At 41.1% G+C, this 62,844-nt stretch overlaps 4 protein-coding genes across 4 annotated transcripts; all 4 read left to right on the forward strand.

Moving 5' to 3' along the window:
- Positions 1–1,837: 1,837 nt before the first annotated feature.
- LOC135699705 (uncharacterized protein K02A2.6-like) lies at positions 1,838–3,331 on the forward strand. The gene has a single exon (XM_065219995.1). The coding sequence runs from the start codon at positions 1,838–1,840 to the stop codon at positions 3,329–3,331; it is 1,494 nt and encodes a 497-aa protein (XP_065076067.1).
- Positions 3,332–23,231: 19,900 nt separating this feature from the next.
- On the forward strand, positions 23,232–34,031 carry LOC135699706 (uncharacterized). Its single transcript, XM_065219996.1, has 3 exons — positions 23,232–23,377; positions 32,392–33,820; positions 33,867–34,031. The coding sequence occupies exons 1-3, from the start codon at positions 23,232–23,234 to the stop codon at positions 34,029–34,031; spliced, it is 1,740 nt and encodes a 579-aa protein (XP_065076068.1).
- A 287-nt stretch (positions 34,032–34,318) lies between these two features.
- On the forward strand, positions 34,319–34,843 carry LOC135699708 (uncharacterized). The gene has a single exon (XM_065219997.1). It carries the CDS (start codon positions 34,319–34,321, stop codon positions 34,841–34,843), a length of 525 nt encoding a protein of 174 aa, XP_065076069.1.
- Positions 34,844–34,942: 99 nt separating this feature from the next.
- Positions 34,943–37,492, forward strand: LOC135699709 (uncharacterized). Its single transcript, XM_065219998.1, has one exon. It carries the CDS (start codon positions 34,943–34,945, stop codon positions 37,490–37,492), a length of 2,550 nt encoding a protein of 849 aa, XP_065076070.1.
- Positions 37,493–62,844: the final 25,352 nt, after the last annotated feature.

Here is a 62,844-nt window from a genome sequence, read left to right on the forward strand (position 1 = left end):
CATTTAAGTGCAATCATCACAATTGGCGACGAGGAGAAAGCAGGGGATGGTAAGTTTTATTAGTCAGAAGTGATTAAACGTTTGGGAAAACAAATTTCCGAATACGGCAAGAGATAAACGCATTTTTCTTCAAAATGGCTGACACTCGTGCGGAGGGTTTTTGATGAAAGGAGTAGTGTTCTGAAAACTGAAAGGAAAAGAGGATTGTGGCAGCAGAATTGAGAGACGTGTTCAACGTGCGAATATTTGTTGTTGTTTTTTTGGAATATGATCGAGGTGGAATAGTTGTCTTGGTTTAAGATCGGGTGAAATGTGAATCTATAATGAAGTAGGTGATGAAGATTGTAGAATGGAAGTGGCAATCGGAAAAAAAAAATCCAATTGGAATTTTTATTTTTTTTATGTTTATTAATTTATTTGATAAGGCTCAACCGAATTAACTTTACAGAGCCGAGGATTCTTGGTCACTATACAATACATCTTAAAACTATAGTCAAAAGGTACAACACAATAAACACTTTATCTTCCGCTATCCAAAAAGCCTCCTCCATCAGAACTGGAGCCACTTCCAGTAGTTTCATTGTATGGCAAATTGTTGTACGCCAACGAGGGTCAGAGCGCGTCCACTGCAGCAATGGACGCAAAATGTGGTCAGCACTCACACACTCATCACGAAACGGTTGCTTTCCAAAGTCGACGACGCATCGACCGAAAGAACTGCTGATGAAGAACAATGAGGAGGACCACACAATGGTTGCTACCGAGAAAACAGACGATCGCGTGGCACACATCGAGAGTGGCCTGCTTTTGTCGACAGCCGAGTGAACACTGCAATTGGAATTTTTAGAGCTATAAAAACAACGGAAGCTTCATGTGTGCGATTTGGGAATCAAAACAAACTAGATGAAATCGATTTGGGAATCGATGCGGTGTCGGTTTGGGAATCGACCAAGTTAAAATTGAATCGATTTGGGAATCGAACTGGATGTATACAATGATAAGGCATTCGATTTGGGAATCGATTTGTTGTTGATTGGAAAGTTGAGCGAGGTCATTTAATAGGTATGGTAATCGAATTAGTGGACAGTGTTGCTATAATCGATTTGGGAATCGATGCAGTGTCGGTTCGGGAATCGACTGAGTTTGTATGATCGATTTGGGAATCGAATTGGACTTTGACAAGGTTCAGGCGCTCGATAGGGAATCGATATAGTGTGGTTTGAGAATTGGCTAGGTGCTTATAACAGACTCGAATACTGACAGGGTTGTAATATCGGTTTGAGTTTTGACTTTGATTTTTTTAGATGGTTTAGTAATCAAATCGAGTTAAATTCAACTCAGAACGCTTGTTTAAAAAAAAAAAAACTATGTATATGGATTTGAATAATTTTGTTCTAGATGGAACAGTCTCGAGTTTTGCCTCCATTCAGATGTAATGATGTGGATAAAGGAAAGCTGCATAGAGAATGGGTGATTTGGAAGCGTTCCTTGGAATGCTATTTCGAATCGGAAGACATTATTGACCAGAAGAAAAAGCGGTCAAAGCTGTTGCACTTCGGTGGGCCGCAACTGCAAGCGCTCTTCCAGAACTTACCAGATGCGGAGAAGTTTTCCTATGTGACGCCGGAAAAGCAGTACTACGATGTGGCCATTCAAGCATTTGACGCGTTTTTTTCAACCAGGCCGACAGGATGTACTAGAACGTCACAAGTTAAGACGGTTGAAGCAGCTACAAGGAGAACGATTTGCTGAGTTCATTGTCCGTGTGCGTCAGCAGATTGGTGAATGCGGGTTCGAAAAATATCCAGAAAAAGTGCGATGCATCTTATCCGATATTATGCTGATAGATACGATTGCAGAAGGCTGCCGCTCGGAGGAGTTACGGAAGCGCATTCTGCAGAAAGACCGTTCGGTGGAGGAGATAGAAGAAATCGGAAAATCGCTGGAAGAAGTGGAACAACAAATCAAAGATTTCACTATGGTTCGCGAAGAAGAACACGAGAGAGGACGGGTGTACAAAATTCAGACCCATAAGCAGAGGAAATACACTCCGGCGTCGAGCAATACGGCGTACGCTCGTATGAATAAGGATCATTTGAAGTGTTTCAAATGTGGTTTTAGTGGCCATATTTCCTCGGAAGCGAAGTGTCCGGCACGAGGTAAGATATGTAACCACTGCAAGCGCTTGGGACATTTTGAGTCACAGTGCCGTATTCGAAAGTCACAGTCTGGGGATCAAACACAAACACGGCCAACATCGAAGAAAATACGCTATGTTGAAACTACTGGTAGGAATGTGGATTCTACATCGTCGGAGGATGTTTATTCGGTAGAGGCATCGGAGAAAGAGGATTCCAAGAAAACATATTATGCGTTCTACACAGGAAACGATTCGAACATAATTGAATGCGAAGTAGGCGGTGTTCACATAGATATGCTGGTCGACTCGGGGGCAGAGGTTAACCTGGTATCGGAAGCGGCATGGGAGGTGCTGAAGGCAAAAGGGGTGCACGTTAAAGTTTCGGAGAAAGGCAGTAAACATGTGTTGAAAGGATATGCTAGTGATCAGCCTTTGGTGATCTTGGGTACGTTTGTAGCTGATATTGTAATCGGACAAAAGCAAGCTGAAGCAAAGTTTTTTGTGATCAAGAGCGGCCAACGTTGCTTGTTGGGTGATTCCACGGCCAAGGAACTTGGAGTACTCAAGATTGGAGTAAACATTAGTCAAGTTGATACTACACCTAAGGCACTCTCTAAGATCAATGGGCTGCAGATTCATATCCACATGAATCACGCTGTAAAGCCGGTTTTCCAACCAGTGAGAAGACTCCCTGTGGCACTTGAGGACGCGGTTAATCGGAAATTGGACGACTTGATTAAGCGGGACATAATTGAGGAAAAGAAGGGTCCAACCAGTTGGGTTTCGCCTCTTGTGGACGTTGGCAAATCTAATGGTGAGCCCAGAATTTGCTTGGATCTGCGTAGGGTGAATGAGGCAGTCCTCCGTGAACGACATCCCATGCCGTTGATCGATGATTTTCTGGCTCGAGTTGGTGGCAACATGATTCGGAGTAAGTTGGACGTGATGGATTCGTTTTTGCAGTTAGAGCTGGATGAAGAGTCCCGAGATATTATGTCGTTTATCACTAGCCGAGGACTGTTACGTTTTAAGCGAATGCCTTTTGGTCTGGTCACAGCTCCAGAAATTTTTCAAAAGACCATGGACTCCATTCTTGCCGGTTGTGACGGGACTTGGTGGTACATCGACGACATTTATATCGAGGGAAGGAACAAATCGGAGCATGATAGTCGCCTTGATAAGGTAGGATGATCAGTTGTTTTTGTTTTTTGGTCAAGTATCCAATTTGCTTTTATATTGAAACAAATTAAATTCGATTGGATATGAAATTTATTCAGAGTTTGAAATAAAAGAAACTGGATAACATCTATTACTTATTTTATTTGATTCATGTTTAGGTACTTCATAGGCTGAAAGAGCGGAATGTTCAACTAAACTGGAGCAAATGTATTATAGGGGTAACTGAGCTTGAATTTTTGGGACAAAAAATTACCAAGGACGGAATAATTCCTTCGCATCAAAAGGTTGAGACTCTGCTTTCATTTAGGAAGCCAGAGAATGCAAACGAAACTCGTAGTTTTTTGGGACTAGCGAATTATCTAAATCGCTATATTCCCAATTTGGCCACTATTGACGAACCTTTGAGGGACTTAACCAAGAAGGGAGTGGTTTTCAAGTGGACGGTCAAACACGACACAGTATTCGAAGAAATTAAAAAGGCTTTGACTGATTCAGCCGCGCTAGGGTTTTTCAACGTACGTGATCGAACACTTGTGATGGCAGATGCTAGCCCGTCAGCCTTGGGTGCTATGCTTATACAAGTTGATGAGGAAGGAGAACATCGCATAATTAGTTACGCATCCAAATCATTAACAGATACAGAGCGGCGGTATTGCCATACAGAAAAGGAAGCCCTTGCCCTAGTATGGAGCGTGGAGAAATTTTACATTTACTAATACGGGAAAGAATTTGAGTTGCTTACTGACTGTAAGGCCTTGATCTATCTTTTCACTCTACGCTCTAAACCATGCGCTAGAATAGAGCGGTGGGTCCTGCGGCTCCAAAGTTTTGAATATTCCATTACCTACATTCCCGGAGAATCAAATGTTGCAGATGTTCTCTCTCGATTGACCACTCTTCAACCGGTTGCATTTGATGAATTGGAGGAAGTGATGGTTAGAGAAATTGCAAATTTGTCTGCTGATGCTGTGGCTATCGAATGGGGAGAGTTAGTGGATGCTACTAAACAAGATCCTGAAATCCAACAGGTTATGAAAAGTCTTCAAAACAACAGTCTGCAGGAGTTGCCTATCGATTATCGGATCTTTGCGAATGAGCTATGCGGTGTTGGAGAGGTTTTAATGCGTGTTGATCGTGTGGTGGTACCACATAAACTGCGTAACCGTGTGCTGCAGATAGCGCACGAGGGTCATCTGGGTACACGCATGATGAAGACATTTTTGCGTGCAGTGGTTTGGTGGCCGAAAATGGACAAGCAGATTGAGGTGTACGTGAAGAGATGTCAGCCCTGTACTCTGGTAGCCACGCCCGATGCACCGGAGCCAATGCGTCGAAAACAGCTGCCATCGGGTCCGTGGGAGGAAATAGCGATAGATCTCTTGGGGCCACTGCCGGAGGGCCAATACTTGTTGGTTGCAGTTGATTATTATAGTCGTTTTGTTGAAGTGGCTGAAATGACGACGATTACTGCGAAAGACACCGTTGGTGAACTGGTTACAATGTTCAGCAGATATGGTGTTCCTCGAGTTCTAAGGGCAGATAATGGACCACAGCTTAGCGGTGATTGCGAGGAATTCCGAGAATTTTGTCAGGAGTTTGGGATCGAATTAGTAAATACCACACCATATTGGCCTCAGGCGAATGGAGAGGAAGAGCGCCAGAACCGTACTATTCTAAAACGCTTGCGCATCGCTCAAGAATTAGGTCAGGATTGGCACAGGGAACTAAGGAAGTTTTTGCTGGCATATCACGCAACGGATCACCCTGTTACTGGGAAGTCACCTTCAGAGATGATGTTCGGGCGCCGCATAAGAAGCAAATTGCCGACGCTTCCAGCGATAATGCATGATGATGGTGAAATACGAGATCGGGACCGGTTGTGGAAGGAGAAAGGGAGAGTGTACGCAGATGCGAGACGGAAGGCCCGTCCGAATGCAATAAAGGTTGGCGATAAGGTTTTTGTTAAACGAATGAGAAAGGACAATAAGCTATCCACTGATTTCTCACCGGAACTGTATGAGGTAACAGATAGAGTGGGAGCGGAAGTTAGTTTGCAGTCAACTATATCTGGCAAGAAACTGAAACGTAACGTGGTACATCTTAAGGTGGCAGAGACGGATCAAGAACAGGGATCAACAGGGAATTTCAAGGAAGTTGAGCGAGAGCAGCAGAGTGGAGAAGAGTTGCTGACGGACGAATCGCCGTTGAAAGATGCACAAGAGGGAAAACAGATGGAATTGCCTCCTACGAAACGGTTGAGAGTGGAACCAAGAAGATTTATGGATTACGTTCCTCACTGAATTCAACAGTTTATTAAAAGAAGGGTGGGATGTAGGGTCTTGCCCCTCATGCAGGGAGAGAGGGCTGAACGTGTGGTGTGTGAGAGAGAGGAGGTTGGAAGGAGACGGAGGGGGAGAGAGTGTCGTTGCCGAGGAGTGAACGGACGGATGGGGTTTTTTGGCTGAAATAAAGTGTAAGATTAATCCTGGTAGTAAATTGAGTGTTTTCATTTAAGTGCAATCATCAGAGCGGTGGCCAGCAAGATCATCTTGAGAATGACTTGCATCTGGTGTGAAATCCATTTTTATTAAACGCATGTCAAATGTACACTTCAAACCAAAAAGTAGTCAAAAACAAAAAAACAACTGTCAGACTAAGTATAAGATTCGCAAATATCACACATATTAAAATATTTAATATTTCCACCATCGATGTTGATGCTGATACTTGGACCTGTCCTTCCCCTAGCTCCCGGCACAACTTCCTGGCGTGGGTTTTGGCAACTGTGTTTTGTTTGTCATTCCGGTTCGGTGCCTTCCGGACCTTGTAGACGGTGATGCCAGCACGTTTTAGAGAGATGATAAAACCGATTTGTACCTTCCTAAAAGTTGTCCTAGCTTGCTGTCTACTCTCTATATGCAATTTTCACACTGCCGTACTCTAAACGGAGCTATCAATTCTATACTTTCATTTCCTCCTCATCTATCGACTAAAAAATTACCACTTTAGTCTGTTATTTTAAATTAGCATCTTCAACTATGTAAATCGTTGACTTCACGCAGAAGTAATACTAAACATATAGTCAAAGTACGTTTCATCGTTTTTTTTTTTTTGACAAACAAGATCAGGAATCATCCGCCTTCTTCGCCGCATCGCAGATCTTAAGATTCGGCCGATGCTTGAACAGACTCAACACCTTCCTGGCCTTCACCGGGTCAGTTGTCTTCGGTTTTGTGCCGTAGCCTGCCCACCGCTGGGTCATCACCAGGGAAATCGTCGAATGATGGATTCCCAGGTGTTTCCCGATCCATCTGTGGGACACAGTCGGATTTTCCATGACGGCGCACAAGATTTTTGGCAAATCTGTTTTTGCTCCGATACCATCGACAGATTGTGATGAAATACTGCCAGCGTATACATTACACTCTTAGCTAGATGCAATCAAAATTTAAACAATTTTTATCCACACGCTTAACAGTTACAAACTAATCAATGTGTTTCACTTTTTTCGAGTACAGTCTTATTAGAGCTGTTTGAAGAATTAAACCCAGTCCTTCTGCGTGAGAGCACCAGCACGAACCGCTACGCCATCTGAGATGTATTGAAGTCAGCTGTTGTCCCACCCACTGTTGGAGTTTTCAGGGCCAGCTGACCAACTTGAATGCAAAACACAATAATTTGATGAATTTTAAATTGGTGTTTGCCCGCGTTTGTAGATCGCATGCCGAATACGCAGGTTCGAATCCAGGAAATTGCTTTTAGTTTTTTAAGAATTATGAGTCATTTGAGCCATATTTATGATGGTTCGCTTGCAACTATTTTTGCAAAAAATAAGTGTTTTCGTACGAAATTGATATCGAAAGTGTACCAAAAGTGCGTCTGAACGTGTTTCGCAGTTGGGTGTGCTGAAATTCGTGAAATCGTGGTTTTTTTTCAGTGAAAATTCCGTATCACAAAATTGCTCACCGAGTTCCCGTCGACGACTGGTTTGCGAGAGGAAAATAAGCATCGGGAATGTGCTCCCGGATATATTGATTTGGTGAGTACGTTCCAGTTGAAGATTGCTCTTAGGGGCTGTTCATTAACTACGTAGACAGGATTTTGGGATTCTTGACCCCCCCCCCCCCCCTGTGTAGACAATTGTCCATGCATTTTTTTTTTTTAATTTGTGTGGGCCGTGAATAATTGAAAACGCGACGCGACCAATTCAAGAGAATCTTATATCGTCGCTTAAGAGTAGAATTTAATGAAGGCATAAGCGCTTTTTCGTAGTTTTTTTGTCTCCAGGTTTAAAAGATCATCGGTAGTAGAGGCTTATTCTTGTGTAATGGGCACCACCGTGGAGTTTGAGTTTGAAAAAATCCCAGATCCTATTATATTATTATTATATATTCAATGACAAATATTTAAAACAGGATCAAAACACAACTGGAAGAAGCAACGTAACATTGTTTGATTTTCTCTAATGTATGTTCAACGTTTATATGACAGAGCAATTAATCATTTTATTTTTCCATTCCCGGAGAGAAAATTACATTACTTGTTGATATATTTATTTGTATACTTGTAAATACTTATTTAATCAGATTCGGAATATGAGTGATGGGGGAGCTTATTGTGATCGCGAGTCCTCCGTTAAGGCTGGATTTACTGATTTAAATCTTTAAGTTTATTTTCAGCTCTTCGATGATGGAAATTTTTAGAATAATATTAAAAGGGGTCACTTCTTCAGCCTTCGTTCAGGAAAATACAAAAACATTGTAATGCATTGTCGATTTTTCTGACCATTGATTCATTATTAAAGTGAAATTATAAACAGCTTTCGAGGACGCCGTTTTATTTGCATAGCTTTGCTGCGTATGCAACCACTCGACGAACACTTGAAGAAGTATTATTATTTAAAAAGTTATTTTCAGCTCTTCAATGATGAAACATCTTTTGAGTTCGTTGATGACGGAACATCTTTGGATTTATAACGTAATAATTAGTTTTTCTCAGCCTTCGCTCAAGTTAGATCCATTGTTTTAAATTATATAAGTTTATTTTCAGACCATTTTTTTTCTTTTTTTTTTTTAACTCTTTATTTGTTCCAAATTCAAAATAAATTACATTTCATTTTAACCTAGGTGCTCCAGTTACTGCAGTAACGAACCAGCCTTAATTGTTATGATATATATCTAAGTGTTTTTACATTGTTCATGTCTTGGCAATTCAGTATTTTAAACAGGTTTTTTAACCTGCATGTCAGTATAACAATTGATATCTTAAAACTAAAAACTAAAACTAAATCTTATCTAAGTATAAAGGGAATTAATCGTTGCAAATGAGGATTGCAACGATTTTTGCCTGAAATTATTAATTATTTTGTTGGACATTTGTGCTAAAGTCTCAACATTCGAAATTCTATGTACTTCGGTTGTACTGTACCAGGGAGGCAACTTCAAAATCATTTTCAAAATTTTACCACCTTCTTTAAGCGCTGGAATAGGCTTTTGAGGTTTTTTCAAAATTTTTGTGAGTTTCCAAAAGGGTTTGGAACTCGGGTCTAATTTAGAAATATTATTTTCAAAAGTTTTGTTCCTCAGGGCAGAGAATCGCTTTTTAATTTGTTTTTGCAAATCCCGCCAGATAACTTTCATGGCAGGATCGCGTGTTCTTTGATATTGTCTCCTACGGACATTTTTAAGACGGATCAAGAGCTGAAGATCATCGTCTATTATAATTGAATCGAATTTAACCTCGCATTTTGGTACTGAGGCAGCTCTTGCTTCAACTATAGAAGTAGTCAGAGATTCAAGAGCATAATTAATTTCATCTTTGGTTTGCAAAGGAATGTTTGGATCGAAGTTATATTCCATAAATGTTCGATACTGCTCCCAATCAGCTCTATGGTAATTGAAAGTAGAGCTGTTGGGATTACAAATTATTTCTTGGGATATTTCAAAAGTTACTGGAAGGTGATCAGAACCGAAGTCAGCATGGGTAACCAATTGGCTACAAAGTTGACATGAATCAGTTAAGACCAAATCAATAGTGGAGGGATTTCTTGCAGAAGAAAAGCATGTTGGGCTGTTTGGATATTGAATAGTGTAATAACCTGCAGAACAATCATCAAACAGAATATTACCATTGGAATTGCTTTGAGCATTATTCCATGAGCGGTGTTTTGCATTAAAATCACCAATAATGAAGAATTTAGACCTATGACGGGTAAGTTTCTGAAGGTCACCCTTGAGAAAATTCTTTTGCTGGCCTACGCATTGGAATGGCAAATAGGCAGCTATAAACGTAAGTTGTCCAAATTTTGTTTCAACAGAAACTCCCAAAGTTTCAAAAACTTTGGTTTCAAATGAAGAAAGAATTTTATGTTTGATTCGTCTATGAATAATGATGGCAACGCCACCACAGGGTCCATCAAGACGATCATTTCTATAAATCAAGTAATTTGCGTCCTTCTTAAACTTATGGTCAGGTTTAAGGAACGTTTCAGTTATAACGGCAATATGCACGTTATGAACTCTCAAAAAGTTAAATAGCTCGTCTTCATTATCTTTAAGAGATCGAGCATTCCAATTTACAATATTTAATGCTTTAAAATCCATTACTGAATTTTAAAGTCATGACAATATTATTTGCAAATTTTACTCCAGTTTGAATAGCATCAAACATGGAGTTAGATTTAAGCATATCAGAAATCATATCAATTAATGAATTCTGTAAAAATTCCATTTTGGGGGCAGTAATGCTTCCTAAGTCAAAATTGTCAAAATTTCCGTTAGAACGTTGGTTAGTATTTTGATTTCTACCCGTTGCAATAGCAGCATAGGTAGCTCCATTAACTCGCTGAACATTGTTAGCAGCGAGGGGAGTAGGTACAGATGAAACATTTGAAGCAGGGGAGATATTTGTACCTACGGGTACGAATGTAGAATTTGTTCCTCGCTGACCGTTGTTAACAGCAGAGGAATTTGTACCTGGTCGGAAACGTGGAGCGTTTCCTACCTGACGGTTAGAACGAGATTGTAGGATCGCTTTGCGAGTCTTACATTCCCAAAAATTGGATTTGTGGTTTTCACCACAATTTGAACATTTAAATTTCTTAGGATCTTCCTTCACAGGACAGTCGTCCTTTGCGTGAGAGGAATCACCACAATTCATGCATTTAGCTGGCATGTAGCAATTTTTAGTTCCGTGACCCCATCCCTGGCACTTACGGCACTGGGTGAGGTTTTGGAAATTTCCTCCAGTCTTCCTGAAGTGTTCCCACTTCACTCGGACATGGAGCATAAGGCTAGCTTTTTCTAAGGCCTTAAGGTTGTTCAGTTCACTAGACTTGAAGTGAACTAAATAAAAATCATTAGAAATCCCGTTGCGCGAATCGCCAGGACGGGATTTCATTTTCATTTTGATTACTTGGAGTGGCACAACTCCAAGTAATTTTGCCAGTTCATCTTTGATCTGATCCAGGGATTCACCACTGGGCAGTCCTTTCATGACAACCTTGAACACACGTTCAGTTTTGGTGTCGTAAGTAAAAAATTTGTGCTTCTTCTCAGTAAGATACTTGAGAAGACATTTAAATCCGTCCAAGGTTTCAGCCAATACACGGCATTCACCCCGACGTCCAATTTGTAGTGAAAACTTAACTTTCACGAAATTCAAAAGTTCCATGCGAAGAGCATGGAAATCGGTAGTGGTTATCACAATAGGGGGAATCTTTTCCTTCTTGGCATTAAGCCGGGAAAGTTTACTAGAATTTTTCTTGGATGATGAATCATTCTCATCATCCGTGAGCAAATCAAATTGATTACTCAAATTAATTTCATCAGAAGGGGGGTCAAGAGTTTGCCCCTTTCTTTTGCGTTTAGGCGCCATGGCGGCAGTAAATTTTTATCCAGATCGACTTCCAAGCAGATTACTATAAGAATCTGAAGGATCGAAGAGGAATTTTCCAAATCGATATCCAAGAAGGATTACCTCGGGTAGGGTCCAAACAAGGATCGAAGAGGAATAAGAGTTGAACAAGGTAGAAAATTTTTACAGGTTGAGTTCGCGAGTCCTCCGTTTAGGCTGGATTTACTGATTTAAATCTTTAAGTTTATTTTCAGCTCTTCGATGATGGAAATTTTTAGAATAATATTAAAAGGGGTCACTTCTTCAGCCTTCGTTCAGGAAAATACAAAAACATTGTAATGCATGATAACAAGTGCATGAAAACTGTTAACTTTTCAAATAACCTCGATTTTTCTGACTATTGATTCATTATTAAAGTGAAATTATAAACAGCTTTCGAGGACGCCGTTTTATTTGCATAGCTTTGCTGCGTATTCAACCACTCGACGAACACTTGAAGAAATATTATTATTTATTATTATATAAATATTATTATATTATTATTCAGCTCTTCAATGATGAAACATCTTTTGAGTTCGTTGGTGACGGAACATCTTTTGAGTTCGTTGATGACGGAACATCTTTGGATTTATAACGTAATGATTAGTTTTTCTCAGCCTTCGCTCAAGTTAGATCCATTGTTTTAAATAAGATAAGTTTATTTTCAGATCGTTGAATATTTGAATATATGACATCATTAGATTTACACAGGGGGAATGACACTTCAGGATTATCCAAAACCTCTCAAAAAATTTTCAACGTGCCCAAAATTTCAATTCATCCTATCTATTCTTTCTATTTCCAACTTATCCCTTCTGCATGCACACAAATTGTCAAGCAAGCCATGCAGTTTCTCGAAGATTTCAGGTCGACCTCGAAGCACTCTGCCATACTCACTGTCATTTTTCAATAATCTCCACAACAAACACCATGTATGTCAGCTGACTATGCCGGTTGAAAATCGGAAAACTTAAAAAAGATGCCGGACCACTCGTCTAAAATCGTTCGCGGGACAACATCAAGTTGTCCATTTCCCGGACTTAAACCGATCGAATTTGACGGATAAGAGCCCAGGTGTCTGTGTGTTGTAGCATGGAAGTTACGACAAGCAGGTGGAGAAGGAATTCAGGTAATTTTTCCAACCGGCCCAAGTTTTACTAGTTGCTGCTGCTGGTCAAGGATCCGGAGAAGAAAGAGCTAATGGTGAAGGAAGACACCCACCGGCTGATGGAGTTTCTGTGCGAGAATATTGTGATTCAAATTCCCGTCCAAATATAGCTGGGAATATTAACCGGAACCTAGTGATCCATCGCCACCACTCGTTCCTCATACTGTGCAGTTTCGACCTATTTGGTACGGAACCGTTTTCTGCACTGTATGTCTTTTTTATTTCTAGTTAATTGTATTATTATCAAAATAAAAACAAAAGATCAGCGTAACATCGAGTACCTGATATTCAAAAGTTTAAGCAGAGCAAAAATCACAAGATATAAAATTAAAACATATCCATTTTGCAAGCAAGATTTAGTGATGGCATATTTTGACCTGTATTTTCAAACTTTACATCAAGAAACAACAAAAAAAAAACAATATGTTCTCGTGGTTACGTAACGGAAAGCTTTACTCCTCCTCTCCTATGTAATAATTCGTAACGATATAGGTGACCCCCCCCCCCCCTCCCCCTATAAGCGTCACGTTATTTATGGACGCTGCATTGCAGTAGATTTTTCTTCTTTTTACACCTATCCTCTTCGCGTTCGGACTTGTATTCCTCTGAAACTTTTTAACACCCCTCACATCTCATCCATTCCCTGATCTATCCCATCTATTTTTTCTATCCGTGCTCTATTTTCGTCAACAGGACACACTCAAAAAAATCCCATCAATTATGTTTTTCCCCGAAAATCCAAGTAATTACTAGACTGAAAAAATACATCCAAATGAGTGTCGTTCCCCCTGGATTTACATAATAATAATACACTTTTTTCAGTTTTCATTCATGCGGGATGTATGGATTTTAATTATTTAAGCTTGCTTTCAGCTCTTCGATGATGAAACACCTCAAGGATTATATTATAATATTTCATTTATATTATTGAATTTTGCATTTATATTATAAATATTCACTTTTTCAGCTTAGAGATGAACTACAGAAGTTAAAGTAAAGTTAATGTAAAGTTAAAGTAAAATTAAAGTTAAGTTAAAGTTAAGTTAAGTTAAAGATAAGTTAAAGTTAAGATAAAGTTAAGTTAAAGTTAAGCTAAATTTAAGTTAAAGTTAAGTTAAAGCTAAGTCAAAGTAAAGTTAAAGTTAAGTTAAAGTTAGGTTAAAGTTAAGTTAAAGTTATGTTAAAGTTAAGTTAAAGTTAAGTTAAAGTTAATTGAAAGTTAATTTAAAGTTAAGTTAATGTTAAGTTAAAGTTAAGTTAAAGTTAAGTTAAAGTTAAGTTAAAGTTAAGTTAAAGTTAAGTTAAAGTTAAGTTAAAGTTAAGTTATTTTTATGTTAAAGTTAAGTTAAAGTTAAGTTAAAGTTAAGTTAAAGTTAAGTTGACGTTATGTTAAAGTTAAGTCAAAGTTAAGTCAAAGTTAAGTTAAAGTTAAGTTAAAGATAAGTTAAAGTTAAATTAAAGTTAAGTTGAAGTTATGTTAAAGTTAAGTTAAAGTAAAGTTAAAGTTCAATTAAATATCATTTTATATCCTGTTTATACTCACGAGTGCGTGTGTGTGCGTGTGCATGCGTGCGTTTTTGTGTTTGTGTACCTATTATAAATCAATACAATCAGCATTAGTTTACCACAAACGATCCCTGCTGCTGCAAACCTTTCCCCACATCCAACATCCCAGTGATTTCTCGTGGAAGCGCAGAGGATTTCGGTTTCCTTTACAGCAAGTATCACGTCAACACATTCCTTCCCATTCCCTATTGGACCTGCATTCAGACACGGCTGGCGCTGGTATTGCTAAATATTAGATCTTCAGTTTTTACACATTGAGGATGAATGTTAGTCCCAAACATCATCTGTTGGTTCTCTGTGTAATTGCATCTGATCTGGTAATAACAGAGTAGCAACCGTGGGCGGTCAATAATGCTAATGCTAAGAAGTTCCGCAGGGAACTTTTAAGAAACTTTAAAGTTGCTAAGAAGTTCCACTGGGAACTTGTTTGGAACTTTGTTGCGGCCATGTTTTCAACCTTGCTTGAAGTTCCTAAGAAGTGCTGAGGAATGCTTTTTGGAACTTTTTTTGAACTTAAAGATGATAAGGGTATGCATCAGGGTATGGGTATTCTAAAGTAGCCAGAAAGTACTGTTGGAACTTTATATGCACTTTATGGAACTTGAAAGTGGATTTTATCGTGGAATGTGGAACTTTTGGCTGCTTGGGAAGAAAGTTCTGTTGGAATTTTATTTGAACTTTATGGAACTTGAAGGTTCTGTCGGAACTTTATTGGAAATATATGAAACTTGAAAGTGAGTTTTATCGTTGAATGCGGAACTTTTGGTTGCTTGAATTTTGGCTGCTTGGGAAGAAAGATCTGTCAGAACTTTATTCGAACTTTATAAAACTTTAAGGTTCTGTCGGATCTTTATTTAAATTATATAAAACTTGAAAGTGAGTTTTATCGTTGATTGCGGAACTTTTGGTTGCTTGGCGAACTTTTTGCCGGGGCATGAGTTTTTGGTTGCCGCATCACGGTTGACCGTTCGTGAGAAGGTAAGAAAGAAGAAGATGGACAAATTTGCCAAAAAGTTCTTGGTTTGGTAGGCAACCTGTGGGTGCGGCAAGATGAGCCAGCCGTACATCACGACGGGTACCATCAACGGGCAAATCTACCGGGACAAGTACCTCCAGAAGTGCCTTCTACCCTGGTGAGGTGAGATGCTGTTTTGGCCGCTGTTAGCCTACTACACAGACAACAATGTTGTTTTTGTATGAAAATAACCTCAGGAATAAGGAGTCTTCTTTAAAACTTCCTTCAAATCGTATTGAAGATTCCCTTCGAACTCTAGTCAGAATCGTCCTGGAATTCTCCTAAGGTTTTGGAATTCTTCAGAACTACCTTCAAGTCAATTCTCTGAATAATTTTGGCAACTAACAGATCAGCCATCAGCGAGAAAATTTTTAAATTCCACAATCCAGATATCCAGACAATTACTACATGCCTGATAACCATCTCATAGGTTGCTCAATTTGTATGATTTGAAAATTGGACACTGAAAATTATAATTTTCTGTATGCTGAATATGAATTCAACGATATTATTAAAGTCATTTTATAGAAAGAAAAGTATCCGGATAGTCCCAGCTCCTTGAATTTATCATCTAAGTACAGGAGCCTTGAAAATTTTGGATTATTTTTTTTATCTTAGAATCACTGAAAATCTTACAGTACTTGATTTCAAACCATACTTTGATAAATATTTGTTTTTAGAGTTGGTGCTTAGGTATGATTATTTTAAATATTGGATTACGAAAAAAAAGTCTATGATAACAAATTTTTATAAAATATGCATAAGCCAGAGCATGATAAAATACAATTCACAGATTTTTTAGAATTTATTAAGCTACTGAATCCTCTCCAGAATTTAGACAGAGCATACTCAAAATAACTATGATAGGCAGTGGCGTCCCGTAACCTCAATTTTTACCTGTGCACCAACTTTCAAACCAGATTTAATGAAATATTCATACTCGAATCAGTTTTAAAATATACTTAATCTTCTAGTTTGCTCGATATCTATCCATTGCAAGCATTATTTTGATAATTGTTTATGTTTTGAGAGTTGGTGCAAAAGTATATTGAGGTTAAAGAAACGCCACTGATTATAGGCAAATTTTTGGTCAATTTTGGAGTGTTGTAATTTCGTCAAAAATGGTCCGATTTTAATTCTTCCAAAAGCATTCCACTGAAAAACTAATATAAATTAAAACCAACGAAGAGATGGCTGCGTACGGCATGATTTGGTGTAAAAATGCAATTGTCCCCTGCTACATGTTCCTTCGGGGGCATTCCGGAGATTCCGAGAGCGGCCAATGTGGTCAATGATGCATATTGATTGAAATCCACGAAGAACGAGCTGTCGCACGGCATGTTTTGAGTGATTAAATAAAAAATATGACCGCATTCAGAACCCTTCGTCAGAACCGATTCCAGGAAAATGATCATATATCGGTTGATTATAAGCCGATTCTAGTTCTTGGTTTATCATTAGCTTTAAACATAAAAATGTTGATTTTTAACATGCATCGTATGTAATATCTCATCACAAATTTAGCAAATAAGACAAGCCCTCCGGAGCCCCGGAATATCACCGGTATCCATTAATCATTGTTATTTTCGTGGTTATTACCAACTATATTAGTTTTTTAGTCGAATGCTTTAAGAAAAATCAAAATCAGACCATATTGGACGAAGTTACATCCCTCCAAAGTTGACCAAAAATTTGCCTATCCTAGTTATTTTGAGTATCTCCTGTATGTTCAATGGGCCGTATGAATAAAAAGAGTTTACTTTACTTTCCCGTGCTATTCTTACGGGAAAAGTAAAGTAAACGCTTTTATTCATACGACCTAATGAGTAAAACCAAGGAAGATAAAATTGATTGCATTATTCAATGTTTTGAAAATCCTAACGTAAAGACTGGAACGCGCAAAAATTGGACCACAAAAAAAACTTTTCTTTTCAGCGGCACCGGTGGTGTAGTGGTAAGCGTGATTTCCTCTCATCCCAGCAGGCCTGGGTTCAATCCCAGTCGGCGCCGCCGAGATGTTCTGAGGCATACCATCTCTGATAACGCCTTCCTTCCGATGGGAAGTAAAGCCGTTGGTCCCCGGTCCATGAGTTGATGGGTCGATAGGAAGGGTCCAGGTGTGGGAGCTGCATCCCTGGCGTCGGTAGCATTGGTGCTCAGCACGGAAAACAAGATCGACAGAAAACAAATCAAGGAAAAAAAATCGTTTCTTTCAGGCAAAGTTCATATCACAAAAATCTTCTTATTTTTCTTTTGGTAGTTCAATTCACATATTTAAAGGAAAAAAAAATTGGTTTGCTAAATCCGAACTGCCGTGCCTTCCGCTTAACCCCTTCCATTAAGTTTTGCACAGTGGTCTCATAGACCTTATTCGCCGCCGAACGCCAGTTAGATTTGAACTGCTGCTCGTTTTCCATGGATTGAGATTCCGTTTAACCAAGGCCCAATACCGTTCGATAGGGCGGGGTTCTGGACTGTTGGGAGAGTTATGGTCTTTGGGTCCTACAACGACGTTGTTCGCATCGTACCACTCGATTGTCTTTTTCCCATAGTGGCAGCTCGACAAGTCCGGCCAGAACAGCACAGGTCTATTATGTTGCTTTAGGAATGGTAGCAGCCGCTTTTCCAGGCACCCCTGGACGTAGATCTCTTGATTGATGGTTCCCGTAATAATGAAAATGCCACTTTTTAGACCACACGTGCATATGGCCAGCCAGACGAGATATTTTTTCGGGAACTTCGGTAGTTTGATAGTTTTGAAAATTTCAGTCACCTTCCCTTTTCCTGATGCGGTATAAAACTCCTGTTCCGGAGCCTGCTTGAAATCCGCCTTCACATAAGTTTCGTCGTCCATGACGACACAGTCGAACTTTGTGAGCAGATTCGTATACAGCTTTCGGAACCGCTGCTTTGCCGACGTGTTTTGTTTGCAATCTCGGTTCGCCACCTTCACCTTCTTAAACGTCGACAACCCGACTCGTGTCTTGGCCCGCTGAGACATTGAGCTTGCTAGCGACGTCCCGGATGGAGAGGTTAGGATTCCGCTTATATTTTACCGTCACCTTCGTCGTCGCGTCGTTCCGGACGTGAGGGTTACGATTGCTGCCGTTTCCAGGCTTCCTGGCGGTCGACAGACGCTCCCCGAACACTTTTAAAACGTTTGTCACGGTCGATTTGGCCACATCCAGCAATTTGGCCAACTTGGCGTGTGATAACGTCAGATTCTCTTGCTGCGCGAGTAAAATTTTGACACGCTGCTCCTCTTGCTTGGACGTCATTTTGAAAACTGCAGAGCAAACGGTGAAAACTCACCATAGCAACCATTGTACATACACTCAACTTCCAAATGCAACATTTTAGGTTTTTTTGCTTTTTTAACACAAATGCACCAATTTGAAGTTGACCAATTTTTGCGCGTTCCAGACTTCATACAATGTTTTGAAAATCCTAACGTAAGGTAATTTACGTATTCTCGTCAATCTAACTAGCGTCAGTGTTTGTTTGTTTACATTCATATGCTGCCTGCTGGTCTATCCATTCCAATCGATAGAACTTCGATTAAAAACGCTTTTACAACGCTCCAAACTTATTAGGTGCAAATAACTATTGTCGGCAACCTCTTTTTCTTCGGCAACCTTTCCATTTGTACTGCATGTTAACCTGCTGTTCTATTATTCGCAACTCAAAATCAGCACCAATTGTAGTGCGTGTATTTCATTCCAAGAAAAACCTGGCAAAATACGTTTCCTCAGTCGTAAAAACCTAATCAGATAGAAGCTAAAAGTCCAAAAACTCGTTTAAATACATTCAGCGAAGTGTTTTGGTGAGAAAATGCAGTGAAATTACCATAGAAATCCATCCAATCCAGTCTAAAACAACAGGTACAGCTCCGGTAAAGGATGTTTATAATCCAGTTGTGCTTATCATTATCGCAATCTACAATTCAGTTACTGAAATGTTTTGTCAATGTTTTGAATGTTTGACAGTTGCAGCTGTTTTGCTACTTCTTTGTGAAATTTCTATGCAACTTTATATGTAAATGTGTAATAGAGTCTTACCTTTCCCGGTTGGGTGAATGTGCATCTGACTACACTATCTGCGGAGAATCCTCATGTTCTTTGACCGCCCCCACAGTCTTGCAAATTCGACACCTTTAACCCTAGATAGCTTCCATTTTACCGTCAAAGAAAGTCCTAAATTTACCTCTAATTACCCAACTGTATCTCGCTTAATCCTTACATCAATTATGCGGCTCTCCAACCACAGTTAAGAAAAGAAGGCCAACGATAGCCAGCTTCTTTCCGACGAGTCATCATTAACTATTCAAAAGTCTCCCGAGCACTAAAATACAGCCAGCTCCAAGTCGAGGTACCTTACTTGCACAGTTGCTCTCATGATCCAGCCGGCGGCCGTAGAACTACGGTACACTGTCGGTCGGTCAGTGGCCGTGGTGGTGGCGAAGCTTCATCAAAAACGAGTTAATCTATTTGCATAATTGAAATCATTAGCAAACATAAACATCCTCTCCCATGAGCGGGCGGTCGGCGACGACGACGACGACGACGACGATGACGGTGGCTGGCACTTACACAATGAGTCACGAACCCTATCTCCCTTTGGAACAGCAGCAGCAGCAGCATGAAGCATGAAACATAGAACAGTAAGAGTAAGAGTAAAGAGCCTTCACCTTTCCCTAGGAACCTAATGACCGACCGGCTTCTTTGGTTATGTGTCTGGACAAGAAAGCTCCTGGTCCCCTGGCTGGCTGAGTCTACATTTCATAAATTGGCCCACCAATCCCTTCTTGGTTGAAGATCTTACTTTCCGTTATAACCAAAGCCTGTTTCCGAGAGTAGCTTAAGCATAACAACTCTATACAATCCTGGAGCGAGCGGCGGAAGGCTTGTAGTAATGAATTAATTTCCATCATGATTCCCCACTCACCGGGAAAGGATCAGGCATTCAATGCAGTACGTCAAGAAGGTCTTCCACCGTGCGGTGGGGCTGGTTGCTGGTGAAATTTCACAACAAATGCATTCACAATTATTTAGATTGTTTTCTAAACTTCAACCCACCGTTCACCACGACCGAACCACTCAGAGGCGGCGACGGGTGCTAAGGGATGGGCTCCAAATTGTCTGATGATGGCCACCAGCCACTCACTGGTCATTGTTGTTTCTTTCCGTTTCCCCTGGGCGGCAGAACCAAAGCCATTGTCGGTCTTTTTCTGATGTTGAATGGACGGAGACTGGGACGGCACACACACACACACACAGTGACCACTTTACTCCGAAGGTTTGCAACTTTCTTGCACTCTCCCCCGCCAGTAGTGTAAAGTCAATGCAATAATGCTGGTAGCTACTGCGTTCGAATGGCATAGAACAGAATAGTGCAAAAAGAAGGGGTAAATTTATTCCGCATTCTCATGTTTATGGGCAATTTGCATGTGCAGGTTAAATATTTATAATACAGCAACTGACCGAACTGCTCTAGAAGGGGAAGAGGTGATTATTTTTCCAGCAGAGAAGATTAAGCGATTCACGTTATAAAGTATAGTTTTCCGATGCAACAGCTACGCGTAAGGTGTTTGGAGTAATTTATGAAGGATGAGATTATTTTCAACCAGAAAGCTGCGTCCAAACGCGGGGTGTGATTTTTCTAGGACAACCCGCGGAATTACCTCTGTTCTGTGTTCAATATAGTGGAATGTTTTCTACTAAAGATGATTTTAAAATCATTTACCTTTCCAATTTGATTTGATAAAAGACAAACTAATTGACTTGAAACACCGATACATATTTTTCTAAATACGTCTTATGAGATTCAAATCTATCCTAAAGAATAGACAACGCAACCATCCTAAACAAAACCACGCAAAACGCCAATACAATGCTTATTAATTTGGGGAATAACTTTACAAGGACATTTAAAGCCAGAAACATCAAAACAGCCTTAAAGCAGTAAAAATCATTGTAAACATAAAACAGTTAGGTAAAAATGATCTCAACAACAAGACAAGACAAGACAAAAGGTCGAAGGGATAAAAGGTCGAATGTACCAATGCTATATGCTGAGCACCAATGCTACCGATGACAGGAAAGCAGGTCCCACACCTGGACCCTACCTATCGACCCATCAACTCATGAACCGGGGTTCAACGGCTTTATTTTCCTTCCGAAGGAAGGCTACCGACCACCACCGACGCCGCTAAAAAAAACCTTAATGTTGACAAAATATTATATAGACAATTGACGCTAAGACTTTGAAAGAACATAAAAATACTTTCAAAGAACTGCTCATGATTTAAAAAAGGAATATATTCTAATACCCTGTGATCATTACGCTCTATATCAAGTAATAAAGAGTGATTTGAGATATAGCAACTATATCATGTTCTATATTACGTGATATCTCATACAAACGATCTGTCAATATATATCATGAATAGCTCATGATATAGCTCATGATATAGCTCATGATATAGCTCATATCATGTTGTGTACTTGATAAAATCCTCAAAAAAAAGTGACTGGCAACCAGGCCACGATACAGCTGGCCACTATTTTTTGGCTTCAAATGTCATCAACATCAAGGCAAGAACAACATGTGAAAAGGGCATGCAAGCTTTTTGTAAACAAACCTTCTTATGCCCTTTTCTCGCCTCCCATATGACACCAATGCAAACCATAATCATCACCGGGTAGGGGAAACTTTACCCTTCCCGATGATTTTGTTGGTTTGCGTGAGCGACCCTCGGTTGGCGAGAAAAGGGCCTACAAAGGTTTGTTTACAAAAAGCTTGTTTGCCCTTTTCACATGTGACTCTTGAAGGGGAAAGCCGATGAATAAGAGATTTCTCGGGAGCGTGATCCAACTGTTATCAATAGTGCTGAGCGCTGCGCATGTTGTTTCCGCCTCAGACGTTCGATGATTCTAAAAAGATCTGGATTTAAAGAATGTCCATGTGGGTTTTCTTTACCTTGCTCTGGCTGTTCTGTGTAGCCTGCAAAATCGACGCAGTGTCCTGATCCAGGAAGCCATCGTTTTGAAAGTGAAAATGCAGCGTCGAACAGCTTTCCATTTGTACGATATGAAACTGGTAAGGCTCCAGCAAATATTCCGACACTCATTGGTCAAAAGTATCCGGATCTCCTTGGTACTGGCTTCGTACGCTCTGAAAGCTTCCACCCGATACCGCCGTCAGGATATGTTTTCACATCAAACTCAAATCTTTTCTTTTTTCTCGCTGTCATAAATCACAAACTATATCAAATCACCGTAATGTGAACACCACCTGATATTGATATCATCCTGTTATATCACGTGATATAAAGCGTAATGAGAGCGAGGAATAAATAAAGGCAATTGCCGAGACACACACTGTAACTAGTCGTTATTCTAATTTTCCACAGAACTTCTCATGATTTAAAGATGGATATATATTTTAGAGTTCGTCACCCATTTCATTCTCCAGCCATTTGAGCAGTTTATCTATTACGACTTTTTGTCCATTTCGACGTTCTTTTGTGCATTCGCCCTTTTGTCCTTTCGACCTTTTGTCCTTTCGACCTTTTTTCCCTTGTCCTTTTTTTCCATCGACCTTTTTTCCTTCAACCTTTTTGCCTTCGGGTTTATGGGCAAAAGATCGAAAGACCTTGTAAAAACTCTGAAACTGATTTGTCATAACTTCAAATAAATTCTCAAAAATAAAAGATGATTTTTTACTTTATTCCCTTCTTTTAGCTTTCAATGGTCGTTCTTTAAAATTTAGTTTTCATAGATTTTTTCTGTAATGTTGAATGATAATAAAAATTCAATATACCCTTCATAGAAAGTTAAATCATGAAAATTATTTGAGATGCTGTGATTAAAATTTGCATTTAAAACTTTGAGCTTAAAAATTGTACATTTCAAACTTTGAAAAACTTGTGATTTTCGAAAAATTTGAGAATCTCATATTTTTCAGAGGTATTACGAAAATGTATAGAAAATTACACTAAACTATTAATTTGCTTGTCAAAAATTGCTCTATTTTAACCAAATCTGCGACTTAGAATGTGAATACAATACTATGCAGAACAACTTTGTTGAGGACTGCTGTTTGAAAAGTTATTAAACTTTAACTTTGATCAAGTGCACCCCTTATACCCCTGTCCTACAAAATATCGTGACACTCACTTGACACTCGTCACCGCATCAACCGACTATCGCTGACAGAACGTTTTGTCACGCAGTGAGAGGTAGAGTCATGGCAAACAACATTCACCAGAAATGGTCGCTGCTCACATGCAAAACGTAACACTCGCCGCTGATAATGTAAAGCACAACGAAAACAGTGAAGACTTCTGCACTACGATCATGAGAAAAAGCGAAACGACAGAAGAAAATGCAAATTTCGACTCGGCAGGTGCGACTGTGTGAGTCACAAATAAAGCTGGTGAGCCGTTGGGCTCACTCACCAACACACTCACATAAGCTAGCAAAGCAGCAACTGCGTGTCGTGATTGTCGGGAATAATTAGATCGGTGATGGATCACCACCGAAGACGACATTCACCAGTTGCTTTTTACTTCTTTCGTCAACTTGATGGATGATCATGGAGAGTGCTTCGACAAGCACATTGATAGGAATGTACCAATCATTACTACCATCAGCTATCTTACTATCGTGATTGTGATAGGTCGCAACTCTGCTCATACCTACAAGCTTATAATGCGCCTATAGGTAGGTGCTAAGGAATAGGCCTTATAGTGAAATAATGATATTTTCTCTCAGAAGTTAAAACGATTTATGGTCTGAGACAGAGTTGTTCCATAGAGGTAGCTCTAAGACTAGAAGGTCCCGAAATAACGTGCTCAACTTTTTGGCTCAGCTCTGGTACTCTCTTCGGTCCCAAGCTAGTCGATTCACCCCTCGAAACATAGGATAATCCACTAACCCCTCATTTTATCTGTCAAACTTTCATAGCAAATCAAAACAAACATTGTGTAGTACTAGAATTTCGACAAGAATGGGGTACGTTAATCGTTTGCTTGGGACCAATAGGCTATTCAAGTAGTGAGTCAATTTTAAATCGTTAGTTTCCACCGATTGGTTGTTCGTCCCAATCAAATCTAAAGATTGGTTAAAATCAGGGGGAACGACACTCATTTGGATGTATTTTTTTCAGTCTAGTAATTACTTGGGATTTTCGGGGAAAAACATAATTGATGGGATTTTTTTGAGTGTGTCCTGTTGACGAAAATAGAGCACGGATAGAAAAATAGATGGGATAGATCAGGGAATGGATGTGATGTGAGGGGTGTTAAAAAGTTTCAGAGGAATACAAGTCCGAACGCGAAGAGGATAGGTGTAAAAAGAAGAAAAATCTACTGCAATGCAGCGTCCATAAATAACGTGACGCTTATAGGGGGAGGGGGGGGGGTCACCTATATCGTTACGAATTATTACATAGGAGATGAGGAGTAAAGCTTTCCGTTACGTAACCACGAGAACATATTGTTTTTTTTTGTTGTTTCTTGATGTAAAGTTTGAAAATATAGGTCAAAAAATGCCATCACTAAATCTTGCTTACAAAATGGATATGTTTTAATTTTATATCTTGTGATTTTTGCTCTGCTTAAACTTTTGAATATCAGGTACTCGATGTTACGCTGATCTTTTGTTTTTATTTTGATAATAATACAATTAACTAGAAATAAAAAAGACATACCGGAATGAAAAATTAATTTTAAGAGACGGGCGGGGGGGGGGTGTATTTTAGAGCGTCACGTAATAAATAGAGGGGGATCATTTTCAGTGTTACGTTTTGTTCTGAAGGGGGGGGGGTCGAAAATTTTGATTTTTAGCGTAACGTAATTAATGGACACCGCCCAACAATGTTAACCAAAGATCCCAGCTACAGTGCAGAAAACGGTTCCGTACCAAATAGGTCGAAACTGCACAGTATGAGGAACGAGTGGTGGCGATGGATCACTAGGTTCCGGTTAATATTCCCAGCTATATTTGGACGGGAATTTGAATCACAATATTCTCGCACAGAAACTCCATCAGCCGGTGGGTGTCTTCCTTCACCATTAGCTCTTTCTTCTCCGGATCCTTGACCAGCAGCAGCAACTAGTAAAACTTGGGCCGGTTGGAAAAATTACCTGAATTCCTTCTCCACCTGCTTGTCGTAACTTCCATGCTACAACACACAGACACCTGGGCTCTTATCCGTCAAATTCGATCGGTTTAAGTCCGGGAAATGGACAACTTGATGTTGTCCCGCGAACGATTTTAGACGAGTGGTCCGGCATCTTTTTTTAGTTTTCCGATTTTCAACCGGCATAGTCAGCTGACATACATGGTGTTTGTTGTGGAGATTATTGAAAAATGACAGTGAGTATGGCAGAGTGCTTCGAGGTCGACCTGAAATCTTCGAGAAACTGCATGGCTTGCTTGACAATTTGTGTGCATGCAGAAGGGATAAGTTGGAAATAGAAAGAATAGATAGGATGAATTGAAATTTTGGGCACGTTGAAAATTTTTTGAGAGGTTTTGGATAATCCTGAAGTGTCATTCCCCCTGGTTAAAATTGACAATTTTTTAATATTTGACAAGCAAATGAAGATTTGAAATTCTCCCACATATTTTTGGCAAGCAAATGTATAATTTCGTGCCAAATTTAAAATTCTCCTGCAAATCCAAATCCGTTTGAATTTTGCACAATTGAAGGGGACCTCGATACGCATCTAAAGAACAGTGAGGAGAGAGTAGTAAAATATCAATAAAATTTAATCTTTCCTAAATACACTCATTCTTTAAAAAAAAATAGTTTGAAGATTCAATCTTTTGTCCATTCGACCTTTGGTCCTTTCAACTTATCACTTCCAACATAGTTTACCAATTTTTGGGTAGGTTCAGTTTTGACCGACCTGGGTGGATTCTACCCAAATTTGGGTAGTTTTTAAATAGCGTGTGTATGGCACCCCGGGTAATTTGACAGTTAAAATGTTTTGTTTTGAAGAAACAAAACAACAAGCTATCCCAGATCCTAACCATTCTAATCAAGACAATGTTCTGTCTAGCTGGATAAGCAGTTACCGGACATACTGGCTAAACCGAAGGACCCCCTAAGGATTGAGGAACCGTCCGCTGAACAGCGACCACGGCAAAGACATCAACTGAACGCATCGGATGGCATTCGAAATTTACAACTACTGGAACGGGCTCACGCTATTGATGCCAACCATCCGACACGGGTGCACGGTTCGAGGTGGCCAAGGTCATGTACCAATTGGATAACTAGAAACGGGAGTTGACAATGCGACGAAAATGTTTCTGCTGATTTAGGCTGGCTGTTTTAGCCGTGGGCAGGTGTATACATTCACAAAGCGCTACCAAATGCCAAATATGATCATATAAAACTGATCATATAGTTTAACATCATCAATTTGAATACCATTTTTGGTGAGATAGTTTATACAGGGAATAAGATCATCGTATTGAATGGATTTGTAATTGCTTACAATCTGCAATCCATTTTTCCATATAATGTATGCAAGCTTCGTAAATCTGTTGAAACTCATTTCCCTTTTTCTGCTTCTTGGTTTCAGATACCTTCAGTTCATTGAAAAGCTGTTTAATTTCCAATGGAATAAACTTGTCTTTGATGCGGTTGCGCAGTAAACGTAAAATATTTTCAATAATAGAATTAACCTCAAGCGCCGAATTTCCCCCTCTTTCGATCGATGCCAAACTTGTTTGGAAAACAGACATTAGAGAGTGCGCGAACCACAAGTAAATTTCAGAGCTTGTGTTTTCAAAAAACGATTTAATTAGTTGTGGTGGCTCAGTTTGGGACATAGAGTAGTCTTGGAGAGCTGAATAAAGCTTAAAAATTCTTTCCACTGCTGGAAATAGACTCAACCACCGAGTTTTGCTATGACTCAGTAAAGGTTGGTAATTAAGTTCCACGTAATCGCAAAACTCTTTGAGTGCTTGAGTCCTTACCGTGTAAATCGAAAACTCATAAGATCAATGCCATGATGAAGACTGTTGTGAACTATGTGTGCAGGGCAGCCGACACCAACTAAATTTGGGTTTTGCAAACTTTCCATCAGCAAAGTGAAAACGTTTCGACCAGGATTTCGATTGATGCCACCAAAATTTACACTTGCGTTATCCCCTGTAAATGCAATGCACTTTTCAGCCAGTCCATGGGCCTTTAAGCACGTGAGTAAATACTCAGCAATTGTATTAGAAGTCTCATTTGGTAGGCTGTTTACATCAATCAATTTAGTTTCGATTCCAAGACTCACGCAATTATAGAACTGAATGATGACAGGAAATATCTTCTCAGCATTGTGTTTGCTTGCATCTGTAGTGACAGAGATGAAACGAATGTCCTTTAATGCCTCCAAAGCCTTCTGCATAGTGTGGGGTGCGATGACACGGTTCACGATGGCTTCGGTTTTCGTTCGGACACATTTAAGATTTTCAGCAATTTTTGAATCGTTGAATAGCTGTCGCATCAGGGCTGCAGTACAATCCATTGACTTGAACGATTGATGGTGCTGAACTGTGTGGAATGCCAAAGTTCCAGCAACTGCATTCGCTTTTTTTACGGCTGATGATGCAACCCGTGCGAAAAAAGAAGTAACTTTTGATGTCGAGGCAGATGCACCAATCATTTGTTTGTGTTTATCCGTTCGAATATGACGTTCTAATGCCACTGCGCCCTTATTGCCAACGTCGACGTGGCAACCGCAAATAATGCATTTCGCGTCATACTCGCCTCGACCTTTAAGGCCTACGCACATTAGATCCGGAACGGACGCGTTGCGGCAAAGTGACCGCTAAATCTATTGTCTAACTGTCAAATTTACGTCAACGCAACGCAAACGGATCTAATGTGGGTGGCCCTTTAGAAAAGCATGTGAACTTCTCCTGCAACACGTTGGAAAATTTAGCTTCCTGCTTATCGTACTGAAAAAAAAGAACATCGAAGTGAACACTGAAAGTTGCTTATCTGAAGTAAAACATTATTCTGTGTTTTGTTTACCTTTGGTGGCTCTTATTTTTATGATAGTATAACAAAACACAAGATGAAGATGGGCGTGGACAGAAAGTAAAAGCACAACAGGATCTAGAAAATTAAAAATTTCTTCATTATTTGCATACAGCTTTACTCTTTCAACATAGGATTTTTACCTGATAAATATGAAACGAAATATGCAGTTAATGTACGAAAACATTCACTCCGTGGCTGTATGACGTTTTGACTTTGCATTGAAGGGACGGAAGAAAAAATCGTCGCTGGTGAATCACACAATCGCATCAATGCTTGATGTACTCTTTACTCATATAGGATGCTGCACGCTGACGTCACGAATGAACGCGATGAACCCGCATTCATCAATTTGACATCCAGTGGTGGTTTGTTTACCTTTGCTTGTTAGTCGATTCAAGTGGATTTGAGGTTTTAAATAAAAAGAATTAAAATATATGATATCCGACTATGTTCGTTTGAAAAATATTCCTCTCCAAAAACTCTAAAAAAACATTAATATTTTTTTTATTTTTTTTTTCAAAGTCCATGTAAACAAACCACTGCCAGATGTCAAAAAAAGTGAGGTTAGCCCGACGGCGCAGCTCCCTATGGTAGAGGATTTGTCTTATTTCTTCACTCCATCGAAGAGGTGAACATGGTAAGGCTAACGAAAGGTGGTGAATATTGGCAAACGTCAAAAAATGCTTATTGTACCCGTTAGTGAAATGCATTTGATGATGTGGTATGAAACCGGTGTTGTCAATTTAACTTTTTAAATTTTGTTTGAAATAGTGATACAAACAAAGCTTAATCGTAAAAAGAGGACATTTTGAGGTGAAGGGAGGATAAAAAACTAAAGGATGAAAAGGAGGACATGTCCTCCTTTAGGATACCATATGGTAACCCTATCTGAGACTGACATCTACGAGCGTCAATTTTGAGTCATAATAGACGCAAAATTCAGCTAAATCAAGCTTACTTTTCGTCGAGTAACGAACTTTTCATTGTCGGAGCACTTAATTTTACATAACATGTTTGTTTACGTCTCATCCTTTAAGTCAAAGATGGATTCCGTCACGTATAAAATTAGGTATTTCTAAATGTGTAGATGATTTCAAATTGGTCAAACCGAAACACAACACGATGTAGTAGTTCCGTTCCGTTCCGTTCCATCCGTTTTTTTTTTGCAGAGTGACCACCTCCTTGAGAATTACTAAATTATTTCTTTTAAACTTATCTCATTATATCTTTGCAAATTTCTCTAGGATCTTTCCGAAATGCCTTCAGAATTGCTTTTAGTTTCAGGTTTTCCCATAACAATAATTCACGGTCTAGAAATTTTCTTAAATTCTTGGAATATTGTGCAGAGAAGTAGGCTGTGCGTTTAAACGAACATGACGTCCGTTTTTCGCCGGATTGACTGATACAGTTCACTTGATATAAACATGACCGTCTTTCGGTTTGACAGTCTGTTGTTGAACAATATGCCGGTCTATCTCGAATAACTAAAAGTAAGAGGTTGTAGTCAAGACACGACCGTAGATTTGACGTAGGATTACATTCTCGGCGACTGTGTTAGGGAAAAAACCACCTTTTCCCAGCACTGAAACGCCTTGACAAAATTACCTATTTTCGTGCACAAAACCAACGGAATTTTGAGTTTATTCAAAAGATAATAAAAAAAAGTAAAATTTTATTTCAGGAATACCTTGTTGAAATATTCACGATCAATGATATAAATTCAAGATTTCTTTCTTTTCTCTAGCGGAGACACTTTTACCATAATTCGAAGTGTTTCTGATTAATTGACAAGGTCATGTGGTGTACTAGAATTGCGAGAATTTTAATGTACCACTTCAATACTGTTACGTTACCACAAACGTTTGGTTGCTGGTTACATTATCAAATAGCTTTGGGGGTGATGTGGCTGGTAGCAAGGCGAGCGAACGATCAATGAAAATTAACTCTTAAGCGACAACAATTTATGATGGTCCTGAAAAAAACCGTTTTGTAGTGATGGTTGAGTAATGCTGAGCTATTAGGGTGGTCAACACGGATGAGGCTCACGAGCTGTATGTTTTTTGGAACGACGGTAACACGCTTGGCATAGATGGCCTACAGCTACTTACGAATAGCTACTCAATCCGATCAGTAGCGGTGTGGCTTCTTCCTCTTTCCTTGTTTAATCGAGGGCTCTTGAAGGCAGCCTTGATAGCTAGCTGCTTGCGGGGAGCCTTCCGTTGTGTGCTGGAGAAAATGTACAACGGCACACGCCGGAAGCACTGCTGCTGCTGATGATGATGGCGACCGGGTTGAGTAAACACCGTTCGGCGAAACCGGATGGAATTCGATGTTGAAGTCTGTGATAGGGAATGTGCTTGTTGTAGGCAATCGGTGATAATTTTGATCACCATTGCAACAGTTGAACATTTGTGTAATTTTCAATAGTGACCTATTGAAAATTGATAAAGTGTTCATTTTAGCAGATTTGTAGAAAAATTTCCAATTGATTGGTTGGTTTAGAATTGGAATCTACCCGCTATTGACAGAGTTATAGGTGGCCAAAACCTGACCACTTTTCGTAACGTGGTTGAATTTGGTTTTTTGAAATTGTACCCCCAATAAGTCCGAAAGACGTAATCCTACGTCAAAAAGTTAATATTAAGAACTCATCAACCGTAAGGACCACCCTAGTGTCATGAACCTCAAAAGCTGACCTAATTAAATTAAACTAATGATTTAGGTGTAAACAATACCGTGCTCACTTCACCAATGGCATTTCTTTAATTGAATATGGTCTGACCATGAAACAAGCAACGCATGGGATTCCCGATCAACATCGACCTATTATTATCCTGCGTATTTTATCTGAAAAATGCCAACACGTCAATTGCGTGAAAATATATTTTACAGACAGGTCCCGTCTCAATGGATCCACTGGCTTCGGTGTCTTCAATGAAAACTCTAGCACCCTTCGAAAATTTCAGGAACCTTGTTCCGTTTTTATTGCTGAGCTGGGAGCAATCAACTTCGCATTGGGGATAATTTTCAACATGCCCGCAGACCATTACTTCATCTTCTCGGATAGTCTTAGTTCGCAACCAAGTAGGCACTGATCTTATTTCCTTTCATAGGTAACGGAGCAGATGAGTGTGCTGGTCGAAGCTCCATAGAATAAACCTCTGTCGGTGTGGAAACGGTTTCGATGACATCGATCACGCAGTTTGGCAATGTACGGATAATAATGCTACCAGAAAGCGACTTTTGAATACCCTCGAGACCCAAGGAAGATAACCCTATATCCCTATCATAGACGCGATCTCTGCTATATGAAGTGTGTTTTGCAAATGTCTAGTATAAGAATTTAATTCCTTTGTCTTTTGTCTCTCTTTATTAGGTTTTTTTGTCTCGTCCCTCAAACTCGATGAGCCTCATCGTCGTCCACTGGTCACCATATGCGGTTGAACTCCAGACGAATCGAAAAACGCACTAGCGTTCATACAGGCGACAACGCTCTGATGTGACAACGAAACCCCACTCCAAGCTCCTCCCTTGATCCTATCCTTCTACAATGTACTCCTCTAACCTCGAGTAAGCCGCTAGTATTCGGCCCAACTCCTACTAGACATAGAAATAAGTGTGTTCGCGTACGAATATACTAGCGCCGCCTAGTTGTCGAAAATGATCATCACCCTTAATAAAGATCCCTCGTTCGTCGATTTTCTACGAGTTGTCGTCCCAACAAGATGTCATCCCCGCTGTCGTCCCAACGGAGCAGAGTAACTCATGCAGCATAGTGTTGTCGTTTGTTTACTTCCTTTTTCCGCCGCCGATGAATAGCCCCGTTGTATAAAAGGACCATCCCGCATGGGAAAAACTCTCTTCTTCTCGACTACGACAACGAGGACGAAACCGATTGTGAAGAACCAAAGTGAACCAAGTCCATAGTTTGTAAAATATTGAAATTAAGTGAAATTAAGTAAAATAAAAGTGGATTGTCTTAGTTTGAACTAAAAGTAAAATGAATTGAACTGCAAATAAAGTGAATGAAGTGAAACGAAGTAAAATTTAATAAATGAACTGAACTAAACAGAAGATTGAGTGATCTGTGAAGAAAGTGCCCGAAGTAAATTGAAACCTCTACTGCTCTCTACTTTGATATCGACATCTGGTCCTTCGAACCGGATCGGCCGACGAACTCCGGTCATCTGGAATCTCTCACGCCCGTGAAACCATCTTTGAAGCTTCTACCTGGCCACGCCTGGAAGTGCCGAGAATCTTCGAGTTGCTGCTGAAACATTTAATACAAGGCACATAGACTGCCTCGAGGAGGTAATTATATTTCCACTTCTCTACACCCTGTCCTGTTTGTGCTCCGCGGTGCTTTCGATTCCACAGATCAAACCCCGTACTATTCCCCGTCGCCATGTCCACGGATCGCCGCTTGAAAACGCTCAAACTTCGCATGAAGAGCCTGCAGACGTCTTTCATGCTTACTAAAACGTTTGTAGATAAATATGTCGACGAACAACATTCCTTAGAAGTCCCAGTACGCTTGGAGAGCCTTACGAAGCTATGGACTGATTTCTGCGCCGTCCAATCTGAGCTGGAAACTATCGACGAGGCCGGCATCGAACAACTTCTGAAGGATCGAGCCAGCTACGAATCGTCGTACTATAAGGTTAAGGGTTTCCTCCTGTCCGTCAATAAACTGACACCTCCTTCCCCGACACCCACCGCTTCGACTTCTCATTCGAACTTCCAAGGTTCTACGTCATCCCATGTGCGTCTACCGGATATCAAACTGCCTGTCTTCAGTGGAAATTTGGATTATTGGATGAATTTTCACGACCTGTATATGTCCTTGGTTCACTCTTCAGCGGAACTCTCGAACATTCAAAAATTTTATTACCTGCGTTCTTCCCTCTCTGGCAACGCCCTCAAACTTGTACAGACGATCCCTATTACTGCAGCGGACTACTCCGTAGCCTGGAATTTGCTTGAGGAGCATTTCCAGAACAAACCCCGATTGAAGCAGTCGTATCTCAACGCTTTGTTCGAGTTTTCCACCCTCAAACGTGAGTCAGCGGCAGACTTACATGCGCTCGTAGAGAGATTCGAGTCCAACGTGAAGGTGCTTCAGCAGTTAGGAGAGAAAACGGAATTCTGGGATCTTATTCTCATTCGTATGCTCAGCGTTCGTCTCGATGCCACAACTCGTCGCGATTGGGAGGAATTTTCATCAGCAAAGGACGATGTCTCATTCAAGGACCTCACCAGCTTCATTCAGAGGAGAGTATCCGTCCTCCAAACGCTTCACGGAAAAGGCGTAGAAACTCCGCCGTCGTCATCGTCGTACAGTCAGCCGAAGAAGTTCACCCAACGCCCGGCGGCATGTCACACCGTCAGCCACGTCAGCACCGATCGAAAATGCTCTATTTGCTCCGAACATCACCCACTCTATATGTGCCCCACGTTCTCGAATTTGGCCATCGAGGACAAGGAAAAAGAAATCCGTCGACTGCAGCTCTGTAGAAACTGTCTACGCAAGGGTCACTTGGTACGAGAATGCCCGTCGTCCAGTTCCTGTCGAAAATGCAAAAACCGTCATCACACTCGACTTTGCCATGGAGAAACGTCAACAGGCGCGAACCATCATCCTACAACATCGAAAACAACTCACACTACGGAGGAACAGCCACGAACATCAGCCTCTGTGACCGTCACCGAGCTACCTAACTACGCCGCAACCGAATGTAAACAAAACACTGTCCTCCTCGCTACCGCTGTCGTCCTCTTCGTCGATGATAATGGAAGGGAGCATGCAGTGAGAGCTCTTCTAGACTCGGGAAGCGAATGTTGTTTTGTTTCAGAGCGATTCCTCCAAACCGTCACAGTCCAACGAAAAAGGGTTTCCGTTCCGATCTCTGGTATCGGCGAATCGACGGTCAACGCTAAGTTCACAGTTCTCTCCCACATCCGATCAAGAGTCTGTAACTACTCCACCACCGTTGAATGCTTGGTTCTTCCACGTTTGACTATGGACTTACCATCCACCTCCGTCGATGCCTCTACTTGGAGCATTCCACCCGGAATCCAGCTTGCTGACCCAACTTTCCACAGCCGCAAATCAATCGATCTAGTACTAGGCGCAGAGGTCTTCTACGACATCTTCCATGTCTCGGGTCGAATTCGAATTGGCGATGCATTTCCACCTCTCATCAATTCCACGCTCGGTTGGGTGGTTTCTGGAAAAGCCTCCAGTCCACAACCGAAAAGATCACTCGTCGCAAACGTTGCCTCCATCGCCGATCTGTCTCAGATAATGGAACGTTTTTGGACAATCGAAGAAGAAACTTCGTCACCATCCTATTCCGTCGAGGAAGCCGCATGTGAAGCACACTTCCAGCAAACCGTTTCTCGAAATCAGCAAGGTCGATACATCGTTCGCCTACCGGTGAAACCAGACGTCTTAACTTCACTAGGCGACAACCGTCGCACGGCCGTACGAAGATTTCGCATGATACAACAGCGAATGGGAACCGATCCACAACTTCGTATACAGTACGTCGACTTCATGAATGAATACCACGCCTTGGGACACATGCAAAAGGTCGACGACTACGAAACACCTCCCAAACCTTGCTACCATCTTCCGCACCACGCCGTTGTCCGAGAGGAAAGTACGACCACCAAAGTACGCGTCGTTTTTGATGCGTCGTGTAAAACTAGCCAAGGACGTTCGCTAAACGATGCACTCATGGTGGGACCCATCGTCCAGGAGGAAATGAGGTCCATCATTATGCGATCGAGAACCCGCCGCATCATGTTGGTTGCTGATGCAAAGTAGATGTTTCGTCAGATTCTGGTTGATGAACGCGACACCCCGTTGCTGCGCATTGTATGGCAAATTTCTCCCGACTTACCCTTGGACACGTACGAATTGAAAATGGTAACCTATGGGACAGCATGCGCACCTTTTCTAGCCACAAGAGTTCTACAACAGTTGGCTGACGACGAGCAAGACAACTTTCCCCGAGCTACCGAAGTACTGCGAAAGGATTTCTATGTAGACGACCTTTTCTCCGGAGCAGACAGCGAAGAAGAAGCCATCGAACTTCGAGAACAGCTCGACACTCTTCTTTCCAAGGGAGGATTTACCCTACGCAAATGGGCCTCCAACATTCCTGCAGTTCTCCATGATGTCTCTCCCGATAATCGAGCACTACAACCATCTGTAGATTTCGATCGTGACCAATGCATAAAGACGCTGGGACTGCATTGGGAACCCTCTACCGATTGCCTCCGCTATCGTATTTGTCTCTCCCCCGACCCTGTAGAAGCTACCATCACCAAACGAACAGTTCTCTCTAAAATTGCACGACTTTTCGATCCGATTGGATTAGTCGGACCTGTGGTAACATCGGCAAAACTCTTTATGCAAGAGCTGTGGAAGCTGAAAAACAACAACGGTGAAGTCTGGGGCTGGGACGAGGAATTACCAGCAGCGATCAAGGAGCGTTGGCTGGCGTACTGTGAACAACTACCTCGGCTTAATGACCTGCGAATCGAGCGATGGGTCATCTGTTCTACACCGACGTCGATCCAACTGCATTTCTTTTCAGACGCTTCAAAGAATGCATATGGTGCATGCTGTCATATTCGTTCAGCAAACTCTTCCGGCACCATAAAGGTCGCACTACTAACAGCACGATCTAGAGTAGCACCTCTTAAGCAGCAAAGCATCCCCCGCTTGGAGTTGTGCGGAGCCCTGCTCGCAACAGAACTGTTCCAGAAGGTCAGAGCATCACTGAACCATACCGGCGAAGTCTACTTTTGGGTGGACTCAACAATCGTGCTCAGCTGGCTGAAAGCACCACCTACAACTTGGGTCAAATTCGTCGCCAACCGCGTCTCAAAAATACAACAAGCTACTCAGCACTGTGCTTGGAATCATGTCGTTAGTCAACTCAACCCAGCGGACTGCATTTCCCGAGGAACAGAGGCGGAAACCATCCTGCACAACGACCTGTGGTGGCGCGGACCACCATGGCTGCATCTCGAACCCTCTTCATGGCCCAACCAGCTGACGAGCAACATTACAAACGAAATTGCGCTTCCCGAAGCACGCAAACTACCACTGGCAGCGACTGCAATAACCACCGAGCCTTCGTTCGTCGATGCACTAGTGAGCAAGTTTTCGAACTACTTCCGTCTTCTACGCGTCGTCGCATATTGTCGCCGGTTCATACGGAACTGCAAGCCATCTGCACAAACAACACATTCCTTCCTCAGCTCAGAAGAACTTGGAGAAGCCGAAGCTACCGTCATCCGATTGGTCCAGCAACAGTCCTACAACGAAGAATGGAAAACTCTACAAAAATTACAACCAGTTTCGCTCAAATCCAAACTCCGTTGGTTTCAACCCTTTATCGCCAGCGATCAACTAATGAGAATCGGCGGCCGCCTAAATCAAGCCCCTCAACCTTTCGATAGTAAGCACCAAATTATCTTGCCAGCAAAGCACGGTTTGTCCACTCTTCTACTTCGTTCGCTGCATGAAAAGCATCTGCACGCCGCCCCTCAGCTTCTGGTCAATATCCTCCGCCACAGGGGCCAGAAACCTGGCAAAAACTATCGTCCAGAATTGCGTCACCTGTGTAAGAGCCCGTCCAAAACTGCTGCAGCAGTTTATGTCAGAGCTACCTGCCTCACGAGTTACAGCAAGCAGACCATTTTCCATCACCGGCATCGATTACTGGGGTCCAATTTCACTCCAACCCCCACACCGTCGCGCCGCTCCCAGAAAGGCTTACGTCGCAATGTTTGTTTGTTTGCATCCCACGGCATCCGATGGCGCTTCAACCCTCCCAAGGCATCACACTTTGGTGGTCTGTGGGAGGCAGCAATCCAATCCGCGCAGAAGCATTTTGTGCGGGTTCTTGGCACTAGCACACTCGCTCACGACGACATGGAGACGCTGTTGTCGCAGATAGAATGCTGCTTAAACTCACGCCCGATTACCCCTCTGAGCGACGATCCGACAGATTACGACGTGCTTACTCCTGGACACTTTTTGATCGGGTCTGCGCTCAAATCTGTTCCAGACGTTGATGTCTCCGAAATCCCAAGCAACCGATTAGCCAAGTGGCAGCAAATCCAGAAGAACTTCCAAATCATCTGGAAGAGGTGGCACTTGGAGTACTTAGCCACCTTGCAACCGAGAACGAAGTGGTGCAATCCGCCAATCGTATTGGAGAAGGGTCAACTAGTCCTCCTTATGGACGAAAAAACTCCGCCTATGGCCTGGCCAACAGCGAGGATCGTAGAATTACATCCTGGAGCAGACGGAAACACACGGGTGGTCACTCTCCGCACCGCCCACGGCACCTACACTCGCCCCGTTAGCAAGATTTGCTTACTACCGATTCCATCATCCATCGAGAAATCAACAAAACAAACCATTCGTCCAGAAGCAGAATCAAAACACCAACAATAAGTCATCGTTTCAACCAATTCCGTCACCGATGTTGCACTGGTTTCCATCCGGAGTCACCTGAAATTATAAAAATACAAGGCCCCAATTTATTAGGGACAAGGTAAGCCCCTGTCCAACAAATTATATCCGTAAAACCCCTCTACCGGGTCTTCTATTTTCCATAATATCAATTCGCTGCCGGACTGGATCATCTTCTATCGCCTGACGAGAGTAAACATCGAGGAAGAGTAAACGTCATCCGCCAACGTCAATCATCACCAGCACGGGAGCAACAACAACAACATGCCATCAGAAATAGTGATTTCTGAAGGGGCCAGGATGTTCGCGTACGAATATACTAGCGCCGCCTAGTTGTCGAAAATGATCATCACCCTTAATAAAGATCCCTCGTTCGTCGATTTTCTACGAGTTGTCGTCCCAACAAGATGTCATCCCCGCTGTCGTCCCAACGGAGCAGAGTAACTCATGCAGCATAGTGTTGTCGTTTGTTTACTTCCTTTTTCCGCCGCCGATGAATAGCCCCGTTGTATAAAAGGACCATCCCGCATGGGAAAAACTCTCTTTTTCTCGACTACGACAACGAGGACGAAACCGATTGTGAAGAACCAAAGTGAACCAAGTCCATAGTTTGTAAAATATTGAAATTAAGTGAAATTAAGTAAAATAAAAGTGGATTGTCTTAGTTTGAACTAAAAGTAAAATGAATTGAACTGCAAATAAAGTGAATGAAGTGAAACGAAGTAAAATTTAATAAATGAACTGAACTAAACAGAAGATTGAGTGATCTGTGAAGAAAGTGCCCGAAGTAAATTGAAACCTCTACTGCTCTCTACTTTGATATCGACAAAGTGAATTTTGTTACTAACAATTAACAAATACCACCTTATCGGCTCCGTCAAGCTAACACCTTTAGTGCCCAACAATGTGTACGCTATAAATCTCAAAATCCAAGTTGAATTTTTCGAACGGCAGGTTTAAATGTAATGAAATAGATCCACTAGGGAAAGAATTTCCCATGTCCAATCATTTTTGAAAATATTTCAACAAAGCTCAGATGCTCATGGCCGAATTAATGCTTCAAATCTCGCAGTCGGATGTGAAGCAATGCATAAAATAAAATCCGTTAAAAATTTGATAAACGATCTTCTCGTTGTCAGGAAATCACTTTACCACTGTAAAATTTCAATTCTAAAAACCTTTCCCAACATGCTACACATTCCACTTCACGGAAACGTTCACCGAATTCAACTTCAATTTATCCTCCGCTGTAAATGTATGATTTAATATAAAATACATCAGCTCCCTTGGCTTGATATAAGCGACACATATCACAAAGTCATTAATCATTCACGTAAAGCTCAACCTGTCCAATTTTCCCGACTGTTGCAACGAACCTGCCTGCCCCGAGTAATGTTCGTCTGCCCGTCTGAGCCCCACTGATGGCAACTGTCTGGGGCTGGAAAATGCAATCCTAGCTACCTAGGAGGCGTCACTCACTCTCCCGCCTCCCGCCCTGGTGGAGAACGATTTGACTCGGCTCTCTCTCTCCCTCTCCATTTTCCAAGCAGTGACGAACGAACACGAACAGCACCCAACGGAAGAGTGAGCGAAGGAAAACCGATGAAAACTTCTTCGTCGCCTACTTCTCTCTTCGATGAGTTGCATTTTTCAACCTTCTCCTAAACAGCCGAGCAGAGTCACCGAAATTCAAGTTCATCACTACCTACTCGATGTTCTTTGATTCAATTCTGTACGCGGAATTTCCTAAGGCGAACAAATTCGCTTTTTGTTTGACCAACCGATTCAGAGTAAAATCATTTCCATTCTCCAGAAGCAGTGAGTGAGGCAAAAAAGGAAACTCGTTATCTTTATTGCTTATGCCATGGAAAAGCGGTCCACGGGATGAAAATTTAATTCGCCGCCAGAATAAAAAAAAAATGTGGATTCAGGCGAACATTATAATAGTTGCGAGACAGTGGCGGCATGGCCGTGTCAGCAAGAATACTGACAATAAGCCAAAGTAGAATACCACGAGTCCAGTCCCGCCCGGGTTCCGTCGTCGTTGTCGCCGTTGAAAGGGGTTATCGGTTAAATATTTAAAGCTTCTTTTCGGAAAAACTCGCTCGTATTCGTTGTCGCTTTTGTTTGTTAGCATGCTACCCTACTACTGTAGCCTTAATCACAGAATTGGGCCACCACGAGTCGTCCCTTGATCGCTAGCAACTGTATCCGTATCAAAGAGTAAACGAAGGAAGTCAATTGAAAACGGAAAGACGACGATAGGCGGAGGTGGAGAATTCCCGGATAAAAGGTAGTTGGGGCAAAGTGTTTGCCAAAATAGGATGGTTAATAATTTAAGGAAGCTGTTTCAAGTTTGTTGTATATATTTCTTCCGGCGAACCAGTATTGCTATAGTACAAATGTGAGTTGGACCGCACGTAAAGCTAATGGAAATAATGCCCGAAGAAGAAAGCGAGGCTGAGCGACTGTATTAAAGGAGAACATCTGTTTATTTTTCAAATTGCAAATCGATGTTTCTATTCCGAATAAGGAATTGAGACAAATGCTACGATTTAAGCATTTTCAATTATTGATTTTATTTTAAAAACTAGGGTAAATGGCTCTAATGTTGGTCCATGGATCTAAGATTGGGCCCATCGCTAAAAATCTGCTATTTATCAATTTTATCTAAATGAACGCGTCATTGGGACGGTACTAATGCATATTTTGGTCGCTATTCAAAATTTAGTCGATTGCTGAATTTATGTATGAGCCCAAATTAGGGGCATATAGGCCGACATTACATCCATTTCCCCTATCAGTGAATTGTCGAAAAAATATGTTACAGAACTTTCAACTACAGAACACTGATACTCATTCTAACGGATGTTGATTGTGGGAGATAGGTCATAGGCGTAACCAGAGGGGAGCAAGATGGAGAATGCCCCACTAACTCAGCAACAAAATATTTATTTTATTTTATTTGTAAATCCAAATTATATCTAAATCAAAATGTATGGGTTTTAGAGAGTTATGCGAACTTCAAGGAAACCTATTAACTTCAGGAATATACTACAAGATTCCGGGAAGTCTGTGAACTTCGTTAATCTTTTGATAACTTTAGATCTGCGAGCTTCAGCAAAATCCTGCGACTCAGTCGGTAGATTTCTGAAAAATTGTAGAACATTCAAGGAAGACTGCGATTTACTCTGGCAGCTATAACTATTAAAAAAATCTATCGATTTCCTACAGCACAGAAAGTTCTACAAAGATAAGAAAAAATCTATAAACTGCAGGGAAATTCTCCAAACTCCAAAAAAGTTCGGCTAACTTTAGGAAGCAAGCTTCAGGAAAATTCTAAGACCTTCAGGAAAATTCTGCGAAATTCAGAAAAGTTTAACGAATTTATTCAGGGGACTTTGAGCTTCAGGAAACTTCTATGAGCTCCAGGAAAATTCGGCGAACTTCAGAAAATTCAACAAACTTCTGGAAAGATTTTGAAAATTGAAAAAAAAATAGAACTCCAAGAAAGTTTTGCGAATTTCTGGAAAGTTCAGAATTTTTTCGGTAAGTTCTGCAAACTTCACGAATTTTCCGCAAATTTCAGGTAAATCTGTGAGCATCAAGTATGCAAAATTTAGGAAAGTCTACGATCTTCAGAAAAATTCTACTTAATTCATGGGTGTCTATGAATTTCAAAAGTAATTCAGCCACCTACAGTCAAATCAGCGAACTTCTGGAAAATTCTTGGATCTTCAGAAATGTAAAACCTGATCAACCTGAAGACTTTGGTTTTTTAAATAATTTCTGATCATCCTGTTATCATGGATGAATATCTGCGAGACGTTATTTGAATGGCAGTTGGAGATCTTCAGAATGAAACCCGATCAACCTGAAGACTTGATAAAAATATGCTGAGGACTTCATCTCTGATCAGCAAATGGGTTTTTAATCAGTTTGGATCCTTCTATTATCATGTGATGTGATGTGATGTGAATAGAACCCACAATCAGTGCAAGGATTACCTATGACTGCAGATACTTCACTGGTTGTAAAGTTCTGCCCGATGCGATGGTTTGTTGCAGCAGGGTGAATCAACTTCATTGAAGACCTTTGGAAGACAAACGACAAGATGTACGTCTATCAACACGTGAAAAGGGACTGACCAATCCACGAACCCTTGTCCAGTCTACAAATCATTTGAAACTCTTAGGCTGCCCCCCCCCAAACTCAGCATATAATAATGTTTGATTAATGAAATGTATTCAAAAAAGGGTTATTTAGAGAGAATAATCTTCAACTGGAACGTACTCACCAAATCAATATATCCGGGAGCGCATTCCCGATACTTAATTTTCTCTAGTCATTTATAAACAATTCCTCCACCAGTGAATCCAACCACACAATGATTTTGGATCCTTCTGTTATCATCTAATCTAATCTAATCGAATCTAACACCAACACAGCCAGTTCTTGAAAGCAACCTGGAAAATGATATATATACCTACATCATTTTTCTTGTCTAGGAAATAGGCTGGGACAAGAGTTAGTGCTCATGCCCCAACCGTGAGAAGAAAATGGAGCATCACTTAACCTTTCTAGCTTGATGCTTCCAACGACCAACCAATCATATAATTACCAAAATCGGAACGTACGGTACGAGTTGTCCACGTTTCATCAATTTATTGGATTCTGAAACATCGTATTTAAATCTTCGATTTAAACAGGCTCGATGTTTTCTGAATCATCTTGCCCCTTAAATGCTGCACAGTAGGCCTGGCCGGTTTTATATGTGTGACGCATCTTCGATAAGAAACATACATCAATGTGATTCGAGAACCTTTCCCAGACAGCAGAGAATTGGAATCATTGACGCGGTTTTCCATAAACTTGGGACTTTTTTTGTTCTAACGAACAGTTAAACAGTAACGTCAATGGTTCAACCTGAGATGCAGCGCAGTATCGGTGGCAGACCATCGACTCCCGCTCCTTTCGAAGCATCTAATTTAGCCAACGTACTTAACACTTCGTCACAAGAAAAACTGAAGATTGAAAGGTGGATACCATAAGATGGCACGTGTTGGAAACAATCCGGGCGAGGTACAGGAAAAGTTGAACAGAACACACTTTGAAAAAAATTCGAAAAAAGATTGGTAGCATCTTCAGGTGTGCTGGCCATGGAATCACCGTAGATAACGTTATTCGGTACACGATTGCTAGCCTTTTGCTTTTTAACATTCAAGTTTGCGCTGTATACTTGGTAGCTTGAAGAGAGAAGTTCATTTTAGGATGATTCAACTAGATGAAGGAAATCTCTGTTCTCGTTCGATTTATCAGCGAAATATCGTTTGCGTGCTTTCCTCAGTCTATTACGCTGATTTCGCAATTCAGCCGTCCACCAAGGCTTCCTGTTGACGCAACTTGAAATACGACGGCGACGAGGAACAATTGAGTGAATGATCTCATACAGCTTGTCATAAAACAAGATAACGTTTGCATCAACAGTGTGTTCATGTAGAAGAAGCTGCCAGTCGATCGACGAAAACGCGACATTAAGTGAATCAAAGTTGCATTGCCTGAAATCTGGGTCAATTGCATCCGAATCCGCGTCGATTTAGTGGTTTATGATGACGCTGTGCACATCCACTAGTAAAATAAACGGTGGGTGATGGGCGTCGGTGGATAGGAGTGGAAGTGGACATCTGGAGAATTCGTGAATGCTAGATCTAGTAGTCTACCGTTCGGGTTCGTATAAGAATTCACTTGAACCAGCCCGCACACAGAGATGGATTCGGAGAGATTGAGTTCTTGTTCACTGGAAGCGTTCGAAGGTATAAACCCATTAACGTCCTCATCGAAGCACCATTGCAGATGAGGAAGATTGTAGTCCCCGAAAAGTAGAATAATGTCATTGTCCGACGAACGATCAGATAAGTTCTGGACAGCCGTAGCGTGAGCCGAATATAAACTTGCGTCGGAATTCGGAGGAAGATAGATGCCAATGATCAACAGCGAATGGTGAGGAAGTGTTACTCGTACAACAATTTGTTTAAGCTGTCTAAAATCGTCCAAAGAAACCGCAGTACAGTGCAAATTATTTTTAACAGCTACGAAAACTCCACCACCCCTCGAAGAATTACTAGTAGTTTTACTTCGATCACACCGAAATATAGAGTAGTCGGAAGTAGAAGTCCAAATGGTAGACGAAGCTTGACAAAGTTCAACATGAACTAGTCCGGTTTATGGTAGCTGCGCGGAATGTCTTCCGTCGATTTGAGATAAACATATGTTCGGATGTATGTAGTCGATTTTTGATGAGCATTGGCAAGCCTTTTCGTGGCCAATAGTCTGGTTCAACGCTGCGACTCAACAAATAATGGAACTAATGATGGGACGAATGATGGGACGCCTCGTGTAGATTCTACTTGGCTTCGGAACAGCTTCTCAGTGGCAAATAATAGGCACCTAGAACTAGAAATTGTCTCTTTGGCCTGGTTTTGGCCAAATCAGCAACCGATTATAGATTTAAAAAAAAAAAACTCCACCGAAAAAACAAACGTCAGGTTCGATCACACGCACAGCCTACTCCCAGTCTGATTTTGGATCCTTCTGTTATCATAGGTAAAAACCTGAAAGACGCTATTTGAATTGTTGGGCAGTTGAAGATCTTCATAATAAAACGTGATCAATCTGAATATTTGACAAACTATCCTGAGGACTTCAGGGAAATCTCTGATCGCTTGAAGTTGTTTGAAATAATTTCAAATCATTCTGGGCGCTATGTGAATACCTGACAGACGTTAATTGAATTTTTGAGCAATGGAAGATGTGGAAAAAACGGCAGAAAGGCACATAAGGGAAGTTATAAATAACATCACCATAAAACCTTGAATTTATCATAAAAATCAATATTTCTTCATCAAAAAGTAAGTCTCAATGCTGTTCTGTATGCCTACGTTTGAAAATATGGAAGACTTATTTTAAACATTAGTTACCCTAATAAAAAATACCATACCCGAACGATAACTCAAATGCTATAACTATACCACAAATGGTTTTGGATGATACCCTGAACAAAGCAAAATAACCATACAAATTTTATTAGAGTAGGCCGTATGGTTAATTAGAGGAGCAATAGTGCCATAACTTGCACATTTCCCCTATATATTGCATATAACATACATCACTTTCACTTTCGCTTTCGTTTCCTGAGCTACCAGTTACGCCAAATCGACGATCAAATACATTGTTTACAAAAGCTGAAATGTCCCTTCGAAAAAGTATTCGAGAAATGTATAGTTCTTGGAACTATCCGACTCTACAGCAATCCGGCCAAAAAGCTTTGCCCCTTGCGGTCGAATAAGCCAGGCCTACTACACCACACAGACGCCAATCAAGTTAAAGACCTACCTAGCCAGCCTACTCGCTTGCCCGCTTGCTGCCGATACGTGAGGCAGCACAATAGCCCGTTGAATTAAATAACCAGAGAAAGATCTCAAGAATCATTAGGAACAAATGGTCGGAAAAGATGCCGAAATGAATATTATCTGCCCGGGCTCATAAATACTCATGTTTATGTTTCGACGATTTTGTCGTTGAGTCGAGTCTTCCTCAAACAACAACCCAAAACCCAGCCAGGGCAGACAACGAGACGCTGACTGGCTCAAGACTGGTAGGCTTGCCGCCGGTGGGAATTGGAGCAGCCTGGGACAAGGTGGATTATGATACGCCTCATTATTTTTAATGAATATTACGCTCGGAGATTTTGTTTTTGCGGGATGCGGGGAAAACATGCCGAGAAGGAAAATTTTTCTGTGATTGAATTCTGTTCTGTCTGCTGCTACTGTTGCTGAACGCTAAGGAACGGATCATGCTTAGGGAAATCAGAGACGACGGCGGGATGGGCTTGGTGTCGGAGATGAATGATGATAATCGCATATAATGATAACATGGGAAAAAGATGAACAATTGCACGGAGGACTGGCACTGGGACGACAGGATGAGATCGTTCCGGATGTTGCGTGAGAGCACAAGTAAAATAGGAAAACAGGACGACGAGTAATCCGATTCCGACGGCGTTTTGCCGGAGCGAGTTCTTAATAGAAAAGAGAAAAGTTGGTCTCCTCTTCAGCATTTTTTGCATTTGTGTCGTCTCGTTTACCTACGACGTCGTTGTCCGGGTCGGGTTGAGGGTTTTCTTCAGGGTGAATCATTAGAACACTTTTCTAATTAAATACCGTTCTTTTCAATTGGAATGAAGCAGCGCGACGGCGGGGATCATGACGAGATAAGACAAAAGATTGTAAACTTTTGAAGAGCGAGCAGAAGAGTTAAAGACATGGCAGTTGCCGAAAAATGATGATGCTGATTTGAACAGAAATTATTTGGATGAATAAAGTTTCACCGAAATCTACGATTGAGTCGATGAGAAAATACCACCTGCTTCTGTATGGGTTTTATGCATGATTTGATTGGAAATGGTGTGCAAAATAAATGGTGCTTCTGTTGGAACACCTTAAAGAAAACAAAAAAAAATCGCTGATAATCAAATTTCAGTTTTTACAATGACACTGGATACTGGAAAAAAAATGGGCTGAAAAAAGTTTTGAATCAGATGCTACTTCAAAAACGGCAAACTATTCTAGTTGTATTTCATTGTAGTTGACGTTTATTGTTAGGGATAGAGCGATTTCCCTGTTTTACCTTTGTTGTGGAATAATTTTAAATCATGATTTTCTTTTTAATCAGTGGCACATTTCATCAAGCAAATAAAAGACGATAAGCAAATAAGATAGTGAAATTAAATAGAAATTACTAATCCTTTTATCTTTCTTTATACAGGTTTCCACTAAGACGCCCGCACTTTTAAATTACGTTACATACTTTCGTTGATATTGATTCATTAATTTTATCATTGCTGCAGACGAAGCTGAATCGAGAACCGCACTACCGTTCATAAACTGATGACAGCGCTCTGATGAGACAACGAAACCCCACACCAAAGCTCCTCCCTGATCCTATCCTTCGACAATGTACTCCTCTAACCTCGGGTAAGCCACGAGTATTCGACCCAACTCATACTTGACATAGAAATAAGTGATTTTTAAAAAAAAATGAATTATCGGCTCCGTCGAGCTAACGCGATTGAGCCTTCCAAATAAACGAACTAGACAAAAAAAATCATTTATTTTACAACCAAAAATTCCTATATTGCGATTGGTATCATAAATAATTTCATTTTCGAAAAGGGTGAATGTTTCGATCAAGGCTGTGGGGTTTGGATATTTTTTTTTTATTTTTTTAGGTCATTTTTTTTTAATTTTAAAAAACCCAAATAGGGGAAATGTCTCTAATGTTGGCCTATGGATCTAAGATTGGGTCCATCGCTAAAAATCTGCTATGTATCAATTTTATTTAGGTGAACGCGTCATTGTGACGGTACTAATGGATATTTTTGGTCACTATTGGAAATTTAGTCGATTTCTGAATTTATGTATGAGCCCAAATTAGGGGCATTAAGGCCAACAATACATCCATTTATTTAAAAAATTTCATGCTCGATTTTTTATTTATTTTTTCTTTTCTAAAATAAAACCTTTGGATGCTTGAAGGAGAATTTGATGGGGTCTAGTACAAGGTCTCGGGAGTAGCTGGGTTAGGTTCCTATGCCAATTAGACTGATGCAAAATTTGAAATTTTCGCTACATATTGCTCAAACAGTTCCAAATTGGGTCCTGATTAGGCTCCCAAAATTTAATCTCATTTGGTAAAAAAAAATTACTTGGCACAAACCATTTGAAGTTTATTTGGAAATTACTATGGGAAAACCAAACTTTTTGCTCATTGTCAACTAACATTTTTTTTCATATTGTCCTGTTTTTTTTTGAGGGAGTTGAACCACTGCGTCCATTATTTGAACTTTTGTGGTATAAATTGCGAAGTGTCCTGTTAAAAAGTTCTATAATTATTCTTATGAAATTTTCTCAATTACAACTTTGTAGAATTTCGTTCTTCCGCCAAAATTCAAATTAAATAGTTATCAATTGTTTAAGAGATTGATAATTTTACAAGCAGCTGTTTTGTGGGCAACACTGTATTCTGCAGAGTGACATAGTAGCCATGATTTGTGTGCTCTATTCTACGCCACAAACACCAATGTTGCCTGCTGAACAGTTGATTGAGCATAATCATAATACATTAGTGACTTGAATCATTCATAACTTTTTTTTCTTACATTTGATCGAAAAGTGGTCTCCAACAAAGTTGTAGCTGTTAAAATGTCTTAAAAACAGAGTCAAATGGTGAATTTTAAGATAGATATGAACAAAAAAATTGGTTTTCCCAAAGTAATTTCCGTATAAACTTCAAATGGTTTGTGCGAAGTCAGTTTCTTACCAAATGAGTTCAAATTTTGGGAGGCTAACCAGGACCCGATTTGGAACCGTTTGAGCCAAATTTTGCACCAGTCTAATGCCCATCATTGAGGAGAACAACCTAGTTAGCCTCAGTCGTTCTCTCCATGTAACTAATGGCCCTGCAGCATATAGTTTCCACTGCCTGGCATCTAAAAGGAAGGGTTCCCAGCTCAACACAGGTGGCGTCGGCAGGTGTCGAGGGCAGGAGACCAGCCACTATTCTGATGGTTTGGTGATAGATGGGTGTCAAACTGGAGGATAACACGTCGTTAGCAACACATGTGATCGCAACCCCACAAGAGAGAGCCTGCTATGAATGACCGCTTGGCCATCTTAAGCAGGGTTTTGCGGTTGTTGCTCGGCTGCGGCTTAGACACTGTTTCTTACGTCATTAAAATGTTGGGTGAAACTCCAGGATTACTCCAAGTATTGAGATCGATTTCTTGAAAGGTATCGGTATACCACCGCATTTGGTGGCTGTTCGTAGGGGCCTATAGGAGGAACGGCAGATGTGTGAAACCACACTTTCTTGGGCTGAGAGCACGAAGCCTGCATGGGTGACCTTGAAGCGTGTGGGCGGTGGCGTGTGGGCGGTGGTCTAAGAGATTCTTATCTTCGAGAAAACGTATCAAGCGATGGTGGAAATCTCCTGGGAAGAGAGACGCATGCCCGTTTTTGGGTAAAGGAACCACCAAGCTATGTGACCACTCTTCAAGCTAGGTGTTGCCAATCCAGGTCTTGTTGAGAATGTCTAGAAATATGAGTTTAGTTTCCAGCGGTAAATGTTGTAGCATGGGATATCCTTTCTCGTCCGGTCCTGCCGATTTCCCACTGAGGGCAAGATTGAGCTCGTCAAGACGGGAGTGTTGATGGAAAGAGAAACAAAGTTCTCCGGGATTGAAATGTTATCGAGACTTTGAGTGGAGACGTTGTTCCGGTGAACGAAGTCTTCTTCGTAGCGGTTGATGGATGACTAGCAATGACTAGTGGGTCACGTGTTATCCCCCCTGGTAGCCGAAGTGTTAGCCCTCTGGCCTTTCTCTAGCCACTCAGAGCGTTGACTCGGCTCCACAGTTCTGAGGTCATTTGCTTGGAGTTATGGAATTAATCTCCTAATGACTTGACGGCAGTTGTTTCTCTTGGTCCGGTGGTGTTCGGTAGCACGCTATTCATCGGGGTGGTCCATGCATAGATGTTTTGCAACACAATTTAATTTAATTCCAGATGTTTCGGATCCTCGGAATGATAGCAAAGTGAGTTTTTCGCAACATTTTATACTTTTGAGTGTATATGCCTAAATAGCTGTGAATATTTGACCAAAAATTCTAAAATGAGTTTTCAGTAGAGAAGGTCTAGTATAAAAGAGGAGCAGATTCAAAACATACTGCCTTGGCAACCTAGGCCTGAGTGGTTTCTAGTAACACTGCCAATGCAATCAAGATAGGCGCTGCTCGATTGGCTCTGATTTAGGCAGTTCGTTTGGCTCAAAACCAGTCATTCCACTCGTTTCTTCTCTTATACTAGACCTTCTCTAGTTTACAGTACCCGTTCGATTTTGGCAACAAACCACAAAACCGTTCATTCAAAATCGAAAGGATTTAAGATTAATTATTAATAACGTCTATGCCATATATGTAGATGACTCACTGTGGTCCAAAATCAACGAAATCATAAATTCAATTTTAAAATGAAACCGTTCGATTTTAGCATGGTTCGATTTTTACACCACTAAATTTTCGGGCTTTTCGTCAAATTCGAACGGATATTTGTAGTTGCAATAGATTTTTGGTATTGCGTTGCAGTCTGAATAAAACGTTCCCCTTGGTTTGAACACTGTCAAAAATTTGTAAACAAACCCGAGTCCGCATTTGGTTTTCAACGTACGTGTAAATACGTTCCCCTGGGAAGTGATCAGCATGATAAAAGATTTGTGATATCGTGATATTATAGAAATATGGACTGGGAATCGAAGCGTCTCTCAGTTTTCAAACTGCTGGGGACACAGAAGTTGGTCGGTGAGATAACCAAGCTGCTTGGTGTGATTCGAAAGGTTTTCTGGCGATGCAAAAAAAAACGATTGGAGGATGGAAGTGGAGCTTCAAGAAGACCTGGGTCAGGGAGACCCGAGGGGGCGTCACATCTAAATCTCAATTATAGATGCTCGAAAAATCTCACACTAGCAAACCAATCTACTAAAAATCTTCTTTCATTTCTCGCATCTACTGGCATCGCGCATCATCTTTTTGCAGGAAATCTTAAGAATCGTCATAAATCTTCTTTCTATCTACTCAGCGTGCGCGAGTTAACAACCGCCCCACATAGCAACGACGCGATATGCTGACGATGGCATCGTTCATGTGGAATATCGTAAACCGCCGTTGGAAACAACGATGGTGATATCGACGGAGGATTGTTTATGCTGAGTAGACTCGACCGCCGTGGGACCATTATCGCTGACTAAGATTCTCAGCATGGACTTCGAATACATTTAGTAAAGGAATAAAACTCAGTCTTGTTTGTGCAGTAGTACCAACAATCAATACGAAACTAACGATTTTAAATTGGCTCACCACTTGAGTAGCCTATTGGTCCCAAGCAAACGATTAACTACCCTATTCTAGTTGAAATTCTATTACTACACTATGTTTGTTTTGATTCGCTATGAAAGTTTGACAGATAACATCAGGGGTGTGTAGATTCGGTAGATTCATGCAGAACATGCAGGGGTGAGTGAAATAGCTTGGGACTGCTTGGGACCGTTGTTCTGGTACTGAGTGAGCCAAAAATAATAATGATTTTCTTCGGGACCCAGTGGTCTTAGAGTTACCTCTATGGTAGTACCGTACGCGTCGGTTATAATTTTTTAAAAAGAACTTCCAATGTAGAATAAGTTAACTCGCGCAGCTAATCACATTAAAATAAAATCGTTTCCGCATCGCAGATTGAGTCGTCCCCCTCGGGAGACCCCGTTCTTTTCGGATACGGGCGTTGATAAAGGCGGAGGCCAACAAAATTCGTCGGAATGCGGTAAGGTCTATGAATCAAATGGCCAAGCACTATCAGGTGTCACGTATGACGATTCAAACCGTCGTTAAAAAGGATATTGGCTTTGTTAAAATAATTAACAACTATGGAAATCTCCAACCGAGTTGTTAAATATCCAATTAGAATCAATTCGGAAATCTCCAACTAATGTATCTAACATGAACCCAAACCAGAAAAAGAAGTCTTTATGTTACGCAGAACTTTGGCGCTACCTTTATAAGTAAGAGAGATGCTTTAAACAAATGTTGTCGAAGACTCGACCGTATATTGGCGTCTTGCAGCGAAACTTTTCCAAGCTTTCGCCACCTACATTTCAAAGTGAGAACTACTAGAAGGAGGATAGTTTCCAAATTTTCCAAGTAAAACAGACGCTTTTTGGGGCAAATCGGTCCATAAAGAAAAACTATTAATTTCCCGTGGAAACTTTTGCTTGAATCGTGTAAGAAAACGTGTTTGAAAACTATTTGTTATTATTTCGGTATGGATCGGAGATGTTTTCATGGCAAATTATCCATAACAAGTTTGCACCCACAGGGAGAGGTTACCTCCTGCGCAGCTGCATTTTTCAGAAAATGGTAAATATGTGCGATTTTCACTAAGATGAAAGTGGAAATTAAGTGAATTTACTTAGGAAAGGTTGTATCATGCTGGTGGTAATAGAGAATTGGTTGTATAGGACGCCAATATTCAATAAATGTTCATTTTGGCCTTTTTTAAGCAAACATATTGATACTCACAATTTTCGACGGAAAACGCACCGGAACTTGATTTACTCAACACGCACCATACTATAAAATGGTGCTAGATGGTCTTCAAAGTTATAACAAGATGACAAATCATCTTTATTTTGAGTAATTGAGCAATTTACTTCTGTTTACCATCATATTTACGATGCAGCATTGATGGAGCCGTGAAATGAAATGAATACCGTGCCGATTCAAATTTCGGACACTTAAACTCGAATTTCGGACACTTTTAAAAGTTGATTATCTCGGTCGAATATGATCCACATGTCTTGTAAATTTTAAAAATTTTTGACTAGTGCCCTCACGATCATCTAACATTATTACTTTGTTTCTAACTGGATGTAATATTTAATTAAAAATGAAAGTGTCCGAAATTTGAATCGTCCGAAATTTGAATCGTCCGAAATTTGAATCGTCCGAAATTTGAATCGGAACGGTATATCTTATGCAAGTTCACCTGCAAAAGTCAAAGATGCACATCAGTCTGATCGTAAAAACGTTTTCTTTTTCAATTCAAATGTTATATTGGAAGGATTTCACGCAGGCTTGATGAAAATTATGATTTAATGCTAATTTTCACGAATTTTATATGCAGTCTGTCAACATTATCATCATCATGCATCATCATCATCGATAGATACGCGGCAAACTGTTTTTTTCTGTTTATGTTCTGCATTCACTCTCTTCTCTCTTTCTCACTCGGCTCTCCTCTTCTAAGCTCCTGTCAAATCCAGCACACCCAGTGCAAAAACAATGAATCCTATAGTTTATACACTCGCATAAATTGCCACTTTCAATAAACTTCTGTCAGAAGTAGCAACGAAGAAACGGCTGGAAATAAGCAAAATCCAGAAGAAGTGGCTCGCGGATAACCCTGACGTTAAAGCTATTTGACGTCGGCCGGAAATTTAACCGTCAAAATGACAGAGTGCTATGCAAGCATCGGAGTTCGGCTGATCCCAACAACAAATTCGTATACAGTGCGCAAAAACCAGATTCGGTGATGATTTGGACAGCAGTTGCATCGAATGGGAAGAAATCTCCTGTTTTTCGCATTCCGGATGGAAACCAGGAGGTAAATCTGGACTTTTTACAACAGAACGTGTTGCCGTGGGTCCAATCGGAGTTCACAGGCACAGAGATTTGCTTCACCCAAGCGTGGTGTCAACAGAACTTCGATCATTTTTCGTCGAAAGAAATGTGGCCTCCTTCCTCTGCGGATATTAACCCGCTAGATTTTGCGATGTTTGGCATCGAAGAAAGGGCGACTAAAGCTAAGCCAAGAAGCAATAAGGACGCTCTTATGGTAGCAATACAAAGAGCCTGGGATGATGTTTCTGAAGAAATCGTGCGAGCCAGCTGCTCCAGTGTTGCTGATCGTTTGACGAAGATTATTCGAGCAAAAGGCTCCCATTTTGAATAAGCTGATGCTGAATAAATCTACATTGACTCTCGAGTATTATGATCAATTTTCGTAAAACTTACTTTTGGAATAAATGAAATATTGAGAATTTTAATGGGGACCATTTTATTCAGTATATGCAAAATAGTAGAAAAAAAATAATTACCTTTAATGGAATCAAGAATAAATTCTCTTCAGCATGTAGTGTATCAAGTGAAGTCCATTGTTGATGAATTAATAGTATACTGTGATCCATATTTCGGTGCAGCCGTCAGCATGATCCGAACACGTGACCAGCACGCAGCTAGACGTGTTACTCTTGTGGGAAGGGAGGTCATATTTCCACATGCTGTCAGTCGGAAAACAGTCGATTCAAGAAGTCTGCTGGAAGCAATCGAGTCGCTGAAACGTCGGAATGTCCTTCGTCTGAACATGCTGGGTGGTCCCATCGAGTTAGTAGAACCGGAAAGGTCGTACCTGTCAAGTCTTGAGCAACAGCTGGTGGAATATCAAACCAATCAACCGAATGACAGTCTGTCAATCCTGAAGCAAGCAAGTAGTCTCGCATCCGGATCATAGAATAAGATCGAGTTCTTATCGCTGGATTGCGATGGTCGTCGATTGGAATTCGAAGCTGACTGTGGAGCTTGTCGTAGCGTCATCTCTGTAGATACAAATTCCGTTACTCGGTCGAGACGGTCTGAATATGATGTTCTCGGACTGGAGAAGGATTTTTTCTGTCAAGTCTGTAGGTAAGTTGGAAGCTTTCTTCGAGTCGGAATTGAAAACGCGATTTCCTAACGTAATTAGCGACTCCGCGAATGACGTGATCACCGATTTCACCGTGGAGATAGTTTTAAAACCCGATACCGCCCCAGTTTGTCATAAAGATTATTCGGTTCCGCTTCTTCTCCGTGAAAAAGTTGAACACAGTTTAGAGAAGTTAGTTGAAGATGGCATTTTAGTCCCTGTTCGCTTTTCGTCTTGGGAAAATCCGATCGTTGTTGTGCCTAAAAAAGACGGTTCGGTTAAGATTTGTCTCGATGGGAAGGCAGCGCTTAATTGTTATTCTACTGTCGAGCATTATCCCTTGCCAGGAATCGGCAATATTCTGGCCAAGTTGACTAACTGGAAAGTTTTTTGCATAATTGACTTGTCCGGAGCTTATCTACAAGTTTCTGATACGATTCAGTCTTTGAACACGGTTAACACCCACCGCGGTCTTTTTCGATACACGCGAATGCCATTCGGTATAACTTCTGCCCTCGCAATTTTTCAGTGGATCATAGATCAAATTTTGATCGATTCGCCAGGTATTACCTACCTGGACGGTATCGTAGTTGGTGGTGCTAGCTACGATGAGTGTCAGCAAAATTTGTTTATGGTTCTTCAAAAGCTGAACGACCATAACGTGAGAATTAACTTGTCAAAATCTTGTTTTTTTCAAATGCGAGATTGAGTATCTAGGTCATACCATAACTGCTGATGGTATACGTCCTAGCGAGTCCAAGGTTAGGGCAATAGTTGACGCTCTTCCGCCGGAAAATGTTAACCAACTCCAAGCGTACCTTGGCTTGCTCAACTATTATCACCCATTTCTTCCCAATCTGTCGATTAAACCCCTTGTATGAGCTACTGCAGAAAAATCGTCGATTTCTGTGGTCATCAAAGTGCCAAGTGGCTTTCGAGGAAACTAAACGGCTATTGGTGGACAACAGTTTACTCGAGCCGTATGATCCTGCGAAACCGATAATACTAGCTATCGATGCTAGTCCGTATGTGATTGGATCTGTTTTATCCCATTTAGTCGATCAGGCCGAAAAACCAATCTGCTCCGCGTCATCTACTCTCAACCCCGCACAGAAGAACTACGTTCAAGTCCACAAAGAAGCTCTTGCTGTCATATTCGGAATCACTAAATTTCACAAGTACGTTTATGGTGCCACCTTTAAATTGGTCACAGATAACACCGGTATCAAAGAGATCTTCAGTCCAGCTAAGGGTACGTCTTCTATCGCTGCTGCTAAGTTGCAACGTTGGGCTCTCATGCTGGCCGTTTACAATTACACCAATGAGCATCGCCCTGGTAAATGTATGAGCCATGCTATTATCCGGTCTAGCAGATGTAGAACATGTAGGTCTGGGTATCTACAATCTCTCGTCGAATGGTTCTGATGTTGTTAATGTAGATGCTGTCTGTAATCACCAAAAATCTGACCCAATTTTGTTGATTCAAATCAGCTGTCAAAATGAGCTGTCATCTAGGAATCGATGAAGGAGTGTTATACTTTGATGATAGGGTTGTTGTCCCGGATAGTCTAAAATCGATTGTTGTAGAACAGTTACATTCAAACCATGATGGAATCGTTAGAATGAAATGGTAGGTCGCTGTGCTGGTCGACAACTGTGGCTGAGTTCTTCTCGAAAACCGGTCGATCGACACCACAGGGATTTTCGAACATAGAAAGTAACTTTTGAAATGTCACTTTTAACCATGAGTTAAATTTAACTCGGAAAATGGTTCACAGCCTAAATTAGTGTCGATGGAAACGTTCGAATGGTTCACGTGAATCAAATTCGATACTCAGACTTGGCAGATAAATTTCATCCTACTATGCCAGTTGTTCAACCCGTTCCACATCGTGTCGATCAAAGTAGTGAGGACAGCAACCAAGCTGCCTCGCCATCTGTGGGTTCGAGTCACGAACAGCCTCTGCCAGCCAACGAAAGCCAAAAGAAAGGAGGTAAAAATAAGAAGACTTCCAAACGTCGTCGAAGCTAGAGTCGGTGTATAATGAGTCACGCCAAGAGAAAAACAGTTGAACTCGCATCACGGTTTTCGAAAGATTCCCATTCTTTTCACCTGGCAACAGAGGACTTCTACAACAACTTCAAATGACTTCTAGCGAGAGAAAAAATATTGCGGCTATAGTAAATCATTATATCAATGATTTGGTCAAATTATCTTAACAAAAAATAGTAGAAATTCTCATTACTAATCATTACCGAGCGTATCTCATGACAATTTAACGCTCACTGCGTATTTATGCTCATTTCTTCGTTTATATTTTATATTTTATTGCAATACCTGTCGTGGATCTTTCATAGCATCGTAATGTTTATTTACTTTGCACGATAGGTAGCCGTTTTGACAGTTCAATAGGTAGACTTGGCTTCACTCTTGGCGTGACTCATTATAAACCGACTCTAGTCGAAGCGTCTAACCTGGTACAGTATGGACAGTGATGTTTCACTGGATATCTGGCCCTATGACCCCCTTCTGTGCATGAAAACGAAAACGAAAACAAAAATGTCTTTGTTCGATATTTTTGATAATTTTTTTTTTTTAAGTTTATCAAATTGCAAATTTTAGCATTATTGAAATCCACGTTTATATGCTATGTACATTCGAAATTGACTTAGCACGAAAAAAAATAATCACGTTCAGAAGGCAGCAGTCATTTAATGTGTTCAATGAAAAATTCACCGAGAAAACTAATGAAGCCATGGGCACACGATACTGATTCGGAATGTAAATTTCCAAACTTACAATTATCACAGCCCGATTTACACTTCATTTCGCAGTGTTGCACGGCGCTTTCGAAACACGACTTTGACTCTTTGGTGCAATAAATCATTGTGTCACTTGTGTGATAATTGTCGAGTCTAAGTTGGCGAAAAATTCGCCAGAACATGCCACATCCTCCAAGGCCTACTATGACAATATTATACGCAACTAAACAGTATGAGTAGAATTTATGAAAAACTTCCCCCATTAACCATATGCTCGTATGATACAAGGATTGCGTGCAAGTCTTGCAATAATAATACTTACCTACCCTGCTTCAGGTAGTCAACGATATCGAGGTAGGTATAAAACAACGAGTCCTTCATAAACCCGCAATAAGGATACAAGCATGCAAGAAAGTTGATCTGCCCCTCCCCAAACCGTTTTACCCCTGTTTCTTACACCCAAAGCTCTCGAGGGGATAGCCTTTATACTGCTCGGCGAGGGTCATAACTTTACTTCTATACATTAATTAACAGAAACGATCCCGGCGGAGCGGTATACCTACTTTGAGTGCGCTTTCGGCGGAAATTTCTTTTTGCCGGCTGCAAGAGTAAGTAGATATTAGACCAAATTGGACTAATTATAGGTGCTTGGATGTTTTCGTTTCAAGAGGTGTTCGTTTTAAGGGTGCTGCAGTTGTTGCGGAATAATGCTGTCGACTAGTTAGACCAAAACGAGAAAGTAATCGATAGCAGCAGAAAGTTGAGTAAAATTTAGATCATCCTCCATCAGACATTATTTCAAAAGTCACTACTCAACGAATATAGCAAATAAATTCACCGCTTACGCTTTTTCAATCCAACAATGCAATGTTCTCGAAACCAACTTTTCAATTACCCCGAAAGCACAATGTAGCACCAAATCGTTTTCCCATGGGGGTACATCAAAGCAACCGGCCGGGCGACTGACGGTGAGCCGAGCACCGACCGACAACCACAATCCGCCACCTCTCAGTAGGCGGTGCGGAGCGCTGGGCTGAGCAGGACCAGTAGGTAGAGGAGACAAATTGCCTCCATTTTTCCATTTTCGCTCGCTTGCTGCGATGATCAACGATTTGGCTCCTTTTTCAAACGAAACTCCTTCAGATGAGACTGGAAAGCAAAGAAAAAAAAATCACGCAAAACGGAAGAAGGCCCTCCGTAACGAGATGCTCGTTTCGAACTTTTCCGAGTCGAGGTTTCCGCCTCCGGTTTCATTGAACTGCGGCAATGCTAGTTTTTCGTCTTTTTTTCTTTCTTGTTGGATCTTTGAAGCGCTTTCATATTTTCACTGCTTGTTGGTTGGCCTCTAAAGAATCGCCTGATGGCGGCACCCACCACAAACACCTCTTACACAGCATGCTGCAAAATGGTCAAATTCTTCGAGACGAAGCAGGAGAAGGAGGCGGTTGGTTATGGACGTGAGTCATCTGACACAGCAGAAATCGGACATCCGGAAAACGGAAAACCTCTTGTCACACCCCTCGGTGCTGCGTGGTCCTTGGATCTGTTTTCTCTCTGACCGTGGTCCCTAATGGTCAAACTATTGGCTAAATCGCATGGATCGGGAATCATCGCGTTGGTGCATGGAGAAATCTTAAAATTTTGTAAAATCGCTACGTCTCTACGCCTACTTGATCTCCAGCTACAAATTACATTTTCTTCACTTTCCACGGGCAGTGCGCGTATCTACCGAGTGAAAAATGCTGGTGAAAAATATATCAACAATATAAATAACGTGACCGGAACGCTTATTATCTGTTCGTGTGCTTTTGCGGATGAGTAAAAGCCTCAGAGCTCGGAGTGAATCAGAGGCCAAATCATGCGAGGTGAAGTGGAAAGAAAGTTTTCCTTCGTTTTCTGTATCATTGTGGATATGTGGATGTGTGTGTTTGAAATAATAATGTCCCTTTTCCGGCGAGCTGATCTCTCAATGGGACCTGGAATTGGGAGGAGTTATCACACGATAACGGTGGCCCTCGAGAGATTCAAACAGAAAAGAAGATTCGAAATGTGATGTAATTCAATTTTCACTTTTAATCCGTGTGGATACCGTGGATTTTGAAAGCGAACAAATAGAAGGCCGATTAGAAAGTTTCGACAACTGCTCGGGCAACTTTTGAGTTCTATCCCCGGGAGATAATTTGCTGAGAATGATGACAATTATTGGACACTTGACGAGCGTGGTCTTTTTGGAATGGGTCAATTTTCGAAAGTTAGTCAAAAGTTGAAGACGTTCTCTTGGAGGTAACGAGCTGAGGAGGGTGAAATTGAGGACAGGAATAAGCTCCGATGGGATCGTGATAAGCCTAGAATGGGGAAAAAGAGAAACGAGTTGCGTGCAACTGGAGCGAATATGTTATTATTACCTACTTAAAATATGCCCAACAACAAAAACAACGCCACCATCTCATAAACATACCAACTCCTTGGAAATGACCACACGTTCCTTCGCCCTGACATTCCTACTAAGTGAGGCCATCGAGCGAACCACCCCACACAAACGGACGGATATGATTTAATACATTGGCAGAAAAAGTTACGCGGTCGGGTAAAAATATGGCCAAGGGAATCGGACTCAGGGCAAAACAAAGCCTACTTGTCCAACAAAAACGCTCCTTGTTATTATTCATCGCAAAATGTTCGTTTGTAGCTACTTTTGCGTAAAAATAAACAACATTTCCATCGACAAAATCGTATTCCCCCTTCGTTTTTCATTTACATTGTTTCGCATTCCTCCATCCCCTTCCGCATTTGACACAAATTCGCGAAAGCGAAGCTCCGCCGTCTAGCGATTACAACTCACTCGTCATCAGCCATCCCTCCGGACTGCCCGCCCAATGGTTACTTTGATTACCATTCCGTGCGCGCTACTTTTACGTAATCTTGCCACGACACGAAAAGTCACCTGGCCCCTACGGTTGAGGGAAAATGGCTGGATCGAAGCGAAATTAAACAACGAAGGCCAAGAACAACACCCCTCGCTCACCGCGTCGGTCTGGCTCTATCGGAATAAACATTAAAATTTCAGTGTGAAAACACACGACACTTGAACGACCCACCAACACCACGGACCGGCGGCATAAATTTGGGCGCAAAAAAAACCCGCGGACCAACAAAAAAAAAAGACAGGAAAAAGGCTAAATTGTTTTTCCTCCCACAACGCGACCCCCCGGCTGGCTGCTAGTGAACGGACCGGCAGAATTTGGGTCAACGACAACAAATACTCCGTATACTATGTAGGTGTTTTCGATATCTAGGTACTAGATAATGACGACACAGCTGGGAAGTTTGATCCGAAAGTCCCAAAATTCGCTCGACGGCGACGACAACGACGTCTACAACGAACGGTATGACCGCTTCCGACCGGGTACTATTATACCTACTATGGTTGGTTGGGTAGTTAATATTACGAGCCACACTATTGATTTTTCCGTTGACGGGGACTCCTTCAGCGTTGGATGTTCGTCCAGCAGAGGATGAGGAGGTGGTTGATGAGAAGTGGAAGATAGATACCGAGAGTCCGGGAGTGTCAACAGTCATATGGTCGACAGAGACGCCTGCTTGGTTTTGTCAGGCAGTGAATGAAAATTAAAGATTCACAAAGTTCACTGAACGAAAACATCCGCAATAAGGTATACCTCGATATAACGTAACTGTCACTTTTTACCATTATCGTCGCTATATCTCTCAATTAACAATTCAATCATATAAATCAACAATACCAATAGATGGAGGTTTGTGTCGACTTTCCGATGCAATGAGAGAATGCGAGAAATCGGCGAAGGATGTCAAAAGTGACAGTTACGGTATATCGAGGTATAGCTGTACTTCGAATGATTACTGCATGGCTCGAATCCTTTGACAATATGCTTTTGAATTTCGGTTCAATTCGTCATCAGCTGATGAGCATCCATATGACTGTCATCCAAATAAAGGATGATATTTATATGAAAATTGGCCGTAAAACCTAAGGCAGGACCCGCCAGACCTAGTAAGACCATTTGCCTGTCAGAAAAGGCCACTTTTGATGGGTCGAATTGACAAATACCTGCTTTCACACCGTTGAGTTAGATTACGAGGAGGCAGTTTGTTGTTGACAAAGTGGCAGCCAGGGCTTCACGTTTATCAGTTCTCGAAGGATCCAATTGTTTGCCGGGAGTGGATTAAAGTCTGCTTGAGAAACCCAAACGCGGAAGACATTCCTTTTTTAAGCTTTCTCCCCACGACAAAATGTGCTGTGTAAGTGTAAATCGTAAATTATATTAACTGAGTTTCCAGTTATTTGGGATGATTGATAATTGTAGGATCATTTCCTGAATGACAGGAAGAATCCAAATGGAACCTGGATCATTCAACCTGACATCGCTCCGTTGGACAATGAGTGGCAAGAAATGGATGTGAATTGTTGATTTTAATATATTTTAACATTGTTATCAACAAATTTGGCAACATTGGAGTAACCCTATTGTAAATTCATGTAATCATTACATGAGGGAATCTATCACCGAGCTGACACGTCCTGTCCTAGTGTAAAACATACAGCGCTCAGAGGACAACAATTTAAGAATAGCATGACTTATAAATGCTTTAAATTAGATTTATACTGCGATTGTTTACATTACCATATTGAAGAGCCATGAACAGCCATTCCATCATGTGTACAAAAATCGTTTGATGGTAGAGGAAACATCCTCCACCACGATGTAAACAATCTTCGGTTTCCACGCTTCACCAATGTTCGTACTACGATGATGACGATGACTATGTTTCCACCTCGTTTGTCAACTCAGATCAGCAAATGACGTTCGATAGAATTATTTACATCATCGTTTTGGATAATTTGCGTTATGGGGCACTCGGCACAGAGAAAACAGATTCGGCACAATAAGGGAACACCTGGGCACACTAATTTGCACCCATGGTCAGAAATTTACATAACATTTAAACAAAACTAGTAACACTGCTATAGCACTATCATTGTTTACATTCCGGTTGACTTGCAGAAACAAAAAGGTGTCTCAAACAACTGAATTTAGATTCATTAAGAAACATTCTCACGTTAAAGCCAAGTTCATGATCAAGATGGAAACCGAAATAAAAACAGTATTCTTCGTATTTCAATCATTAAAAAAGAGTATGATTATACATTTTTTTTTTCGTCGAATTTTCCTATTAATTCTACTACTTTTGTATCACTTTCACTTTCACTAGTACTTTGAACTATAACAGATACGTATTTCGTTTACTAATTGCAAACTTCTTCAGTGTCTAGTCATACTAGAACGCTCTTCTATCAATTTAGATTATATATTTACTGGAACATAACACTAAACTGAGCTAGAAAAACTGAGTGGAGTTGGGGAGTTGTACGTCAAAGCCTGAGTCGTGAAACATAATGTTCCGGATAGAAAGGGATTACTCTGGTTGTGGCTAATATCATTGGTGTTGGTCAGCGCGTTTGTCGATCTCAGATACGCAAAGATACTTCCGCAGAAAACGTTTAATTTGACTTGGTAGGGGTGCAATCCGATCCGTCGATCACATTCTTTGGCTATTGCTTTTATCACAAACCAAATTTATGATTGTGGGAGCCGTTCAAACTTCCCACACACTCTCTTGCCGAGTTGTTCACGTTGTTATTATTCATGCTTCTATTGTTAGCGGCGCCGGTGGTGTAGTGATAAGCGTGATTACCTCTCACCCCAGCAGGCTTGGGTTCAATCCCAGTCGGCGCCCCCGGGATGTTCTGAGGCATAACATCTCTGATCACGCCTTCCTTCGGAAGGGAAGTAAAGCCGTTGGTCCCCGGTTCATGAGTTGATGGGTCGATCGGTAGGGTCCAGGTGTGGGAGCTGCCTTCCTGGCGTCGGTAGCATTGGTGCTCAGCACGGAAAACAAGATCGACGGAAAACAAATCCAAGGAAAAAAAATGCTTCTATTGTCCTCTCCAGTCCTTATCAGTTCCACTAGCAAGCAGTCGAAATTGAAGCAAAGTTTCATAGCAATTCCAGTCTCGTGCTGCTTCGAATCCGTACAATGACCGGCACTGCCGGCACAGTTGGGGCACACTGAGAAAAAATGCCACCTGTGTGTCGAGTGACTTGCCCCTTGGGCTGAACCTATACCATATGCATTAAGTCCTCGGGTTGCTTGGACCGAGGATTATCATGAAACAAGGAAAAAATGAGTTAG

The sequence above is a fragment of the Ochlerotatus camptorhynchus genome, unplaced genomic scaffold (genome assembly GCF_037179485.1).
Source record: "Ochlerotatus camptorhynchus isolate MF236.1 unplaced genomic scaffold, CSIRO-AGI_Acam_v1.1 ptg000114l, whole genome shotgun sequence".
Classification (NCBI taxonomy): Eukaryota; Metazoa; Arthropoda; class Insecta; order Diptera; family Culicidae; genus Ochlerotatus; species Ochlerotatus camptorhynchus.

What these genes read in the sequence shown, in the direction of transcription:
- LOC135699705 (XM_065219995.1), top strand. Translation starts at nt 1,838, where the DNA reads ATGCTGATAGATACGATTGCAGAAGGCTGCCGCTCGGAGGAGTTACGG.
- LOC135699706 (XM_065219996.1), top strand. Translation starts at nt 23,232, where the DNA reads ATGGTCGCTGCTCACATGCAAAACGTAACACTCGCCGCTGATAATGTA. An exon ending in GACTCGGCAGGTGCGACTGT is followed by an intron (nt 23,378 to 32,391) that starts GTGAGTCACAAA and finishes TCGATTCCACAG; the next exon opens with ATCAAACCCCGTACTATTCC. An exon ending in ATAATGGAAGGGAGCATGCA is followed by an intron (nt 33,821 to 33,866) that starts GTGAGAGCTCTT and finishes GTTTTGTTTCAG; the next exon opens with AGCGATTCCTCCAAACCGTC.
- LOC135699708 (XM_065219997.1), top strand. Translation starts at nt 34,319, where the DNA reads ATGGAACGTTTTTGGACAATCGAAGAAGAAACTTCGTCACCATCCTAT.
- LOC135699709 (XM_065219998.1), top strand. Translation starts at nt 34,943, where the DNA reads ATGGTAACCTATGGGACAGCATGCGCACCTTTTCTAGCCACAAGAGTT.